This window comes from Somniosus microcephalus, chromosome 4 (genome assembly GCF_052327205.1).
Source record: "Somniosus microcephalus isolate GS21.2 chromosome 4, FLI_Smic_1.0, whole genome shotgun sequence".
NCBI lineage: Eukaryota > Metazoa > Chordata > Chondrichthyes > Squaliformes > Somniosidae > Somniosus > Somniosus microcephalus.
In genome coordinates this window covers 23,457,856-23,523,746 of record NC_140990.1, presented here as the reverse complement: position 1 = coordinate 23,523,746, position 65,891 = coordinate 23,457,856, and the positions used below count along the sequence as shown (strand labels likewise).

Genomic DNA, 65,891 nt, shown 5'->3' with positions numbered 1-65,891 from the left:
ACGGACACTACAGTGGCGATGAAGTGGAAATGGACTTACCTGCAATTCAGCAGCACCTCAAGGACATCGATTCCTCGGGCGTCCAGAAGACTCAAGAAAGTGAGAGAAGCTGTGGTTTCACCAGCTGGCCAAGCTGGTGGCAAGTACTGCGCTAATCCATCCTGGGCGTCAGGCTGGGGCTCCAGCGACTGGCTCTACAGCTGAGACAGGCAGCGAAATTGGAGGCAAGCAATAACGGACTGGGAGGGAGCACTCGGGAGACGGCCGGCACGGCAAGCAGGTCAGCGTTCAGACCTGGAGAGAAAGTCCGGCGGGAACGAGTTTCCAACTGTAAATAAATAAATAAAAAAAGAACGGAAACCGCGGGAAACAGCGTTGTCATCGGCAGCAGCGGCGGGAAAGCGCGGGAAGCGCCATATCTTTGCTGCAGAAAAGAAAGAAAAGCGCAGGAAGTGCCATATCTTTTCTGAAATGCCTAAGTCTGGCAATATTGATGCTTTTGATAGCGAAATAGAAGATTGGACCACATACGTGGAAAGAGTAGAGGTATATAGCACTGCAAATGGAATAGAAGATGAAAAAAAAGCTTCAGTACTGCTGAACCTAATGGGCGCAAAGGCATACGGGCTGTTACGAAATTTAATCATTCCAGCCAAACCAAAGGACAAGAATTTTAAAGAAATTGTTGATACCCTGCAGGAGCACTTAAACCCAACACCGCTGCTGATAGCGGAACGATTCAAATTCTTCAAGAGAAATCAACACAAGAACGAAAGTAACGCTGATTACCTAACCGAATTAAGAAAGCTATCAAAGTACTGCCAATTCGGGGCAGGACTATCAGATTATCTTCGAGACAAATTCGTTTGCGGTCTCTTAAGTGAAGGAACACAAAAAAGGCTGCTTTCTGAAAAAGATTTAACATTGGACAAAGCTTTCAGTATGGCTGTATCATACGAAGCAGCAGCAAGAGGAGCTGCAGAGATACAACAAAAGACACAGGACTTTGGCACCCATGAAATGACACAGGGTTTTGAAAGATGTTATCGCTGCAGCAGATCCACCCATAACCAGAGGGACTGCTGGTTCAAGGACAAAGCATGCAGGCAATGCAGAAAGATTGGACACATTGCACGGGTATGCCGATCTGGACAAAATAAATCCACAGACAGAAAAAAAAAAATCAATAAAGGAAAGTACAGGAAGGTACAAATGATGATGGACAGTAGCTCTGAAGACCAGAAGAGCGATAGCGACTCCGAAAATAAGAGACTAAGCTGTCTCAAATTACATAAAGTACTTGCCAAAGATGATTACCAAACCATTTGGGTTACCCTCACGATAGCAGGGTCCCCAGTTAAAATGGAGCTAGATACAGGATCAGCTCTAACCGTAATAAATCGACGGGATTACGAGAGGTTATTTTCGCATATACCTCTAAAAGACACATCCATTATCTTAAAAACATATACGGGGCAGAAAGTATACCCCAAAGGAAAAATAAGGGTGCCTGTTGTATACAACGGCAAAGAAATACAAAAGTTGTATTTATACGTTCTACAAGATGGTGGTCCACCGTTGTTGGGACGTGAATGGATCAGGAAGATACATTTAGACTGGCACTCCATTCAGGCACTGACGGTGACCAGTAAGAAAAAAAACAATGATGACATCATACCTGAACGATTAAACGACATCTTGGCCAACGCCAAAGAAGTGTTTCAAGAGAAACTAGGAGCCTTGAAAGGCATCACCGCCTCAATAAAAGTGGAAGATGCAGCAATTCCCAAATTTTTTAAGGCAAGACCGGTGCCATACGCAATTCGTCCAGCAGTCGAGGCAGAGCTGGAGAATTTGGAAAAGGCAGGCGTATTATCCAAAATAGATTGGAGTGAGTGGGCAACACCCATCGTTCCAGTCATGAAAAAAGCATTGAATAATGATAAATCTGAAGAACAGAGAAAAATTCGCATCTGTGGAGACTTCAAGGTGACTGTAAACCCGGTCCTTCACACAGTACAGTATCCTCTTCCGAGGATAGAAGATATTTTTGCCTCACTATCCGGAGGGAAACGTTTCACCAAAATTGACTTGGCACAGGCATATCTACAGATGGAGGTTGAGGAGGCCTCTTAAAAGTATCTCACAATAAACACACACAAAGGCCTGTACCAGTACAATCGACTGGTTTTCGGAGTAGCATCAGCTCCAGCTATCTGGCAAAGAGCTATGGAGCAAGTCCTGCAAGGGATTCCGGGGACTCAATGCTACCTAGACGACATCCTTATAACAGGAGAAAATGACAACGAGCACCTTGCCAATTTGGAGCAGGTGCTCACTAGGCTGAAAGAACGGGGCCTACAAAGCAAATCGCCCCAAGTGCGAATTTTTCCAAAATCAGATATCATATTGTGGCCACATAATTAATAATGAAGGGTTGCATAAATCACCTGAAAAAATTGAAGCGGTCATAAAAGCCCCAGCACCTGAAAATGTTTCACAATTAAGGTCGTTCCTGGGATTAATAAATTACTATCATAAATTTTTACCGAACTTATCAACTCTTCTACACCCTCTTAATGAACTTCTACAAACAGGAGTGATTTGGAAATGGAACGAAGACTGTAAACGTGCCTTCCATAAATGCAAAGACTTAATCACATCCGAAGAAGTTTTGGCTCATTACAACCCATCACTGCCAATCAGACTGGCGTGCGATGCATCCCCTTATGGCATAGGAGCAGTATTATCCCATAAATTCCCTGATGGCTCAGAACGGCCGATAGCTTTTGCGTCATGCTCATTAAACTCAGCTGAGTGTAACTATGCCCAAATCGACAGGGAAGCACTCAGCCTGGTATGGGGAGTGAAGAAATTCAACCATTACCTACATGCACAAAAATTTACCTTGTTGACTGACCATCAACCCCTCATCTCCATATTCAACCCTAAAAAGGGTGTTCCCATTATGACAGCGCAAAGGCTACAGAGGTGGTCCCTTTTTCTAGGGGCACACCAATACAACATAGAATACAAAGGATCAAAACAGCATGGGAATGCTGATGGTTTATCGCGCCTACCATTGCCAATGGTAGAAGAGGCACCTACAGTAGACCCAGTAGAGATGTTCCACTCTACCATAGTGGAATGTCTACCAGTAACAAATTCTGCCATTGAAAGGGAGACGAGAAATGACCCGACTCTCTCACGGGTTTACGATTTAACAGCGAAGGGATGGCCAGCACATGGCGAACCACTGTTGCCAGCATTCTCGCAAAGAAGAGAACAGCTGTCAGTGTGCCGAGGAACCTTGATGTGTGGATCCAGAGTGGTGATTCCACCCAAACTCCAGGATAAAGTGCTAAAGGAGCTTCATGAGGGGCATCTGGGTGGAGTGAAAATGAAGAACCTAGGTAGGGCGTTTGTATGGTGGCCAGGTATCGATGGAGACATCGAAGAAATGACCAAGAGCTGCCTAGGATGCCAGAAGGTCCAAAACGCTCCACCACAAGCCCCTCTACATCCATGGGAGTGGCCCTCATCTCCCTGGCAAAGGGTGCACATCAACTTTGCTGGTCCATTTATGGACTCAATGTTCTTAATCGCGGTTGATGCACACTCCAAGTGGCCGGAGGTAATAAAGATGTCCTCCACCACCACGGAAAAAACCATCACAGTCTTAAGGACCATATTTGCCAGGAATGGGCTGCCGGAACAGATATGTTCTGATAATGGACCGCAATTTGTGTCCGAAGAATTCAGAAAGTTCTTAAAAAACAATGGGGTTAAGCAATACACGTCCGCCCCATACCATCCCGCCACCAATGGATTGGCTGAAAGGTTTGTCCAGACCTTCAAGAAGGCCATAAAGGCCATGGGTAATGAAGACATAAAGCTTCAGCACAAGGTGGATAACTTCTTATTCGCATACAGGAATGCAACACATATGGTTACCAACCAAACTCCCGCCATGATGTTCTTCAATAGACACCTAAGATGCCGGCTGGATTTGGTCAAGCCCAACATCAGAAGGGACGTGGAGAACCGGCAGTTTCAAGGCATGAATGAAAGGCCAACTAGAACCTTCCAGATAGGTCAACAAGTTTTGGCCCGGGGCTACCATACCGAGAAATGGCAGCCTGGAACTATCTGCACATGACTAGGACCACTGATGTATACCGTGGACATCGGAGAAAGCATAATAAGGCGCCATGCTGACCAAACCATAAAGTCATCCGAAAAGGGACAACCTACACCACAACTCTATATGTCTAATGATGAAGTAGAGATACCCATATCTACCTCCGATCCGGTGATACTGGAACCCGATGAACCCGACACTGGCATTCAAGCCGAATCAGCCTTGCCAAAAGAACCTACACCACCAGAAACTACTACACCCCCGAGGCGTTATCCGGACCGAGTCAGGAAGCCTCCTGAGAAACTGACTTATAATTAATTAACTACAGCAATGTGTATATTATTTTTCTTATAACATGTAATTAATATTTACTTAAAATATGATGTACTGGTTAGGAGGATGAGCAACCTGGCCACAGCACCGTGGTACAGGGGGCCATTCAAGTGGATGGAGTAAAAAGAAATGTTGTAGGGGATAGTATCATTAGGGGGATAGATAGGGTTCTCTGCAGTCAAGAGCGGGAGTCCCGAAGGCTGTGTTGCCTGCCCGGTGCCAGGGTTAAGGACATCTCTAATGGGCTGGAAAGAAACTTGGAGTGGGAGGGGGAGGATCCAGTTGTCGTGGTCCATGTTGGTACAAACGACGTAGATAGGACAAGGAAGACGGTTCTGTTAAAGGAGTATGAGCAGCTAGGGGTCAAATTAAAAAACAGAACCTCAAGGGTAATAATCTCTGGGTTATTACCTGAGCCACGAGCGAATTTGGCTAGGATAAATAAAATTAAAGAGTTAAATGCGTGGCTCAAAGACTGGTGTGGGAGAAATGGGTTTTGCTTCTTGGGACACTGGCACCAGTACTGGGACAGGAGGGAGCTGTTCTGTTGGGACGGACTCCACTTGGCCAGTGCTGGGACTAGTGTCCTGGCGAATCATATAACTAGGGCTGTAGAGAGGGCTTTAAACTAATTAGTGGGGGGGAGGTTTCTAGAGAGCAAACAATAGAAATGACAACAGAGAAGGTCATAGACTTAGGTAGCAGTGGGGGAATTAAAAAACAGAACGTGTCAGGAAGGGACAGAAGGTATGGAGTAAAAAGTAAAGTACTAAAAAGGGAAAAAACAGGAACTAAGTGTTACAAAACATATTTGAAAGTTCTTTATCTGAATGCACGTAGCATTCGTAACAAAATGAATGAGTTAATGGCACAAATAACGACATATGGGTATGATCTTGTGGCCATTACAGAAACATGGCTGCAGGGTGACCATGACTGGGAATGAAACATACCAGGTTATTTAACAATCAGGAAGGACAGGCAGGAAGGGAGAGGAGGTGGGGTGGCTATGTTAATAAAGGAAGGAATCACTACAATACAGAGAAATGATATTGGGTCAAAGGAGCAGGATAGTGAAACAGTTTGGGTGGAGATAAGGAATAATAAGGGGGAAAAAACACTAGTGGGTGTAGTCTATAGGCCTCCGAACAGTTGCAACTCTGTTGGACGGAGTATTAATCAGGAAATAGTTGAGGCTTGTAATAAGGGAACAGCTATAATTATGGGGGACTTTAATTATCATATTAACTGGGCAAATCAAATTGGGCAGAGCTGCCTTGAGGATGAGTTCATTGAGTGTATTAGGGATGGGTTTCTTGAGCAGTATGTAACTGAACCGACCAGGGGGCAAGCAACCTTACATTTGGTCCTGTGTAACGAGACAGGATTAATTAAAAATGTCCTAGTAAAGGATCCCCTTGGAATGAGTGACCATAACATGGTTGAGTTCCATATTCAATTAGAGGGTGAGAAGGTTGGATCTCAAACAAGCGTGCTGAGCTTGAATAAAGGAGACTATGAAGGTATGAGAGCGGAATTGATTAGAGTGGACTGGGAAAATAGATTAAAGAGTAAGATGGTACATGATCAGTGGTGTACATTTAAGGAGTTATTTTACAACTTCCAAAAAATATATATTCCACTGAGGAAAAAAGGGTGTAAAAGAAAAGATAGCCATCCGTGGCTAAGTAAAGTAATTAAGGATAGTACCCGACTAAAAACAAGGGCATATAAGGTAGCCAAATCTAGTGGGAGGATGGAAGATTGGGAAGTCTTTAAAAGACAGCAAAGAATACCTAAAAGATTGATTAAGAAAGGGAAGATAGATTATGAAAATAAATTAGCAAAAAATATAAAAACAGACAGCAAAAGTTTCTATAGTTATTTAAAAAGAAAAAGGGTGGCTAAAGTAAATGTTGGTCCCTTAGAGGATGAGACCAGAAAATTAATGGTGGGAAACATGGAGATGGCAAAAACACTGAACAATTATTTTGTATCAGTCTTTACAGTAGAGGACACTAAGAATATCCCAACACTGGACAAACAGGGGGCTCTAGGGGGGGAGGAAATAAATACGATTAAAATCACTGAGGAAGTGGTACTTGGTAAAATAATGGGACTCAAGGCAGATAAATCCCCTGGCCTGATGGCTTGCATCCTAGGGTCTTGAGGGAAGTAGTGGTAGGGATTGTGGATGCATTGGTAATAATTTTCCAAAACTCACTGGACTCAGCAAAAGTCCCGGCAGATTGGAAAACTGCGAATGTAACACCCTTATTTAAAAAGGGTAGTAGGCAGAAGGCTGGAAACTATAGACCTGTTAGCCTAACATCTGTGGTTGGTAAAATGTTAGAGTCCATTATTAAGGAGACAGTAACGGGACATTTGGATAAACATAATTTAATAGGACAAACTCAGCATGGTTTCATGAAGGGGAAGTCATGTTTGACAAATTTGCTTGAGTTTTTTGAGGAAGTAACACACAGGGTGGATAAAGGGGAACCAGTGGACGTAGTGTATTTAGACTTCCAAAAGGCATTTGACAAGGTGCCACACAAAAGATTATTGCTCAAGATAAAAAATCATGGGATTGGGGGTAATATTCTGGCGTGGGTGGAGGATTGGCTCTCTAACAGAAAGCAGAGAGTTGGGATAAATGGTTCGTTCTCAGATTGGCAACCAGTAACTAGTGGTGTTCCGCAGGGGTCAGTGCTGGGTCCCCAACTCTTTACAATCTATATTAACGATTTGGAGGAGGGGACCGAGTGTAACATATCAAAGTTTGCAGATGATACAAAGATGGGACGGAAAGTAGTGAGTGAGGACATAAAAAACCTGCAAAGGGATATGGACAGGCTAAGTAAGTGGGCAGAGATTTGGCAAATGGAATACAATACTGGAAAGTGTGAGGTTATGCACTTTGGCAGGAAAAATCATAGAGCAAGTTATTATCTTAATGGCAAGAAACTGGAAAGTACTGTAGTACAAAGGGATCTGGGGGTCCTGGTGCACGAAACTCAAAAAGTTAGTATGCAGGTGCAGCAAGTGATCAAGAAGGCCGATGGAATGTTGGTTTTTATTGCTAGGGGGATGGAATATAAAAACAGGGAGGTATTGCTACAGTTGTACAAGGTATTGGTGAGACCGCACCTGGAATACTGCATACAGTTTTGGTGTCCATACTTAAGAAAAGACATACTTGCTCTCGAGTCAGTACAAAGAAGGTTCACTCGGTTAATCCCGGGGATGAGGGGGTGGTCATATGAGGAGAGGTTGAGTAGATTGGGACTCTACTCATTGGAGTTCAGAAGAATGAGAGGCGATCTTATTGAAACATGTAAGATTGTGAAGGGGCTTGATCGGGTGGATGCGGTGAGGATGTTCCCAATGATGGGTGAAACTAGAACTAGGGGGCATAATCATAAAATAAGGGGCTGCTCTTTCAAAACTGAGATGAGGAGAAACCTCTTCACTCAGAGGGTGGTAGTTTTGTGGAATTTGCTGCCCCAGAAAGCTGTGGAAGCTGCATCATTAAATAAATTTAAAACAGAAATAGATAGTTTCCTAGAAGTAAAGGGAATTAAGGGTTACGGGGAGCAGGCAGGAAATTGGACATGAGTCTAGGTTCGGAATGGTCATGGCCCTGTGGGTAGTGGAGTGGGCCCAGGGGCCGTGTAGCCTGGTTCTGCTCCTACTGTGTTCTAATTCTGTGTTAGATTTCAGGAGATGGTTTTATTCCTGTTCCTGGCTGGGGTGGAGATCGCCTTTACAGAAGGTAAGTACTGTAGAAAATATAGGGACAGAGTGATTTCCTGGAAGAATTTCGATCGCCTAGATGGGTCGGAGAGGAATTTCCCAGATTTTTTTCTCCCAAATTGGCCATTGGGTCTTTATCTGGTTTTTCGCCTCTCCCGGGAGATCACATGGGTTCGGGTGGATGCAGAGTGATAGAAGATTTGAGGTTAGGATCAGATCAGCCATGATCTTATTGAATGGTGGAGCAGGCTCGAGGGGCCGATTGGCCTACTCCTGCTCCTATTTCTTATGTTCTTATGTTATCCACGTTATACTGCATCTGTCATGTATTTGCCCACTCACTCAACTTGTCTAAATTGCCTTGAAGCCTCTTTGCATCCTCCTCACAACTCACAATCCCACCTAGTTTTGTGTCGTCAGCAAACTTGGAAATATTACATTTGGTTCCCTCATCCAAATCATTGATATATATTGTGAATAGCTGGGGCCCAAGCACTGATCCCTGCCGTACCCCGCTAGTCACCGCCTGCCACCCCGAAAAAGAACCATTTATTCCTACTCTCTGTTTCCTGTCTGTAAACCAATTTTCAATCCATGCCAGTATATTACCCCCAATCCCATGTGCTTTAATTTTGCACACTAACCTCTTATGTGGCACTTTATCAAAGGCCTTCTGAAAATCCAAATACACCACATCCACTGGTTCTCCCTTATCTATTCTACCAGTTGCATCCTCAAAAAACTCCAGTAGGTTTGTCAAACACGATTTCCCTTTCATAAATCCAGGTTGACTTTGTCTAATCCGTTGATATATTCTAAGTATCCTGTTATCACATCCTTCATAATAGACTCTAGCATTTTCCCTACTACTGATGTTAGGCTAACCGGTCTGTAGTTCCCTGTTTTCTCTCTCCCTCCTTTTTTAAATAGTGGGGTTACATTTGCCACCCTCCAATCTTTTTTTTTTTTATTCATTGATGGGATGTGGGCATCGCTGGCTAGCTTGGCCTGCATTTAGTGCCCATCCCTAATCTGCAGGAACTGTTGCATAATCTATAGAATTTTGGAAGATGACAACCAATGCATCCACTATTTCCATGGCTACCTCTTTTAGTACTCTGGGGTGCAGATGCAGATTATCAGGCCCTGAGGATTTATCGGCTTTCAGTCTCCTTAATTTCTCCAGCACTATTTTTTTACTAATACTAATTTCCTTTAATTTCTCCTTCTCACTAGACCCTTGGTTCCCTAACATTTCTGGGAAGTTATTTGTGTCCTCTTCTGTGAAGACAGAACCAAAGTATTTGTTTAATTGCTCTGCCATTTCCTTGTTCCCCATTATAAATTCTCCCGTTTCTGACTGTAAGGGACCTATATTTGTCTTCACTAATTTTTTTTTTTACATACTGGTAACATGGTTCAGTCCTGGATGTGATTAACAGCAGAATTCAACCGCTGCAGTCACATGTGAACTCGCTGGTGTTTCAGCAGGTTGGATGAACAATTAAATCCCTTCTCACACACGGAGCAGGTGAACGGCCTCTCCCCAGTGTGAATTCGCTGGTGTGTCAGCAGGGTCGATGATCGAGTGAATCCCTTCCCACATGCAGAGCAGATGAACGGCCTCTCCCCAGTGTGACTGCGCTGATGATTTTTCAGCTCAGAAGGGTAATTGAATCCCTTCCCACACTCAGAGCAGGTGAACGGTCTCTCCCCCGTGTGACTACGTCGATGAATTTCCAGCTTGGATGGGTAATTGAATCTCTTCCCACAGTCCCCACATTTCCATGGTTTCTCCATGGTGCGGGTGTCCTCGTGTCTGTCCAGGTTGGACGATCTGTTGAAGCCTTGTCCACACACAGAACACGTGTACGGTTTCTCCTCGCTGTGAATGGTGCGATGTTTTTTCAGGCTGTGTAACTGGTTAAAGCTCTTTCCACAGTCAGTGCACTGGAACACTCTCACTCGGGGGTGTGTGTCTTGGTGCTTTTCCAGTCACACTGATGTTTGAAATCTTTTCCCACAGACAGAACAAACATTTCTCCTTCCACATTCAAAGGCCGATGTTATTACCTATAAATGCAGTTTACAAAAGACATCACTGTAAATTCAGGATAAAAATGCAGTATAGATAATTCCAGTTTCTGTGGAACATTCTTTCCTCTCTTATTACGTAGAATTACATACAAACATAGAAGATAGGAGCAGGAGTAGGCCATTCGGCCCCTCGAACCTGCTCCGCCATTCAATGAGATCATGGCTGATCATCCAAATTCAGTACCCTGTCCCTGCCTTCTCCCCATACCCCTTGATCCATTTAGCCTTAAGAAATATATCTAACTCCTTCTTGAATATATTTACTGAATTGGCCTCAACTGCCTTCTGTGGTAGAGAATTCCACAGGTTCACCACTCTCTGGGTGAAGAAATTCCTCCTCATCTCTGTCCTAAATGGCTTACTCCTTATCCTTAGACTGTGACCCCTGGTTCTGGACTCCCCGACCATCGGGAACATCCTTCCTGCATTTAGTCTGTCTAGTCCTGTTAGAATTTTATAAATTTCAATGAGATCCCCTCTCATTCTTCTAAACTCCAGTGAGTATAAGCCCAATCGACCCAATCTCTCCTCATACGTCATTCCTGCCATCCCAGGTATGTCTGGTGAATCTTCGCTGCACTCCCTCCATGGCAAGAACATCCTTCCTCAGATAAGGCGACCAAAACTGCACACAATACCCAAGATGTGGTCTCACCAAGGCCCTGTACAACTGTAGCAAGACATCCTTGTTCCTGTACTCGAACCCTCTCGCTCCGAAGGCCAACATACCATTTGCCTTCTTAACCGCCTGCTGCACCTGCATGCTTACCTTCAGCAACTGGTGCACAAGGACACTCAGGTCTCGTTGCACTTCCCCTTCTCCCAATCTATTGCCGTTCAGATAATAATCTGCCTTCCTGTTTTTGCCACCAAAGTGGATAACCTTGCATTAATCCACATTATGCTGCATCTGCCATGCATCTGCCCAATCACCCAACCTGTCCAAATCATACAGGAGTTTCTCAGCATCCTCCTCACAGCACACATGCCCACCCAGCTTTGTGTCGTCTGCAAACTTGGAGATAGTCATAGAGTCATAGAGTTATACAGCACGGAAAGAGGCCCTTCGGCCCATCGCGTCCGCGCCGGCCATCAAGCCCTGTCTAATTAATCCCATTTTCCAGCATTTGGTCCGTAGCCTTGTATGCTATGGTGTTTCAAGTGCTCATCCAAATGCTTCTTGAATGTTGTGAGGGTTCCTGCCTCTACCACCCTTTCAGGCAGTGAGTTCCAGATTCCAACCACCCTCTGGGTGAAAAAGTTCTTCCTCAAATCCCCTCTAAACCTCCTGCCCCTTACCTTGAATCTATGCCCCCTTGTTATTGACCCCTCCAGTAAGGGAAAAAGTTCCTTTCTATCTACCCTATCTATGCCCCTCATAATTTTGTACACCTCAATCAGGTCCCCCCTCAGCCTTCTCTGCTCCAAGGAAAACAACCCCAGCCTGTCCAGTCTTTCTTCATAGCTGAAGCGCTCCAGCCCAGGTAACATCCTGGTGAATCTCCTCTGCACCCTCTCCAAAGCAATCACATCCTTCCTATAGTGTGGCGACCAGAACTGCACACAGTATTCCAGCTGTGGCCTAACCAGCGTTTTGTACAGCTCCATCATAACCTCCCTGCTCTTATATTCTATGCCTCGGCTAATGAAGGCAAGTATCCCATATGCCTTTTTAACCACCTTATCCGCCTGTTCTGCTGCCTTCAGGGATCTATGTACATGCACACCAAGGTCCCTCTGATCCTCTGTCTTACCTAGGGTCTTACCATTCATTGTGTATTCCCTTGCCTTGTTAGTCCATCCAAAATGCATCACCTCACACTTTTCAGGGTTAAATTCCATTTGCCACTGTTCCGCCCATCTGACCAATCCATCTATATCATCCTGCAGACTGAGGCTACCCTCCTTGCTATTTACCACCCCACCAATTTTCGTGTCATCTGCGAACTTACTGATCATACCTTTTACATTCACATCCAAATCATTAATGTAGAGCACAAACAGCAAGGGACCCAGCACCGATCCCTGCGGTACCCCACTGGACACAGGCTTCCAGTCACAAAAACAACCTTCCACCATCACCCTCTGCCTTCTGCCACTAAGCCAGTTTTGGATCCAATGTGCCAAGGCACCTTGGGCTCTTACTTCCTTGACCAGTCTCCTATGCGGGACTTTATCAAAAGCCTTACTGAAATCCATGTATACCACATCCACTGCACTACCCTCATCCACACACCTAGTCACCCCCTCGAAAAATTCAATCAAGTTAGTCAGACATGATCTTCCCTTGACAAAGCTATGCTGAATATCCCTGATTAATCCTTGCCTCTCCAAGTGGAGACTAATTCTGTCCCTCAGAATTTTTTCCAATAATTTCCCTACCACTGATGTTAGGCTCACTGGCCTGTAATTCCCTGGTTTATCCCTACTACCCATCTTGAATAATGGTACTACGTTAGCTGTTCTCCAGTCCTCTGGCACATCCCCTGTGGCCAGAGAGGTTTTGAAAATTTGTGTCAGAGCCCCTGCAATCTCCTCCTTTGCCTCACACAGCAGCCTGGGATACATCTCGTCCGGGCCTGGGGATTTATCCACTTTTAAGCCTGCTAAAACCGCTAGTACCTCCTCCCTCTCGATGCTAATATGTTCAAGTATATCACAGTCCCCCTGCCCGATTTCTATGTCTGCATTGTCCTTCTCCATAGTGAACACAGATGCAAAAAATTCATTTAAAACCCCACCTACATCTTCTGGCTCCACACACAGATTGCCACTTTGGTCCCTAATGGGCCCTACTCTTTCCCTAGTTATCCTCTTACCCTTAATATACTTGTAAAACACCTTAGGATTTTCCTTTATTTTGCTCGCCAGTGTTATTTCATGGCCCCTCCTCGCTCTCCTAATTTATTTTTTTAAGTATCCCCCTGCACTTTTTATACTCCTCTAGGGCTTCCTCTGTCTTTAGTCCTTTGTATCTGCCAAAAACCCTCCTTTTTTTCCTAATCCATTCTCGTATATCCCTTGACATCCAAGGTTCCCTGGGCTTGTTGGTCCCACCCTTGACCTTTACGGGAACATGTTGCCATTGTACTCTCTCAATTTCCCTTCTGAAAGACTCCCATTGTTCCGATGTGGATTTTCCTACAAGTAGCTGATCCCAGTCCACTTTGGCCAGATCCTGCCTTATCATATTAAAATCGGCCTTCCCCCAATTTAGAACTTTTATTTCCGGTCCATCTCTGTCCTTTTCCATGACTACCTTAAATCTCACCGAATTATGGTCACTGTCACCAAAGTGCTCACCTACTAACACTTGAGGAAATCTACATGATATAAGGGGTTAATTTCAAGTGCTTGCTGGGTAAAAGTTTTCAGACTTGACACTGGGCAAGTGTCGATGTGTAACTAGAGCTATTGTACGTACTCGGACTACAGCCAAGAACAGATGTCTACCCACCTAATGAGAATGTAGAAGTGGAATAATGAGTTTCTTTGATGTACCAATGACCTGATAACTTGTGACCGAAAGCAAAGCTTGCCTCCCTTATATATGATTAAAGAGGACCTCCGGTTACACGATTCATGCCCTGTTATAGATTAACGGTTGACTTATGTGTCCAGGATCCTTCTGTCAATATGTTATTTCTACCTGATGATTAATCTAAAATGTATCCTGATAGAGGAACAAAGGGATTTCAATCAAACTTGTTTGTTACACTGTATAAATATAGAACGTTTACACTGTATCATTGGAATAGTAGCCTCACCCCTTGAGTGGAGGTGCTGATTCCCCTTGCAAGAGAAGTAAAATAAAAGGCCTGTCCGTCTGACGAATCCAAGTGTGTATTGAGTCATTACCCAGAGCTAAGAAGTAAGGCACTTCTACAATTTGGAGGTTCCACCGAGATGGCTTGCTGTACCAATTGGTGAGTTAACAGACGCCGAGTACGTTGCTCGGTTGGGAAAATCCCATCGGCCGAAGGTGGTGTTTTGCCACATTTTTGGGACTTTCCCTGCCATAAGCATAGCTGCGCACAGTCTGTTTATTCCATTGGACAGCACTGCCATCGGGTAATTGACTCACAAGGTTCGGGGGTTAAACTGCCGTTGTGACTGCTTCCCTTCCAGAAACGGAACAGAGGACCAGCCATGAGGCGCTGACGCCCCGCGAACAGGATCGTGCAGAAAAGGACTGTAGGAAGCGCTGAAATAAAGGTACCAGAGAGAGAAGGTTAAGTCAGGAATTTGATTAACTAAGGAGCTAGCGATTTATTGGAAATTGAACTAGCAAGGTTCCAGCTTGCTGAGAGAGAAGGTTAAGTCAGGAATTTGATTAACTAAGGAGCTAGCGATTTACTGGAAATTGAACTAGCAAGGTTCCAGCTTGAAGTTAGCTGGGACAAATTGAAGGCCCTTTTTGCTAAAGATTTGGCTAAAGGGAGTAGGGTAGAAGGAGAGAAGAGCTTGAAGTTAGCTGGGACAAATTGAAGGCCCTTTTTGCTAAAGATTTGGCTAAAGGGAATAGGGTAAAAAAAAAAGAGAGAAGAGTGGGCGGATGTCTGAAACACAGTGTCAATGTTTAATGTTTATGAGAGTGAGTATTTAACTACTTGTTATTATCAATCAACTTTGCAGCTTTGTCCAGTAAGGCTGCATAGGTTGGGGATTTAGTAACACTTTGGTTGTTGTTTAACAAGTGTATTGTTTATTGTTTATTGTTATATGTATTAATGTTTAGTCATGTCTGATCTGTAGAGGCGTCCCACGCAGATCATAGAGTGTTACGGAATTGTTGTATGTTTTAACTAAAATATTTAAGCTGAAAAAAAAAACTGCAGAAGGGGTTGGAAAAGACCCAAGCCGGGGAAGTGAGTCCCGCGGCGGAATGTATGGTTGAGAAAATAGTGATGTCTTTTACATGATCCACTAAGCTATTGTGGATTCAGTATTTTCCCCAGTTAGAAATACCTTCCACGAGGGTTGAGAACCCTCGAGTTTTATACGTATGTATAGTTTATTAATCTGATCTGTAGGGGCGTACAACGCAGATCATGGATTGTCACGGGAGTTTAGATTGTTTTAAGTGAACCATTTAAGCTGCTAAAATGAGTGCTAGCGCCAGTAAGCCACCCGAGAAAGGCACGCCAGCAGCCTTTATGTTAAAGAACTGGTCAATCATCCATTGATCACCTACCAAATTGGTCCAAATGGACTGTAAATAAGACTAGACCCTTTCCCTCAGATAGTCATTTAACATAGAAAGAATTACTTGCCTCGAGAAATGTTTAACGGACGAGAGAGAAATAGAGAACAGCCAGATAAAAAGACTGCCTCTATGTTGGTTGAGTCAGAAAAAAAAAATTACCCCGAAGAAACACCTTTCTCCTCTATTATGGTAGGATAACAAGGTAACTATAGAAGGATGAATAGAGGGGAATATAGAGGAAGATGTGGTAGAATAAGAGGGTATGGACGATCTGGTAATTGTTACAATTGCGGACAACCCGGACATTGGGCAAACCAATGCCCTGCGAAAAATCGTCAGAATAAAACCTCCAATAATGGACCTCCGTTAGAGAATAAAGGTCCTAATTTCACTGTCCATAACCCTTTTTCGGACCAGTCAGGAGGTTACCCTACAAACGGACAGGGATTTAGGAGAAATAGAGATCAGAATTACTGACTGACACCAGCAGCCCCAGGCGCCACAGACCACCAAATGCCCGTTGTTTCTTTAAATTCACGCAGCGAACCTGAAATTAAAATGCAAATAGCTGGGAGACCTATGTCATTTTAGTAGATACAGGAGCAACCTTTTCAGTGTTAGGGAAAGGATATTCTGAAGGAATGCCTATTAATGGGAAAAAGACCCCGATAGCTGGATTGGCTGGAATACTACAACGCTTGAATCAATCGACTCCCCTCACAGTAAAAGTAGAAGAATTTGAGGAAGAACACTCCTTTCTGTTATCAGGAGATGTCTCTATGAATTTATGTGGAAGAGACTTGCTGTGCAAAATTAATGCTACAATTATTTGCTCCCCATCAGGAGTAACGGTAGAAATCCAAGTAGATAAGGCATATGCGTACCCAGTAACAGAAATAAAACACCCTGTTCTTTACACATGGGAAATTGCCGACCCAAGTTTGAGTCCCAAACTTGTCAGTCTGTTAGGAGCGTGGGGATTCGTTACAAGCTCCATTAAACAATACCAGGAATCCCTGAAACTAGGGAAATGGCATTCAAAATTGCACTGCACGGCCTGCTATGACAAAACAGGACAAGATTTAAAATACCTCCTAACTATTAGACTGCACAGCCCTATAAAGTTACAATTAATCCAGCTGCACCATTACCCAAAAGGTCACAGTATCCATTGTCAGAGAAAGCAGAAAAAGGAGTTGAGCCAGTGATGGAATCATTGTTAAAACAGGGAGTTAACGCCAGATAGAATAAAGGTTGTTTGCAACACATCGTTGCCAAAAACTAAAGGAGAAATGAAGCATTTTCTAGGAATGACTGGCTATTGTAGACAATGAATACATGAGCATGACAAATTTGGAAAATTTATGGTTACCTGACTTCCTCGGGAACCCAGATTAAAAATGCACAAGAAGTGAAAAATCTTTTACTAGCTATTCAGAGACGTAAACAGATTGCAATTATTAAGTGCCAAGCGCACACGGGGCATTTGGACAAGGTTGCGCTTGGAAACGCTGCTGCAGATAGCGCTGCTAAGTCAGTAGCTATATCAAGTACTGAACGACAAGTTTCAGCCTTCCCTGTTAGGGAAAAGCCAGAGATACCGCAGCCCCCGTCCTTAGATGATGTGCTGACCCATCAAAATAGGGCCAGTTCTGATGAAGTAAAGGAATGGGTTGTTAATCATTGTTTTAAAAACACTGACGGCTTATGGGTTCATCATGACGGCCGCATGGTGGCACCCAAATCATTACTATCACCAATTGCCCGATGTGTTCATAAATTCACCCATGCGGGCAAAGAGGGGATGGCGGACTGTATCCTCAAGACCTGGTATGCACCAGGAATCTCAAAATTGGCAAAACAAATTTGTGAAAATTGTATTATCTGCCAGACCATGAATGCAGGAAAAAAAATAAAGAAGGTACAGCCCGCATCCCATCCAAACCCCATGGGTCCTTTTGTACACTTGCAAATGGATTTTATTGAACTACCTGTGTGTATGAGCTTTAAATATGTATTAGTTATTGTTGATATGTTTTCAAGATGGATTGAAGCGTTTCCTTGTAGAAAGAGTGACGCCACTACTGTTGCTAAATGTTTATTGAAGGACATTGTACCTCGCTTTGGGATACCAGCAAAACTGTCAAGTGACAATGGGTCCCATTTTACGGGAACAGTGATTAAGGAACTATGCAAAGCTTTACAGATTAACCAGCACCTTCATTGTAGTTATCATCCACAGTCGGCTGGACTAGTGGAAAGATATAACGGGATGCTGAAAAACAAGCTTGCAAAACTGTGTAAAGAAACTGGACTTAAATGGGTTGATTTGTTACCCATAGCTTTAATGACAATGCGGTCTGCTACCAACAGAACTACAGGATTGTCGCCTCACGAGATCGTCATGGGAAGACCACAAAGATTGCCTTTTTCGGCACCTTTAACAGCTAAACAAATGGACATCCATAAAATGGAGGAAGATATGTTGAGTTATTGCATTGCACTAACCAAATGCATTTCTAGTTTCCATCAACAGGTGAAGGAAGCCCAGGTCGATCCCGCTGAAGGAAAGTGCCATACTTTCGAGCCAAGAGATAACGTCTACATAAAAATCTTCAAACGAAAGAATGGCCTTCAACCCAGATTTGAGGGACCCTTCCAAGTACTCCTGACCACAAACACCGCTGTAAAAGTAAAGGAGCGACCAACATGGATACACGTGTCCCATTGTAAGAAGGCATCAGTTGAAGACGATACACTGCCAAGATGAACTGGATTTGGACTCTAATAAGACTGTCCCCTTTGTTAACGATAATTGAAACTGCCATATTGATTTATCAGATCCCCTGAAAGGCAAACCATGTATAAAAGAATGTGTACTTTTAACCAAAAATCTCTTTTATGTTATATGTTATAATGAGACCATGAAAGTCCAGCTCCAGGACCATACTATGCAGGTACCCCCGTATCAACCCCTAAATCTTAGGGTAAGACAGGGTAAGATAGTAGAAGAAGATAGTGGACAAAGGCTTGATAAGCTATGGGTCACATGCCCTGATACTGTATTACCAAGTGACAAAACTGCGAACGGAGGGGTTATCTGCAGTGGTAATTCAAGAGGAGGACTGGCCCTGACAGCTAAGTCAATGTTTTGTGATAATCCTTTTACACAACCCCTCGTTTCAACATCAATTACTCAGAAAAGAAAAATTAGTAGGACCGCTAAGAAACAAGGAGGGAGAAGTAGAAGACTGTTAAATAAGCATAACTATCATCAAGTTAATGCCTTTGTATACATGAGCTATCTGTACGCTAAAAGACAGAACCTTGCCAAATGCTGGATATGCAGCCACATCCCTGTGCATGCAGAGGGTGGAATACCTCTAAGGCCCATTCCCTTCGAAATAGAAGAGATGGTAGGGTGGTTATTACAGTCTAATACCACCTGGAATAAGGAGGCAGCCAGTACATTTCAGACCCAAAATAGTTTAAACCCAGATCAGTTGGAAAATGAATGGAAAGATGCAGGATACAACCTTATAAAACTTGAAGGGTGGTTTCATCCCCAATATGATAGTCGAAGGAATCCAGAGAGTCTATTAGTGACGTCAATGGGAACCATAAATAAAACAAAAGGAGAAGTCTGTCTGGTAAACGACAATGGAGAAGGATTGATGGTTGGATGGAGTGAGTGCAAATGTAACTACACTTTAACTAAAACTACTACTAAACCACCGGGTGCAGTCGAATGGCCCTATTGGGGACGGTGGAATCTGTCCACAGTACAAAATTTGACTAGTAAAAAAATCTGGAAAGGAGAACACGGAATAGGAATGATGCACCAGATATGGAACAAATTTGAAGCCTATAATAACACCTATTTCATCTGTGGGCATAGAGCATACCCCTGGTTACCACAAAATTGGACTGGGTCATGTTATTTGGGATATGTAGTGCCTTATATACATCACATTTCATCTTTGGATAGCCACCCTGGGACACGAGCAAAACGAGCCATTACAGAAATTGAAAGGTTCTTTGCTATAGCATTTCCCTGGTATGGAACAGGGAAGTTAACAAGAGAATCTATAAACATGGCAGCAGTGTTGGAACAAATAGCCAATGATACTGCAGATGCTCTTAGTGATGTAAACGCAGAAATGGTGGCTTTGCGCACTGTTGCCTTACAAAACCGCATGGCTCTGGACTATTTGTTGGCAAAAGAAGGGGGCACATGTGCAATCATAAAAACCGAATGTTGCACCTATATCCCAGATAGCTCAGAAAATATCACCAATCTGGTAAACCACATAAAGAAGGCCGTAGAGAAACTACGTCAACCTGAACCATGGTCAATGTGGGATTGGATTTCAGGATGGGGAGGAGCATTGGGAAAGCAAATTTTGGAAGCTTTTATCGCAATTGTGATGATAATAATTTTAATTAGTTTATTGATTGGTTGTTTAAAATTATTGTGTACAAAAGTCCTTTCCTTATTAGCGTCAACTCCTCCAGTACCAATGATGTCTGAATATGAGGATATTAAGGGTGAGACCTTTGATGTAGAGTTTCTTAAACTTAGCGAGATAGATTGTCCTTAGAAAGGACAAAAGGGGGGAATGAGGAAATCTACATGATATAAGGGGTTAATTTCAAGTGCTTGCTGGGTAAAAGTTTTCAGACTTGACACTGGGCAAGTGTCGATGTGTAACTAGAGCTATTGTACGTACTCGGACTACAGCCAAGAACAGATGTCTACCCACCTAATGAGAATGTAGAAGTGGAATAATGAGTTTCTTTGATGTACCAATGACCTGATAACTTGTGACCGAAAGCAAAGCTTGCCTCCCTTATATATGATTAAAGAGGACCTCCGGTTACACGATTCATGCCCTGTTATAGATTAACGGTTGACTTATGTGTCCAGGATCCTTCTGTCAATATGTTATTTCTACCTGATGATTAATCTAAAATGTATCCTGATAGAGGAACAAAGGGATTTCAATCAAACTTGTTTGTTACACTGTATAAATATAGAACGTTTACACTGTATCATTGGAATAGTAGCCTCACCCCTTGAGTGGAGGTGCTGATTCCCCTTGCAAGAGAAGTAAAATAAAAGGCCTGTCCGTCTGACGAATCCAAGTGTGTATTGAGTCATTACCCAGAGCTAAGAAGTAAGGCACTTCTACACACTTCTACCACTTGCCCGGCCACATTCCCTAGAATTAGGTCCAGTACCGCCCCCTCTCTTGTAGGACTTTCTACATGCTGGCTCAAAAAGCTCTCCTGGATGCACTTTAAGAATTCTGCACCCTCTTAGCCTTTCACACTCTATCCCAGTTAATATTGGGGAAGTTGAAATCCCCCACTATTATTACCCTATTATTTGCACATTTCTCTGAGATTTGCCTACATATCTGTTCCTCTATCTCCCCCTGACTGTTTGGGGGCCTATAGTACACTCCCAGCAAAGTACTTACCCCCTTTTTGTTTTTAAGTTCTACCCATATGGCCTCATTAGAGGAACCTGCTAATATATCATCCCTCCTTATAGCAGTAATTGACTCCTTAATTAATATTGCGACACCCCCTCCTCTTTTACCGCCCCCTCTGTCTCTCCTGAATATATTGAGCTGCCAATCTTGCCCCTCCCTCAACCATGTCTCCGTGATAGCAACAATATCATACTCCCATGTGTTCATCAACACCTTCAGTTCATCCACCTTATTCGCAAGACTCCTTGTATTAAAATAAATGCCATCCAGCCTTGCCCTACTCCCTTGTGCCGTTACATATTTGCTCTGCCTTCCAAGCTGACTTGTTTTTTCCTCTATATTTGGCTGTACATCACCCCCTATTATAGCTCCACTCTGTATCCCATCCCCCTTCCAAATTAGTTTAACCCGCCCCCCAAGGATATGTGTCCCGTTCTGGTTCAGGTGCAACCCGTCCGACTTTACATCTAGTTCCCTCATACATAGATTGTACAGCACAGAAACAGACCATTCGGCCCAACTGGTCCATGCGGTGTTTATGCTCCCCACGAGCCTCCTCCCATCTCTCTTCATCTCACCCTATCAGCAGCTCCTTCTATTCCGTTCTCCCATGTGTTTATCCAGCTTCCCCTTAAATGCATCCCTGCTGTTCACCTCAATCACTCCCTGTGGCAGCAAGTTCCACATTCTCAGCACTCTCTGGGTGAAGGAGTTTAATCTAAATAGGACTTTCCTGGGCAGCCAATCAGCACTGCTGCCTCTTTTGTGCATTTCCTGGCGAGGCTAAACAGTTGATATTTTCTGATGAAAAAGAGCTGAGCTCGGCAGCATTAGTCCTGTTTTGCCTCCTTTGGAGACCAGGTGTACGAGCAGAGTGAGCGCAGCCTTCACAGCAACCGTAATAAAATTGTTACAGTTGTGAAGGAACTTTGTGTCAGTGCACTGGACCACAAACAAAGTATGCGTGTCGATTATTGTCTGACTGCGCTACTGTGACGTTTTAAAGGTGCTATATAAAGGTAAGTTGTTGTTGGTGTATAGAGTACTCTGTTGAAATTTAGTGAAATGATCGATAACCAAGGAAGATCATTTCTTTGTTTGGTTCTATTGGTTTTCATAGAATCATGGAAGCGTACAGCACGAAGGAGGCCATTTGGCCCATCGTGCCTGTGCTGGCTCTTAGAATGAGCACTCGTGCTTAGTCCCACATCCCTGCTTGTTGTCCGTAACCCTGTAAGATCCTCATCCTCAAGTACCCGCCCAACTCCCTTTTAAAATCATTGATGGAATCAGCTCATGACCTTTTCAGGAAGAGCGTTCCCGATCCCGACAACTCTCTCAGTTTTATTCAATTGTTACCACAGTTGCCTTCTGTGAAGGTTTAATAATAAATGCATTTTGCTGTGAAAGCAATTAAAATATTCCTAGTATATAAATAGATACATCAAAATATTAAAATTGTGGGATGGAGGGCAGTGCTCGCCAGGGCCCAATAAACAATGGAATTCTTGTTTCCCAACCCAATGCTCAGAAGATGAAGTCCCAGAGCTGCCTCTGGCTCGGTTCCACCTGCCCTATTCTGACAAGCTAAGCTGTTGGTCAGTGCACTGTGATTGTCCAGTGGGCAGAAAATGGCAAATCTAGAAATATGACCAAAATAACACATTTTAACCCCAAAGCTGTAAATCCCCATCCCACACACTCTCCCTCCTCCCTGTGCTGAAATCCAAACCCATCGCACCATCTCCAATATTTCTTTCCTCCACTCCCAGTTTTCTCCCTCCCTCTACTCAGGTTGGGTTCAGTTCTCCACCCGCTGTGTGCAGAGTGAGAATAAAATCAATGAGTCAATGATTGTCTCTCCTGGTCACTGGGACCCTGAAGCCCCGCCTACTCTCTGTTCCTGCACCAAGATGGCCGCACATGCGCGTATAGGGACGATAGCAGTGTGGTAATATCACTGGACCAGTAATCCAGAGGCCTGGACTAATGATCCAGAGACGCGAGTTCAAATCCCACCACAGCAGCTGGGGAATTTAAGTTCAGTTAATTTAATAAATCTCGAACAAAAAGCTAGTATCAGTAATGGTGACCATGAAACTATCGGGTTGTCGTAAAAGCCCATTTGGTTCACTAATGTCCTTTTGGGAAAGAAATCTGCCGTCCTTACCCGGTCTGGCCTATTGGTGACTCCAGACCCACAGCAATGTGGTTGACTCTTAACCGTCCTCTGAAATGGCCCAGCGAATCACTGAATTGTAACAAACCACGATGACCTTCACCACATGGACTGCAGCGGTTCAAGAAGGCGGCTCACCACCACCTTCTCAAGGGCAACTCGGGATGGGCAATAAATGCCGGTCTTGCCAGCGACACCACATCCCAGAAACAAATAAAATAAATCCTGCCCTGCCCAAGATGGCGGCCCGTAACCCCGCCCTGCCCAAGATGGCGGCCAATGACCCCGCTGACCCGGGCCTGTCACCGCGGGGTAAAGCCGGGGCCTGTGGGCTCTAATTCGGGGCCTGAGGCCGACACCGGGTGTTTGTGAAGCTTCCCAGCCCACCCGCGGGTCCAATTCCTCCTCCAGTCCCCGGAAGAAAGCCTCACAGCCGCCCCAGAGCTGAATGAACCCCGGCCCGGGGGCTGTTATTCGGCTCGAAGGCCGCAGCCCCTTTATTATAAAGCCGGCCTTGTGGTTTATTCTCCCACCTCACCCGCCCTCCCTCTCCTACCGCGTCCGTTCTGTCCCGACCGCCATCTTCCTTCAGGCGGCCCAAGAACCCGGCTCTACTGGGCCCCTGTCACTCAGATAGGGCGTATTCCCAACCGCGCGGCATTCTGGGTACCCACGGCCGCCATTGAGGATGTGAAGAAATTCCTGGTAATTGATTTTTTTTTACGCGTATCAGCGGCCTGTCCTCTAAATAATACAATGGGTCTTGGGTGAATGGAGCAGTTGAGGAACAGAAGAGGCGCATTTGGGCCAGGAAAACATTTTTTTTACTTCTTTCATGGGATGTGGGCGTCGCTGGCAAGGCCAACTTTTATTGGCCATCCCTAATTGCCCTTGAGAAGGTGGTGAGCCGTCTTCTTGAACCGCTGCAGTCGCTGTGGTGAAGGTGCTCTCACAGTGCTGTTAGGGAGGGAGTTCCAGGATTTTGACCCAGCGACGATGAAAGAACAGCAATATACTTCCAAGTCAGGATGCTGTTCCCATGCACCTGCTGCCTTGTCCTTCGAGGTGGAAGAGGTCGCGGGTTTTCACAGAATCACAGAATCTACAGTGCAGATAGAGGCCATTTCGGCCCATCGAGCCTGCACCGACACATATCCCACCCTATCCCCATAACCCCATGTATTTAATCCCGTAACACTAAGGGTCAATTTATCATAGCCAAATCAACCTAACCTGCACATCTTTGGACTGTGGGAGGAAACCGGAGCACCCGGAGAAAACCCACGCAGACACAGGGAGAATGTGCAAACTCCACACAGACAGTCACCCAAGGCCAGATTTGAACCCGGGTCCCTGGCGCTGTGAGGCAACAGTGCTAACCACTATGCCACCGCGCCGTATTAAAAAATAACATGGCCGTTGACCCCCGTTGGCATCACAATCACTATTGAGACTGGGCACTTTAGGGATCAGTGATAGAAGTGAGGACTGTGGTTAGGGTGATACAGTCAGGGGTTGGGGTTAGGGATTACGTTAATGATTCGGGTTAGGATCTTACACTTAGGCTACCAAGGCTAGGAGAGGCTCTCTGGAAGATATGGGGAGTATGATTGTCCATGAGGGTAACCAAATTTATGAGAACTTAAAAATTCTAGAGTAAGACAGGAGGAAAGGCTCGAAAATGGAACAATCGGTAGCAGGAAATCCATTTGTCTCCTCTTATCGTGGAAAAACCAAGGAATTGACACACTGTTTAAAACAAAGCTGATTTATTTGGCATATATCCAGAATCAACATCACTAAAACAGATTATCTGGTCATTATCACATTGCTGTTTGTGGGAGCTTGCTGTGCCCAAATTGGCTGTCACATTTCCTACATTACAACAGTAACTACACTTTAAAAAAAAAGTATTTCACTGGCTGTAAAGAGCTTTGGGACATCCGGTGGTCGTGAAAGGTGCTATATAAACGTAAGTCTTTCTTTTCTTTTAATATTAAATTCCACCCCAGTTAGAAGGGTTATTAACACCAGCACCGTGAACATGGTTCAGTCCTGGATGTGATTAACAGCAGCAAAAACAGCAGAATCCAACACCTGCAGTCACTTGTGAACTCGCTGGTGTGCCAGCAGGTTGGATGACTGAGTGAATTCCTTCGCACACACGGAGTAGATGAATGGCCTCCCCCTCATGTGAACTCGCTGGTGAGCCATAAGGCTGGATGAGCGCCTGAACCTCTTCCTGCAGTGAGAGCATTAAAATGGTCTCTCATCAGTGTGAACTCTCTGATGTTTAATCAGACTCAGAGCATTTAAAGCTTTTCCCACAGTCCAAGCATTTCAAAGGTCTCTCCCCAGAGTGAACTCGCTGGTGTCTCACCAGCTCTGCTGAGCATTTAAAGCTGTTCCCACAGTCAGAGCATTGAAACGGTCTCTCATCAGTATGAATGAGCTGGTGTTTAATCACTCCCTCTGAACTTTTAAATCTGTTCCTACAGGCACAGCATTTAAAAAGTCTCTCATCAGTGTGAATACGCTGGTGTTTAATCAGCTCTGCAGCGCTTTTAAAGCGATTCCCACAGTCAGAGCATTGAAAAGGTCTCTCGTCAGTGTGAACTCGCTGGTGTTTAATCAGTCCCTGAGAGCGTTTAAATCTGCTCCCGCAGTCCAAGCATTTAAATGGTCTCTCATCAGTGTGAACTCGCTGGTGTTTAATCAGATCTGCATCACGTTTAAAGCTGTTTCCACAGTCAGTGCACTTAAAAGGTCTCTCGTTGGTGTGAACTCGCTGGTGTTTGCTCAGCTCACCAGCGCTTTTAAAGCTGTTCTCACAGACAGAACATTGAAAAGGCCTCTCCCCAGTGTGAACACGCTGGTGTTCAGTGAGACTGGATGAGTGCATGAATCTCTTTTTGCAGTGAGAGCAACTGAATAGTCTCACTTCAGTGTGAACTCGCTGGTGTCTAATCAGTCCCTCAGAGCTTTTAAAGTTGTTCTCACAGACAGAGTGATGCGCTATCAATTACTCATAAAAGACTGAGTGTTAAGAGAGTAACTAAAGGCTTTTATTAACAAAAGAATGAAGGTCTGCCTCGAGTGGTCGACCGGTCCAGAATACAAAGGGGCTGGGGAGCAGTCACCTTTATACTAGGACTTGTGGGAGGAGTCAGCCGAGGCATGTCCAGGCATGTACACAGTGGAATACAAACAGTGGTTTACCACATTCACCCCTTGTTTAAAATTGAGTCCGGCGGGGTGAAGTGTATTAAAAGTTAGTGTATTGGAGTCTCTCCGGAGGTCTTGTCTGCCGCTGTGATCGGCGTGGTGACGGCAGGGGTAGTGGAGCTTCCGGCGTCGAGTCCCGCGTAGGCTGTGGCACAGGCGTGTCGTCCTCGTAGATGTCGAGCGGGTCGCTGGGCCCAGGCCTGCCGTCTGCTGGGGCTGGATATCGGATCGTGGTGGGGGGGTGGTAGTGAGTAGTGGGTTACTGCGGCCCCCGAGGGTGCAAGGTCTCTTATGGAGACTGTGTCCTCCCGCCCGTCCGGGTATGCAATGTAAGCATACTGGGGGTTGGCGTGGAGGAGGTCCAAAATGGCTGCTGTACCGGTGGTTCGCACATGGCCGGGGAGGCCCAAGATGGCGGCCCGCATGGCCCACACGCGGTGCTGCTGGGGTTCGGGGTGGCTTTGGCCCTGCAGATGTTAGCGTAGTGTCCCTTCTTCCCGCAGCCCAAGCAGATCGCGTTTTTCGCCGGGCAGCGCGCTCTGGGGTGTTTTGCCTGGCCACAGAAGTAGCATTTCTGGCCTTGGGGCACTGCTGTCTGGCCTTGGGACACTGCTGCGGTAGTTGGGCCGTTGCTGGGGTGTGGCTGGGGTGGCACGGCGCTATGAGGCGGTCCTACCGTGTCCCAGGCTGTCATTCCCCGCGGTGTCCACGGTGCAGAGGAGTAGGCATCCATGCCCCGGTAGGCTGCATCCAATGATAGTGCGAGTTCAGAGGCCTTGTTGAGGTCGAGGTCACTCTGCTCCAACAGTCGCTGTCGGGTGTAATTGGATCTGTGGCCCGCTACAAAAGCGTCCCGGATAAGTTCCTCTGTGTACACGGCGGCCTTTACAGCCTTACAACCACAGGCCCGGCCAAGCACAGACAGTGCCTGAAGGTATTCCACGGTCGATTCCCCAGGTTGTTGTTTACGACTCCCCAGAAGGTGCCTGGCGTACACTTCGTTCACTGGGCGCGTGTACTGGTCCTTGAGGAGCTTGATAGCATTCGCGTACGAGGTCGCATCTTGGATGATCGAGTACACTTGGTGGTTCACTTTGGAGGTCAGGACATCCAGTTTGTCCTCGTCCGATTTGATTGCTGCAGAGGCGGTCAGGAATTTTTCGAAACACTTAAGCCAGTGAGTAAACTTGGTGGATGAGTCCGCCTCCCGATGATCTAAGTCCAGGCATGCTGGTGTGAGGATCTTCTCCATTATAAAAATGTTGTTAATAAAATTGATGCGCTATCAATTACTCATAAAAGACTGAGAGTTAAGAGAGTAACAAAAGGCTTTTATTAACAAAAGAATGAAGGTCTGCCTCGAGTGGTCGACCGGTCCAGAATACAAAGGGGCTGGGGAGCAGTCACCTTTATACTAGGACTTGTGGGAGGAGTCAGCCGAGGCATGTACACAGTGGAATACAAACAGTGGTTTACCACACAGAGCATTTACAAGGTTTCTCATCAGTGTGACCTCTCTGGTGTCTTATCAGGTGACATGGCCAAGTGAATCCCTTCCCACACACGGAGCAGGTGAACGGCCTCTCTCCAGTGTGACTGCATTGATGAGCTTTCAGCTGGGACGGGGAACTGAATCCCTTCCCACAGGCCCCACATTCCCACGGTTTCTCTGTGGTGCGGGTGTCCTTGTGTCTCTCCATGTTGGACGATCAGTTGAAGCCTCGTCCACACACAGAACATGTGTATGGTTTCTCCTCGCTGTGAACGGTGCAATGTTTTTTCAGGCTGTGTAACTGGTTAAAGCTCTTTCCACAGTCAGTGCACTGGAACACTCTCACTCGGGTGTGTGTGTCTCGGTGCTTTTCCAGTCACACTGATGTTTGACATCTTTTCCCACAGACAGAACAGACAAACATTTCTCCTTCCACATTCAAAGGCCAATGATATTCGGATCCTGATGAATCGAGTGACTGTCAGATCTTGTTGTGATGTTTGGCTTGAGTTTCCTGACTGCAATTTCAGCCTTCAAATACCTGTAAAAGGAGTTTACAAAAGTCATCACTCTAAGTACAGGCTAGAAATTCAGAACGGATGGAACATTTTTTCCTCTCTTGTTCCCCCGTCCCACACACTCTCCCTCCTCCCTGTGCTGAAATCCAAATCCATCGCACCATCTCCAACATTTCTTTCCTCCACTCCCAGTTTTCTCCCTCCCTCTGTTCTGGTTGGGTTCAGTTCTCCACCCGCTGTGGGGACTTGACATCAGCTGCTGAAACCCTGGTCTGTGCCTTTGACACCTCCAGACTTCATTACACCAATGCTCTCCCAGCTGGCCTCCTCCTTCCACCCTCTGTAAAACCGCCTGTCTCTGCCCCTGTCTCAGCCCATCAGCTGCTGAAACCCCGGTCCGTGCCTGTGTCACCTCCAGACTTCACTACACCAATGCTCTCCCAGCTGGCCTCCTCCTTCACCCTTTGTTTGTCTGTTCTGTCTGTGGGAAAAGATGTCAAACATCAGTGTGACTGGAAAAGCACCGAGACACACACACCCGAGTGAGAGTGTTCCAGTGCACTGACTGTGGAAAGAGCTTTAACCAGTTACACAGCCTGAAAAAACATTGCACCGTTCACAGCGAGGAGAAGCCGTACACATGTTGTACTGGATTATTGTCTCTGCCCCTGTCTCAGCCCATCAGCTGCTGAAACCCTAGTCCATGCCTGTGTCACCTCCAGACTTTACTACACCAATGCTCTCCCAGCTGGCCTCCTCCTTCACCCTCTGTAAAACCGATTGTCTCTGCCCCTGTTTCCGCCCATCAGCTGCTGAAACCCTGGTCCGTGCCTGTGTCACCTCCAGACTTCACTACACCAAGGCTCTCCCAGCTGGCCTCCTCCTTCACCCTCTGTAAAACCGCCTGTCTCTGCCCCTGTCTCCGCCCATCAGTTGCTGAAACCCCAGTCCGTGCCTTTGTCACCTCCAGACTTCACTACAACAAGGCTCTCCCAGCTGGCCGCCTCCTTCACCCTCTGTAAAACCGCCTGTCTCTGCCCCTGTCTCCGCCCATCAGCTGCTGAAACCCTGGTCCGTGCCTATGTCACCTCCAGACTTCACTACACCAAGGCTCTCCCAGCTGGCCTCCTCCTTCACTCTCTGTAAACTTGAGCTCATCCAAACCTCTTCTGCCGTATTTTAACTCGCACCAAGTCCTGTTCAACTCGCACCCCTGCGCTCACCGACCTACACTGGCTCCTGGTCCAGCAATGCCTCAAGTTTAACATTGTCATCCTTGTTTCCCAGTAATACACAAAATCAACTGCACTACCCTCATTAACCCTCTGTTACTTCATCAAAGAACTCAATCAAGTTAGTCAAACAAAATTTACTTTAACAAATCCGTGCTGAGTTTCATTTATAACCCCATATTTTTCAAATGCCAATCAATTTTGTCCCGGATTATTGTCTCTAATACTTTCCCTTACTGATGTTAAACTGACTGGCCTGTAGTTGCACAGTTTATCCATCTCTCGCTTTTTAAACAGGTGTGTAATATTTGCAGTCCTCCAGTCCTCTGGCACCACCTCCATATCGAACGAGGATTGGAAGATTGTGGCCAGAGCCTCCTTAATTTCAACCCTTACTGCCCTCAGTAACCTAGAATGCATTCCATCCATCTGGGTGCCTTTTCTACTTTGAGGCCAGCCAACCTGTTAAGTGCCTCCTCTTTATCTATTTCTATACTATGCAAAATCGCTACTACCTCCTCGTTTACTGCTACATTGGCAGCATCCTCTTCTTTAGTAAAGACAGATGCAACGTACTCATTTAGAACCTCAATCATGCCCTCTGCCTCCACAAGAATATCTCCTATTTGGTCCTTAACCACCCCCACCCTTCCTTTGACAACCGTTTTCCTATTTCAGGAATTTCTCCCCCTCAGTGACCTTTACAGTGTTACTATCACAGTCTATATTCGGATAATTGAAACCCCCCATTATCACTAGACTGTAGTTCCTGCATCTTTCTGTAATTTGCCTGCAAATTTGCTTCTCTATCTCCTTCCCACTATATGATAGCCTATAGTATACACCCAGTAGCATAATAGTCTTCTATTGTTCCTTAAATCTAAACAAATAGCTTCTGTTTTGGACCTCTCACATACATCATCCTCTCCAGTGGTATAATACTTTATTTGATCAATACTGCCACCCCATTTTCCTTCCCTGAATATCTGGTAGCTAGGAATATTGAGTTCCCAATCCTCCCCTTGTTTGAGCCAGGTCTCTGTCCTTGCCACTTTATCAGAGTCCCATGTGGCTGCTTGTGCCTGCAGTTCACCAATGTTATTTACCACATCCCGTGCATTTACGCACATGCACTCCAAAGCCATCTTAGACTGCCTCGCATTTGGCCCCTGTCTGATTCTTCCTATTTCTGAATGATTCTTTACTCTACTGATATTTCTCTCTCCCAATTCTCTGTGCACTTTGTTTCACCTCTCTAATGTTCCATCGTGGTGCCCAACCCCTAATGATGGTCAACAACAGTGTTCCTAGCAAGGATCCCTGCAGGACACCACTTCTCACTTTCTGCCACTCCGAGAAACTTCCCAGAACTTCTACCCACCGATTTATTTTTTTGTAGCGGAATTTGCATCCATTCTGCTCACCGGCCCTTGAATCCAAACAGCCTGATCTTAGCCAACTTGTGGATTGTCCATACTGCAGGTCCGGACACTGATTTTTGAAAATTATTTATTCATTAATTTTGATTATTGCCCCCTCCGGCCCAAACTTCGATGTGAGAAAAACATCTGTTCCCCAATTGGGGCTTTCAATGGCGGTGGATTAACCCAGAATCCCCCGGGCGAGGGAACGTGCCCTATCAATGACGACAGGCGCCCAGTGCGGCGGCGCAGTAACTGTGTGTGCTCTGAGCATACGCAGTGCGAATGGTGGCGCTGGCTTGAGCGGAACAGACGAGTCAGCGGCCGGGAGGCGGAAGGAGATTGTGGACGCAGGGGACGGATTGGACCCGCGGGTGGGTTTAAAAGCTTTATAAACACCCGGTGTAGGCCTGAGGCTGCGAATAAGAGCCCACAGGCCCGGTCAGTAACCGCCCGAGTGATCCGGGTCACTGGCAGCCATCTTGGACAGGGCGGGTCTCACGGCGCATGCGCGGTACTTTGGGCAGGAACAAAGAGTGGGCGGGGCTTCAGGGTCTCTGTCAGTTTGATTGGTCCACATGTTTCTCCCATATTAATGGCCCCTGAAAGGGAGCCTTTGTTGGGCTGATTCTTGTTTGGTGACCCTGGGGCAACCCAGTCTCACCCTATTGGTCCATCCAAAAAGGCCCAGTGACCAGCAGAGAAAATCAGCAGCTCATTGATTTTATTCTCACTCTGCACACAGCGGGTGGAGAACTGAACCCAACCAGAGTAGAGGGAGGGGGAAAACTGGGAGTGGAGGAAAGAAATGTTGGAGATGGTGCGATGGGTTTGGATTTCAGCACAGGGAGGAGGGAGAGTGTGTGGGACGGGGATTTACAGCTTTGGGGGAACAAGCGAGGAAAGAATGTTCCATAGAAACTAGAATTGTCTGTTCTGAATTTCTATCCTGCACTTACAGTGATAACTTGTGTTTTTACAGGGTATTAGAAGGGGAGGATTTACAGACAGGAAACTGAAACCAAACATCATGTCAAGATCTGACAGAGTCACTCGATTCATCAGGACCTGAATATCATCAGCCTTTGAATGTGGAAGGAGAAATGTTTGTCTGTTCTGTCTGTGGGAAAAAGTTTCAAACACAGTGTGTGACTGGAAAAGCACCGGGACACACACACCCGAGTGTCCCGTTCTGGTTCAATGCCGCATCCCAGCTAGAAACTCATATACGCAATCACACTGGGGAAGAGACCGTTCATCTGCTCCGTGTGTGGGAAGGGATTCGCTCAGTCATCCAACCTGCTGAGACACCAGCGAGTTCACACTGATAAGAAACCTTTTAAATGCTCTGACTGTGAGAAGTGTTTTAAAAGCACAAGGGATCGGCAGACACACCAAGGCACTCACACTGGGGAGAGACCGTTCACCTGCTCCATGTGCGAAGGGATTTATTCGGCCATTCCACCTGCTGAGACACCAGCGAGTTGATACGTGACTACAGGTGTTGGATTCTGCTGTTAATTGCATCCAGGACTGAACCATGTTTCTGACAGTTGGGGTTTGTTTCTGCTGATTTTAATAACCCCTATAACTGGGCTGTAGATTAATATTCTGGATAGATGTCAAATAAATCAGCTTTGTTTTAAACACATTGTTGTAGATTTTTGTCTTTTCCACCTGAGTGTTCAGCATCACCTGGCTGGAGCTCAAAGGACAATCTGGGGGGAGGATCGTACGGCGGGAACAGAACTTCAGCCTGGACACAGTCCTTTAGGGCCACACTGAGAGGGGCAAACGGCACTTTGATCTTTCTCGTCTCTCTTCACTGACAGCAAAGTCGCCGTGCGGGTTAATCCTGAGGTGTGTAAAAAAATGTGTCCCAGCCGCTCTCTTCCGTGGTTCAGAGCTCCTAGGCACGGAACAGAAGGCGCCATTACAACTGTGTTTAGAGTCGGGAAGAACAACGGTGAATGCTGGAAACATGCTGTCAAATCAGAGATTGGTGTCAAACTGCGATTGGTTCCTGACAAAGTGAAACAGGTTTAAGTTTCTAGTCTAAAAATGATTGTGGTAATTATTCTATGTAGATTTAACGTGTTTGTGTGACAGTCCTGAGTCTATCATTTTAAGGCAGGCATTTACTCATTTAACATAAACCCATTTAAAATAAATAGTTTAAAGTCTGCATTAAAATAGCAGAGGGAGGAGTTCACAGGAGCCTGTTAACTGCGGGTACAATTATACAACAGACATTTGATCTCCAGATAAAGAAGGATCTGCAGTGTTTACAGGAATTCCCTGTTATATTGAAGTGCGAGTGTTAGACACCAGGATAAGTAAAAATACACAACCCGGAATATCCACGGGGGTGCGATCCCGACAGTTACTCTGGGATCACTCCTGCTGTGGAACTCCACCGCTGACCCTGCTGAAGGTTGTAGGCTCAGGGAGTGGGGCCTCCAGGAGTGGACGGTAAGAAGATCAGATTTAATATGAAATAGTAATCATAAAAGTAAAGTCTTGCTTTGTTTTGTTTACATGTATGTTTAATATTGTGGACTTTGTATTAAAATCCGTTTCTAGTGAACTATTGGCTTGTAATCACCTCAGACAGAACAGGCTCTAATTATCTCTTTTAAGATGAAATAAACCGCCTGCTATTTAATTATAATTTGGAGTTGATTGTTTGTGCCCCTTTTAAAAAGGGGGCTCTCTGGGTAATGTGACATCGATTGATGACAATGTCATTCTAATTGGGATTTTAAAAGAGTTTTACATCCTCTCGTGCCTCCCAGGCTTGGCAATTATCAAAGGCTGAGTTCATGGATACAGCTTGTTAGATTATGAGTCTTGCTATAAAACTATAACTATATCAACTATTCCTTTGTAGAATCTCCCATGTGAATCTTTTGCACTCATTTATTATATGAGTTGTATTTTTGCAGAATCGACATCTTAAAAATAAAGCCTGTGCTCAGGGGGATTAAGGTGTGTGGGGTGTTTCATTGGAGATCTCGAACTCAACTAGGAATAGCATAAAAGCTCATGAGGATTGTAAGCAACTTCAGTCTGACATACACTGGAGATTGGTGTCAGTGACTGTGGGGCTGGTTTATATCAGACAGGAGGAGATTGGTGTCAGTGACTGTGGGGCTGGTTTATATCAGACAGGAGGAGATTGGTGTCAGTGACTGTGGGGCTGGTTTATATCAGACAGGAGGAGATTGGTGTCAGTGACTGTGGGGTTGGTTTATATCAGATAGGAGGAGATTGGTGTCATTGACTGTGGGGCTGGTTTATATCAGACAGGAGGAGATTGGTGTCAGTGACTGTGGGGCTGGTTTATATCAGACAGGAGGAGATTGGTGTCAGTGACTGTGGGGTTGGTTTATATCAGACAGGAGGAGATTGGTGTCAGTGACTGTGGGGCTGGTTTATATCAGACAGGAGGAGATTGGTGTCAGTGACTGTGGGGTTGGTTTATATCAGACAGGAGGAGATTGGTTTATATCAGACATTGATTTATATATTGCTAGTTGAGTTCGAGATCGCCGATGAAACACTCCAAATACTTTAATCCCCGAGCACAGGCTTTATTTTTAACATGTAGGTTCCACAATAATACAACTCCTAAAACAAATAAGTGCAAAATATTCATATGGGAGTTTCTACAAAGGAATACTTATTATATAGCAAGACTCATAATCTAACAAGCTGTATCCATGAACTCAGACTTTGATAAGAGCCAAGCCTGGGAGGCACGAAAGGATGTTTGGCTCTTTTAAAATCCCAATTAGAATGACATTGTCATCAATCGATGTCACATTGGGCTTATATTCGCTAGAGTTTAGAAGAATGAGAGGGGATTTTATTGAAACTTATAAAATTCTAACAAGCCTAGACAGACTAGATGCAGGAAGGATGTTCCCGATGGTCGGGGAGTCCAGAACCAGGGGTCACAGTCTAAGGATAAGGGGTAAGCCATTTAGGACAGAGATGAGGAGGAATTTCTTCACCCAGAGAGTGGTGAACCTGTGGAATTCTCTACCACAGAAGGCAGTAGAGGCCAATTCATTAAATATATTCAAGAAGGAGTTAGAGATATTAAGGCTAAAGGGATCAAGGGATATGGAGAGAAGGCAGGGACAGGGTACTGAATTTGGATGATCAGCCATGATCTCATTGAATGGCGGAGCAGGCTCGAGGGGCCGAATGGCCTACTCCTGCTCCTATCTTTTATGTATCTATGTATGAAAATGAGATTGGCAGAGAGAATATGAGAGTAGAATGGCGGTTAACATTAAAGGGAACCCAAAAATGTTCTACCAGCATGTAAACAGTAAGCGGGTAGTAAGAGGCTGGGTGGGGCCTATTAGAGACAAAGAAGGTGATATATGCTTAGATGCGGGGCAAGGCTAGAATATTCAATGAGTACTTTGTATCGGTGTTTACTGAGGAGGTGGATGCTGAAAAATATCAGTAGAAGTGGAAAAGGTAGAAGGAATGGAAGGGGTGAAAATTGATAGACAGGATGTACTAGAAAGGCTGGGTATGCTTAGAGTGGACAAGTCACCTGGTCCAGATGGCTTGCATCCCAGGTTGCTAAGGGAATTGGGGGAGGAGATAGCGGAAGGGCTTGCCATAATTTTCCAATCTTCCCTAGATCCGGGGGAGGTGCCTGGGGATTGGAAAGTGGCAAATGTGACACCATTGTTCAAGAAAGGGTGTGAGGACAATCCTAGTGACTATAGGCCGGTCAGTTTAACAGCAGTGGTGGGTAAAGTTTTAGAAACAATAATCAAGGAAAAAATTAATGGGCACTTGGAGAGGTTTAAGCTAATTAAGGAGAGCCAACACAGATTTGTAAAAGGCAGATCGTGTTTGACTAATCTAATTGAATTTTTTGATGAAGTAACAGACAGGATTGATGAAGGGAATGCAATGGATGTTGTCTACATGGATTTTCGGAAGGCGTTTGACAAAGTACCACATAGAAGGCTGGTTAAAAAAATTGAGGCTCATGGAATAGGTGGGTCAGTGGCAGCTTGGATAAGGAATTGGCTTAAGGACATAAAACAGCAAGTTGTGGTAAATGGCTGTTTTTCAGACTGGAGGATGGTAGACAGTGGTGTTCCCCAAGAGTCAGTGCTGGGGCCACTGCTTTTTTTGATATATATAAATGACCTGGATATTGGAATACAGAGTAGAATTTCTAAATTTACCGATAAAGCAAAGTTGGGTATATGGCAAACAGTGATGATGATACCAATCGACTGCAACAGGACATAGGAAGGCTAGTAGAATGGGCAGACAAGTGGCAGATGGAATTTAATACAGAGCAGTGTGAGGTGATGCATTTTGGCAGAAGGAACAGGGAGAGGCAATATACACTTAATGGCACAGTTTTAAAGTGTGTGCAGGGACAGAGGGACCTGGGAGTTAATGTGCATAGGTCCCTGAAGGTGGCGGGACCTATTGAGAGAGTGGTTAATAAAGCATATGGGATCTTGGGCTTCATAAATAGAGGTATTGAGTACAAAAGTAGAGAAGTTATGCTGAACCTTTATAAAGCGCTGGTTAGGCCACAACTGGAGTTTTGCGTCCAGTTCTGGTCACCACACTTTAGGAAGGATGTGAAGGCCCTTGAGAGGGTGCAGAGGAGATTTACCAGAATGGTTCTGGGGATGGGGGATCTTAGCTACAAGGATAGGTTGGAGAAGCTGGATTTGTTTTCATTAGAGCAAAGGAGGTTGAGGGGTGATTTGATAGAGGTGTACAAGATTATGACGGGTTTGGATAGGCTAGACGGGGAAAGGCTGTTCCCACCAGTTGATGGTACAAGGACCAGGGAACACAGATTTAAGGTTTTGGGCAAGAGATACAGGTGGGATGTGAGGGAAAACTTTTTTACGCAGCGAGTGGTGATGACCTGGAACTCGCTGCCGACGGAAGTGGTGGAAGCAGAGACACTCAGTGTTTTCAAGGGGAGACTGGATAGGCACTTGAGGGAAATAAACTTGCAGGGCTACGGGGATAGAGCGGGGGAATGGGATTGACTGGATTGCTCTACAGAGAGCCGGCACAGACTCGATGGGTCAAATGGCCTCCTTCTGTGCCGTTATGACTATGACAGAAATCCAGAATATTAATAACTCCAATAACTCGGCTGGAGTTTAAGATCAGCAGAAACAAACCCCAACTGTCAGAATGAACATGGTTCAGCCCTGGATGTGATAACAGCAGCAATAACAGCAGAATCCAACCGCTGCAGTCACCTGTGAACTCGCTGGTGTATCAGCAGGTGGGATGAATTAGTGAATCCCCTCCCACACACAGAGCAGGTGGTGAACAGCCTCTCCCCAGTGTGAGTGCGTTGGTGTTGCATCAGATGCTTTCTGCTTTTAAAGCTCTTCTCACAGTCAGAACATTTATATGGTCTCTTATTAGAGTGAAGATGTTGGTGTGCAGCGAGACTGGATGACTGAGTGAATCCCTTCCCACACAGGGAGCAGGTGAACGGTCTCTCCCCAGTGTGACTGCGTCGATGAGTTTCCAGTTGGGAAGGGTAATTGAATCTCTTCCCACAGTCTGCACATTTCCATGGTGCGGGTGTCCTTGTGTCTCTCCAGGTTGGACGATCGGTTGAAGCCTCGTCCACACACAGAACACGTGTACGGTTTCTCCCCGCTGGGAATAGTGTGATGTTTTTTCAGGCTGTGTAACTGGTTAAAGCTCTTTCCACAGTCAGTGCACTGGAACACTCTCACTCGGGTGTGTGTGTCTCGGTGCTTTTCCAGTCACACTGATGTTTGAAATATTTTCCCACAGACAGAACAGACAAACATTTCTCCTTCCACACTCAAAGGCTGATGATATTCAGGTCCTGATGAATCGAGTGACTGTCAGATCTTGACGTGATGTTTGGTTTGAGTTTCCTGTCTGCAAATCCTCCCCTTCTAATACACTGTAAAAGGAGTTTACAAAATCATCACTAAGTACAGGATTGAAATTCAGAACAGACAACTCTAGTTTCAATGGAACATTCTTTCCTCTCTTGTTTCCCCCAAAGCAGTAAATCCCCATCCCACACACTCTCCCTCCTCCCTGTGCTGATATCCAAACCCATCACACCATCTCCAACATTTTTTCCTCTGCTCCCAGTTATCCTCCTCCCCTGAAGGTGCTGACTCTGGCTGGGTTCAGTTCTACACTCACTGGTTCCCCTCTCCTCTCCTGAAGGTGCTGACTCTGGCTGGGTTCAGTTCTACACTCACTGGTTCCCCTCCCTCTCCTCCCCTGAAGGTGCTGACTCTGGCTGGGTTCAGCTCTACACTCACTGGTTCCCCTCCCTCTCCTCCCCTGAAGATGCTGACTGGCTGGGTTCAGTTCTACACTCACTGGTCCCCCTCCCTCTCCTCCCCTGAAGATGCTGACTGGCTGGGTTCAGTTCTACACTCACTGGTTCCCCCTCCCTCTCCTCCCCTGAAGATGCTGACTCCCCTGATTGAGTGACATTCCCCAATCAAAGAGTTGACGGTGGATAGGCAATGGCAAACATTCAAAGACCGAATGGATGAGCTACAGAATTTGTTCATCCCAGTTTGGCATAAAAATAAAACAAAAAAGGTGACTCAACCGTGGCTAACAAGGGAAATTAGGAATAGCATAAGATCCAAGGAGACGACATATAAATTGGCCAGAAAAAGCAATAATCCTGAGGATTGGGAGCAGTTTAGGATTCAACAAAGGAGGACAAAGGGATTAATTAAGAAAGGGAAAATAGAATATGAGAGTAAGCTGGCAGGGAACATAAAAACTGACTGTAAAAGCTTTTATAGATATGTGAAGAGAAAAAGATTGGTGAAGTCAAGCGTAGGTCCCTTGCAGTCAGAATCAGGGGAATTTATAATGGGAAACAAAGAAATGGCAGAGCAACTAAATTCATACTTTGGTTCTGTCTTCACAAAGGAGGACACAAATAACCTCCCAGAGATGCCGGGGAACATAGGGCCTGATGAAAGGGTGGAACTGAAAGAAATCAGTATTTGTAGGGAAATGGTGTTAGGAAAATTGATGGGACTAAAGGCCGATAAATCCCCAGGGCCTGATAATCTACATCCCAGGGTACTTAAGGAAGTGGCCCTAGAAACAGTAGATGCATTGCTGGTCATCTTCCAGAACTCAATAGACTCTGGAACAGTACCCATGGATTGGAGGGTAGCTAATGTTACCCCACCATTCAAAAAAGGTGGTCGAGAAAAAGCGGGGAATAATAGACCAGTAAGCCTGACATCGGTAGTGGGGAAAATGCTAGAGTCCATTATAAAAGATGTAATAGCAGAGCACTTAGTAAGCAGTGACAGGATCGGACAAAGTCAACATGGATTTACAAAAGGTAAATCATGCTTGACTAATCTACTGGAATTTTTTGAGGATGTAACTGGTAAAATAGATAAGGGAGAACCAGTGGATGTGGTGTATTTGGACTTTCAGAAGGCTTTCGATAAGGTCCCACATAAGAGATTAGCGTGCAAAATTAAGGCACATGGGATTGGGGGCAAGGTATTGACTTGGATAGAGAACTGGTTGGCGGACAGAAAGCAAAGAGTTGGAATAAACGAGTCGTTTTCTGAGTGGCAGGCAGTGACTAGTGGGGTACCGCAGTGATCGGTCCTAGGACCCCAGCTGTTCACAATAGATATTAATGATCTGGACGAGGGAATTGGATGTACTATCTCCAAATTTGCAGATGACACAAAGCTGGGTGGGAGGGTAAGCTGTGAGGAGGATGTCGTGAAACTCCAGTACGATTTGGACAGATTGGGTGATTGGGCAGAAACATGGCAAATGCACTATAATGTGGATAAATGTGAGGTTATCAACTTTGGTGGCAAAAACAGGAAGGCAGATTATTATTTGAATGGCAATAGACTGGGAGAAGGGGAAGTGCAAAGAGACCTGGGTGTTCTTGTGCACCAGTCGCTGAAGGTAAGCATGCAGGTGCAGCAGGCGGTTAAGAAGGCAAATGGTATGTTGGCCTTCGTAGCAAGAGGGTTCGAGTACAGGAACAAGGATGTCTTGCTACAGTTGTACAGGGCCTTGGTGAGACCACACCTTGAGTATTGTGAGCAGTTTTGGTCACCTTACCTGAGGAAGGACGTTCTTGCCATGGAAGGAGTGCAGCAAAGATTCACCAGGCTGATATCTGGGATGGCAGGAATGACGTATGAGGAGAGATTGTGTCGATTGGGCTTATACTCACTGGAGTTTAGAAGATTTAGAGGGGATCTCACCGAAACCTATAAAACTCTGTCAGGCCTGTACAGACTAGATGCAGGAAGGATGTTTATGATGGCCGGGGAGTCCAGAACCAGGGGTCATAGTGTAAGGATAAGGGGTAAGCCATTTAGGACTGAAATGAGGAGGAATTTCTTCACCCAGAGAGTGGTGAACCTGTGGAATTCTCTGCCACAGAGGGCGGTGGGGGCCAGTTCATTAAATATATTCAAAAAAGAGTTAGATATATTTCTTAAGACTAAAGGGATCAAGGGATAGGGGGAGAAGGCAGGGACAGGGTACTGAATTTGGATGATCAGCCATGATCTCATTGAATGGCGGAGCAGGCTCGAAGGGCTGAATGGCCTACTCCTGCTCCTATCTTCTATGTTTCTGGCTGGGTTCAGTTCCACACTCACTGGTTCCCCTCCCTCTCCTCCCCTGAAGGTACTGACTCTGGCTGGGTTCAGTTCTACACTCACTGGTTCCCCTCTCTCCTCTCCTGAAGGTGCTGACTCTGGCTGGGTTCAGTTCTACACTCAGTGGGTCCCCTCCCTCTCCTCCCTGAAGGTACTGACTCTGGCTGGGTTCAGTTCTACGTTCACTGGTTCCCCTCCCTCTCCTCCCCTGAAGGTGCTGACTCTGGCTGGGTTCAGTTCTACATTCACTGGTTCCCCTCCCACTCCTCCCCTGAAGGTGCTGACTCTGGCTGGGTTCAGTTCCACACTCACTGGTTCCCCTCTCTCTCCTCCCCTGAAGGTGCTGACTCTGGCTGGGTTCAGTTCCACACTCACTGGTTCCCCTCTCTCTCCTCCCCTGAAGGTGCTGACTCTGGCTGGGTTCAGTTCTACACTCACTGGTTCCCCTCTCTCTCCTCCCCTGAAGGTGCTGACTCTGGCTGGGTTCAGTTCCACACTCACTGGTTCCCCTCCCACTCTGGCTGGGTTCAGTTCTACGTTCACTGGTTCCCCTCTCTCCTCTCCTGAAGGTGCTGACTCTGGCTGGGTTCAGTTCTACACTCACTGGTTCCCCTCTCTCCTCTCCTGAAGGTGCTGACTCTGGCTGGGTTCAGTTCTACACTCAGTGGGTCCCCTCCCTCTCCTCCCTGAAGGTACTGACTCTGGCTGGGTTCAGTTCTACGTTCACTGGTTCCCCTCCCTCTCCTCCCCTGAAGGTGCTGACTCTGGCTGGGTTCAGTTCTACACTCACTGGTTCCCCACCCTCTCCTCCCCTGAAGGTGCTGACTCTGGCTGGGTTCAGTTCTACACTCACTGGTTCCCCTCCCACTCCTCCCCTGAAGGTGCTGACTCTGGCTGGGTTCAGTTCCACACTCACTGGTTCCCCTCCCCTGAAGGTGCTGACTCTGGCTGGGTTCAGTTCTACACTCATACAAAAGTAAAATACTGCAGCTGCTGGAAACTTGAAATAAAACAGAAAATGCTGGAAATACTCAGGCAACATCCACGGAGAGAGAAACAGTTAACATTTCAGTTCAATGACGTTTCATCAGAACTGGGAACATTTAGAGATGTAACAGGTTTTAAGCAAGTGCAGAGGAAAGTGGGGAGGGGAGGAAAGAACAAAGGGGAAGGCCTGTGATGGGATGGATGGCAGGAGTGATGCTGCAAGGCAAAAGGAGATGGTAATGGGGCAATTAAAGAAACAAAAGCTTGGTCTAAAGGAGGTGGAAATGGGAATAGCAGAATCACCAACAGCTGCCATACTAAACAACGGGAGCAGTGGTTATGATCTGAAATTGTTGAACTTAATTATGAGTCCGGAAGGGTGTAAAGTGCCTCATCGAGTGATGAGGTGCTGTTCCTCAAGCTTCCATTGAGCTTCATCAGAACAGTGGAGGAGGCCGAGGTCAGAGAGGGAGTGGTCCGGAGAATTAAAATGACGAGAGACTGGAAACTCAGGGTCACGCTTGCGACTGAAAGGAGGTGTTCCGCAAAGCGATCACCCAATCTGCGTTTGGTCTCGTCAATGTAGAGGAGACCACATCATGAGCAACGAATACAGTATACTAAATTCAAAGGAGTACAAGTAAATCACTGTTACACCTGGAAGGAGTGTTTGGGGCCCTGGACGGTGGGAAGGGAGAAGGTGAAAGGGCAGGTGTTGCATCTCCTATTGTAATGTGGGAAATGCGGCAGCCAATTTGCGCACAGCAAGTTCCCACAAACAACAATGTGATAATGACCAGATAATCTGTTTTAGTGATGTTGATTGAAGAACATAAATTGGCCCCTGCTCTTCTTGAAAATAGTGCCATAGGATCTTTTACATCCACCTGAGAGGGCAGACGGGGTCTCGGTTTAACATCTCATCCGAAAGACGGCACCTCCGACAGTGCAGCACTCCCTAAGCACTGCACTGGAGTGTCAGCCTGGATTTTTGTGCTCAAGTCTCTGGAGTGGGACTTGAACAGTTCTGAGTACATGGGGCCTAAATCTGGGGCCCTTCCGTTACAATTCTGTGGGATGTAAACCGTAACCACGGGACTTACAAGCGCCTTCAGGGGAGACAGTGAGGAAACCCGCTGTGTGCAGAGTGAGAATAAAATTTAAAAAATGCTTGTCTCTCCTGGTCGCTGAGATCCTGAAGCCCCGCCCACTCTGTTCCTTTGCTAAGATGGCCACGCATGCGCGGCGTTACTTGCTGACTCGTTATGGCGGCCTCAAACCCTCCCGCTTTCCCTTACAAAGATGGCGGCCGTTAACCTGGGCCTGTTCTCAGGAAAAAGCCCGGTAGCTCCAAACGCGGGAGCTGTAGGTTATTATTCGGGGTTTGCGGCCTACCCTAGGTGTTAATGAAGCCTTTCCCCTCCACCCGTCAGCTCCATTAGTGCCTCGCGCCTCATCGCTTCGTACCCGCTGCAAAATCGCGCTCCCGACATCAGCCCGCCTGCAGCCTCTGCCCGTACACTGCACTATGTATACTCCAAACACAGCCAGGTACCGCGCCTGCGCACTGGGCTCCCATAGACTGGGTGCGGCACATTCCCCACCGCGGGGTATAGTGGGTAAAAGACCAGATTAATGAATAGAATGTTGAGATACCGCGGCAAACGTGGGAGTCGAGACCAGAGCTATTGAAAACACAACTGCTTTATTCTAACCACATGGCAAACAGGAACTAGAAAAGCCCGCGCATCCACTTAAATACTTCCCAGACAGGAAGTGCTCCCGGCAGCCTGTCCCTGCGGGAAACAAGTTGCTGGAGGAAAGGGCCCCCAGCTGGGGGCTTCTGCTTAGACTGTCCGTGCCGCCGTGAGCGGATTATGTCCAGTGGTGGCGTGTCGCCACAGAGCTCCCCCCAGAATCCGCTTAGGAGGAGTGGACGAGTCGTGACGGTGGTCTAATGGTTCTGCCGCAGTGGCTCTGAGTGGTCGCCGGTCGAGTTGGTTGGGTCGGGCGGTTCGCCGCCGGCTGTGCTGGCTTGCCGGGGGGATGGCCTCTAGTTGGAGGCTGGGCCACGGGGACCTGTTCCCCTGGTTCTGTGTGTGCTGGTTTCAGCCGGTCGATGGAGACTGTGTCGACCCTGTCGCCGAGTCGCAGCTTGAAGACCTTGTCCCCGGTTTGTAGTACCTCGTACGGTCCGTCGTACGGGGGTCGCAGGGGCCCGCGGTGCGCGTCGTGTCGCACGAAGACGAAGCGCGCCTGCTGTAAATTTGGCGGGACGTGAGGTGCGAGTTCGCCGTGTCGGTTGACCGGAAGTGGGGCGAACTGCTGAGCGGAAGAGAAAGAGTTGAGCCGCTGCTGTTCGGCCGACCAAGGCTTGGTAGGCTCCAGGAGGAATTCGCCTGGGACGCGCAGCGGTTGTCCGTAGGCTAACTCCGCTGCCGAGGACTGGAGGTCTTCCTTGACCGCGGTGCGTAGGCCGAGTAGCACCCACGGTAGGCGGTCAGTCCAGGTACTGTCCTGCAGGCCGGCGCGGAGTGAGGCCTTGAGTGACCTGTGGAAGCGTTCACAAAGCCCGTTGGCCTGCGGGTGGTACGCCGTGGTGCGGTGGAGCGTCACCCCGAGGTTGCGTGCTGTGGCCGTCCAGAGTTCGGAGGTGAACTGGGCGCCTCTGTCGGAGGTTATGTCGGCCGGTACGCCGAACCTCGCAACCCAGGTGTTAACGAACGCCCTGGCGATGTCGGCTGTGGTGGTGGAGGTCAGCGGCACTGCCTCAGGCCAGCGTGTGTAGCGGTCGACCATCGTGAGGAGATAAGTTTGGCCTTGCGATGGCAGCAGGGGACCGACGATGTCGACGTGTACGTGGTCGAAGCGGCGGCTGGGTACCTCGAAGTCTCCCAGGGGTGCTTTGGTGTGCAGCTGTACCTTAGCCCGTTGGCAGGCGAGGCAGGAGGTGGCCCAAGTCCGAACATCTCTGCTGAGGCCGCGCCAGACGAAGCGCTTGGAGAGGAGTTTGACGGATGCGCGGGAACCCGGGTGAGAGAGCCCGTGGAGCGCATCGAAAACGCGGCGGCGCCAGGTCTCAGGGACGACCGGCCTGGGTTGGCCGAGTGAGACGTCGCAAGTGACTGCCGTGGCTTCGGGCCCGTGCGCGACCTTGGCTAGGCGTAGCCCTGGCAGGCTGGTAGCCGCCGAGAGGAGGTCTGGGTCTGTGAGCTGGGCCGCTGCTAGTTGTGCGTAGTCGACCGCGAGGTGATTCGCACAGACGGCGGGACGGGAAAGGCAGTCGGCGACCACGTTGTCTCTACCGGAGACGTGCTGGATGTCCGTAGTAAACTCGGAGACGGCCGCGAGCTGGCGTTGCTGCCTAGTGGACCAGGGTTCGGTGTGCTTGGCCATCGCGTACGTGAGTGGCTTGTGGTCCACATACGCGGTGAAGTGGCGGCCTTCCAGGAGGAACCTGAAATGGCGGACCGACAGGTGGAGCGCGAGAAGCTCGCGGTCGAAAGTGGAGTATTTGACCTCCGGGGGGCGCAGTTGGCGGCTGTAGAAGGCAAGTGGCTGCCACACGCCATTGACCCACTGCTCGAACACGGCCCCGACCGCGTGGTCGGAGGCGTCGGTGGTGAGTGCGACCCGGGCATCGGCCTTCGGGTGCGCGAGCAGAGTGGCGTCGGCGAGCGCGTTTTTGGTGGCGTCGAAGGCGGCTGCCGTGTCAGTGGTCCAGGCTACGTCCATCTTGCCGGATTTTCCTCGGAGGGAGTCGTATAGGGGCTTCATGAGGGCTGCAGCTCTGGGAATGAACCTGTTGTAGAAGTTCACCATCCCGAGGAACTCTTGGAGGCCCTTGATGGTTGTGGGGCGGGGAAATTGCTGGACGGTCTGCACCTTGTTGGGCAGGGGGACGGCCCCAGCAGGGGTGATGTGGTGACCGAGAAAATCGATCTCGGTGAGGCCGAATTGGCACTTCGCCGGGCTGAGGATGAGCCCGTGTTGGGCTAGACGCCCGAACAGGATGCGAAGGTGTTCGAGGTGTTCCTGTTTGGAGGAGCTGGCCACGAGAATGTCGTCTAGATAGACGAATAGGAAGTTCAGGTCCCGGAGGACTGAGTCCATAAGGCGCTGGAAAGCCTGTGCTGCATTTTTGAGGCCGAAGGGCATCCTCAGGAACTCGAACAGGCCGAATGGGGTGATGACGGCCGTTTTGGGGATGTCCGCGGGGTGTACGGGGACTTGGTGGTAACCGCGCACCAGGTCGACTTTGGAAAAGACGGTTCATCCGGCCAGTCGGGCCGAGAAGTCCTGGATGTGTGGCACCGGGTATCGATCGGGGGTGGTGGCGTCGTTGAGGTGGCGGTAGTCCCCGCAAGGGCGCCAGCCTCCGCCGGGCTTGGGGGTGATGTGGAGGGGCGAGGCCCAAGGGCTGCTGGAGCGGCGGATGATGCCAAGTTGTTCCATGGTGGCGAACTCGGCCCGCGCGATTTCCAGCTTGGCCGGGTTGAGTCTGCGGGCGTGGGCAGAAACTGGGGGGCCGGTGGTGGGGATATAGTGTTCCACACCGTGCTTTGCGGCTTTGGCCGAAAAGGTCGGGTTAGTGAGGGCGGGAAACTCAGCTAGGAGTGCCGAGTAGTCGTCCGTGGCGTTGGCGAGGCAGTAGGTCGTCAGGCCGGCCGAACGGGCCGGGGTAAAGGCGCCGGGGATGGGGGCCATAGTGTTGATGTCGACGAGGCGGTGCCTCGGAATGTCGACGAGGAGGCCGTGGGCGCGTAGGAAGTCGGCGCCGATGAGTGGGCAGAGGACCTTGGCTGTGAGGAACTCCCAGCGGTAGCGGCGGCCCGCGAGGTCGAGCGTGACCATGCGGGTGCCATATGTGCGGATGGCAGAGCCATTGGCTGCAGCCAGTGTGATACCCCGTGTGCCGCGTTGGATCTCGAGGGCGGAGGCGGGGGTGATGCTGTGCTGGGCCCCTGTGTCGCACAGGAATCGGCGGTTGGTTCTGTCGTCAGTGATGTACAGTAGGGGCTCCTTCTGCCCCGCGGCCATCGCGGGGGCCGGTGCGGGGGGGGTTTTGAAGGTACACGGCGGCGTGCAGCGTTGAGCCCCAGCGCCAAAACGGGTGTGGTAGTAGCAGTGACCCGGAGTGGTAGGGCGGTCGGGCCTAACGGGCCGGGAAGACCGCGGGGTCGTTGCCGTGTGGTCGGGCGCGACGTCGCGAGCGGCCTGTGCAGAGAGCAGCCGGTCGGCCTTTTCGGCTATATCATTCAGGTCCGTGGAGCCAGACTCCACAATGAGCGGGCGGATGCTGGCGGGGAGCTGCCGAATGAAAAGCGTGCGAAAAAGGGCGCCGGGATTTTTGTCGTCTGAGAGGGACAGCATGTGGGAGAGCAGGTCTGATGGTGAAGCGTCACCAAGGCCGGGGAGGTCCAGGAGTTGGCAGTGGCGCTGGTAAGAGGACGTTTGAAATTTTTTAAGTAGCGCAGCCTTCAGATGTTCGTACTTGCCATCCGTTGGTGGATCCTGCAGCGCTGCCCAAACCTTGGGGACTGTAGCGTAGGTGAGCGAGGCGACGAGGTAGTCGTACTTCGTGGCGTCGACTGTAATGCCTTTCAGCCGGAATCTGGACTCAGCTTGAACGAACCAGGCTTCGGCGAGGTTCTCCCAAAAGTCTGGTAATTTAACCGTGACTGCGTTTGTATCCGCCATGCTAGCTTAGGATTCGTCCTGAGCGTCGGGGTCACCAGTGTTGAGATACCGCGGCAAACGTGGGAGTCGAGACCAGAGCTATTGAAAACACAACTGCTTTATTCTAACCACATGGCAAACAGGAACTAGAAAAGCCCGCGCATCCACTTAAATACTTCCCAGACAGGAAGTGCTCCCGGCAGCCTGTCCCTGCGGGAAACAAGTTGCTGGAGGAAAGGGCCCCCGGCTGGGGGCTTCTGCTTAGACTGTCCGTGCCGCCGTGAGCGGATTATGTCCAGTGGTGGCGTGTCGCCACAAGAACATGATTTACTGTGATTGATTGTATTGAGGACTGAACCACGTTTATTCCAGCAGTTATGGTTCGTTTCTGATGATCTTAGCAACCCCTATAATTGGCTGGAGATTAATATTTTTTATAAATATTTAAAAGAAATATTTGTTTCAAACGCAGTGTGTCGAATATTTGATTTTTCCACGATAAGATGAGACTAATTGATGTTCCGTTATCGACTTTTCCATTTTTCGGCTTTTTCTTACTCTAGATTATTTCAGTTCTCATCTCGTTCGCTTTCTACCGCATCAAACCCCATGCTTGCTCCATTTGTGTACATGGCTTGTGGGTGTCATAGACTGAACTGTAATGTCTCACTGTACACTCATTTGAAGTTCCTTTGAACAACCCCTTTATGGAACTCTATCATTTATCACTTTTTTGGAACCGATTTAGCAAAAATCCTGCACACATACTGCCTATGACAGGCTTTGAATTGTTCTGATCTTTGTCATTGTCATTGCTGATTTTGATGGTCTCGTTGATTTTATCGCTTATTACTAACAGAACCTTGCACTATTTATTTAATCGAGATAATTGTTTCAAATACTTCCTTTATCATATCTTTAGCTCCTCCATTGATCTCTGTCAATAATCCTTGGTTAGGGGCTGGGGTAAGGGTGGTTGGGGCTAGTGATTATTGGATAGGATTGGGGTAAATGGTTGGGGCTAAGGGTGGGGTCCATTAGAGACAAACATAGAAGAAACATAGAAGATAGGAGCAGGAGGAGGCCATTCGGCCCCTCGAGCCTGCTCTGCCATTCAATGAGATCATGGCTGATCATCCAAATTCAGTACCCTGTCCCTGCCTTCTCTCCATATCCCTTGATCCCTTTAGCCTTAAGAATATCTCTAACTCCTTCTTGATTTTATTTAATGAATTGGCCTCTACTGCCTTCTGTGGTAGAGAATTCCACAGGTTCACCACTCTCTGGGTGAAGAAATTCCTCCTCATCTCTGTCCTAAATGGCTTACCCCTTATCCTTAGACTGTGACCCCTGGTTCTGGACTCCCTGGCCATCGGGAATATCCTTCCTGCATCTAGTCTGTCTAGTCCTGTTAGAATTTTATAAGTTTCAATGAGATCCCCTCTCATTCTTCTAAACTCCAGCGAGTATAAGCCCAATCGACCCAATCTCTCCTCATACATCATTCCTGCCATCCCAGGTATCAATCTGGTGAACCTTTGCTGCACTCCCTCCATGGCAAGAACATCCTTCCTCAGATAAGGTGACCAAAACTGCACACAATACTCAAGATGTGGTCTCACCAAGGCCCTGTACAACTGCAGCAAGACATCCTTGCTCCTGTACTCGAACCCTCTCGCTACGAAGGCCAACATACCATTTGCCTTCTTAACTGCCTGCTGCACCTGCATGCTTACCTTCAGCGACTGGTGCACAAGGACACCCAGGTCTCGTTGCACTTCCCCTTCTCCCAATCTATTGCCATTCAGATAATAATCTGCCTTCCTGTTTTTGACACCAAAGTGGATAACCTCGCATTTATCCACGTTATATTGCATCTGCCATGCTTCTGCCCAATCACCCAACCTGTCCAAATCATACTGGAGTTTCTCGGCATGCTCCTCACAGCACACACGCCCACCCAGGTTTGTGTCATTTGCAAACTTAGAGATGTTACATCTAGTTATCTCATCTAGATCATTAATATATATTGTGAATCGCTGGGGTCCTAGGACTGATCCCTATGGTACCCCACGAGTCACTGCCTGCCACTCAGAAAAAGACCCGTTTATAACAACTCTTTGCTTTCTGTCTGCCAACCAGTTCTCTATCCAAGTCAATACCTTGCCCCCAATCCCATGTGCCTTAACTTTACATGCTAATCTCTTATGCGGGACCTTATCGAAAGCCTTGCGAAAGTCCAAATACACCACATCCACTGGTTCTTCCTTATCTATTTTACCAGTTACATCCTCAAAAAATTCCACTAGATTAGTCAAGCACGATTTACCTTTTGTAAATCCATGTTGACTTTGTTCGATCCTGTCACTGTTTTCCAAGTGCTCTGCTATTACATCTTTTATAATGGACTCTAGCATTTTCCCCACTACCGATAATTTCCCGTTTTCTCTCTACCACCTTTTTTGATTAGTGGGGTAACATTAGCTACCCTCCAAGCCATGGGAACTGTTCCAGAGTGTATCAAATTTTGGAAGATGACCAGCAATGCATCTAGTATTTCTAGGGCCACTTCCTTAAGTACCCTAGGATGTAGATTATTAGGCCCTGGGGATTTATCGGCCTTCAATCCCGTCAATTTCCCCAACACCATTTCCCTACAAATACTGATTTTTTTCAGTTCCTCCCTGTCATTAGACCCTATGTTCCCTGACATCTCTCGGAGGTTATTTGTGTCCTCCTTTGTGCAGACAGAACCAAAGTATGTATTTAATTGGTCTGCCATTTCTTTGTTCCCCATTATAAATTGCCCTGATTCTGACTGCAAGGGACCTACGCTTGACTTCACCAATCCTTTTCTCTTCACATATCTATAAAAGCTTTTACAGTCAGTTTTTATGTTTCCTTCAAGCTTACTCTCATATTCTATTTGCCCCTTCTTAATTAATCCCTTTGTCCTCCTTTGATGAATCCTAAACTGCTCCCAATCCTCAGGTTTACTGCTTTTTCTGTTCAATTTATATGTCCTCTCCTTGGATCTTATGCTATTCCTAACTTCCCTTGTTAGCCACGGTTGAGTCAACTTTTTTGTTTTATTTTTATGCCAAACTGGAATGAACAAATTCTGTAGTTCAACCATGCGATCTTTGAATGTTTGCCATTGCCTATCCACCGTCAACCCTTTGAGTGACATTCCCCAATCAATCCTACCCAACTCGCGCCTCAGACCATCGTAGTTTCTTTTATTTAAATTCAGGACACTAGTCTCTGAGTCAACTACTTCACTCTCCATCTTAATGAAGAATTCTATCATATTATGATCGCTCCGACCCAAGGGGCCTCGCACAACAAGATTGCTAATTAATCCTTTCTCATTACATTATACCCAGTCTAAGATGGCCTGATCCTAGTTGGTTCCTCGACATACTGGTCCAGGAAACCATCCCGTATGCACTCCAGGAATTCCTCCTCCACAGTATTGTTACTAATTTGTTTAGCCCAATCTATATGTAGATTAAAGTCACCCATGATAACTACAGTGCCCTTATTGCACGCTTCTCTAATTTCCCTTTTAATGCAATCCCCAACCTCCGCATTACTGTTTGGAGGTCTATATACCACTCCCACTAACGTTTTCTGCCCCTTGGTATTTCTCAGTTCTACCCATACAGATTCCACATCATCAGAGCTAATATCCTTCCTTACAATTGTGTTAATCTCCTCTTTAACCAGCAATGCTACCCCACCACCTTTTCCTTTTTGCCTATCTTTCCTGAATATTGAATACCCCTGGATGTTGAGTTCCCAGCCTTGGCCACCCTGGAGCCATGTTTCCGTAATCCCAATCATATCATATTCATTTTACCTCTATTTCCGCAGCTAATTCATCCACCTTATTACGACTGCTCCTTGCATTAAGACACAAAGCCTTCAGGCTTTTTTTAACGCTCTTAGACCTTTTAGAATTATTATTTACTGTGGCCAAGAAGGTGATATATGCTTAATAACGCAGGGCAATGCAAGAATACTCAATGAGCACTTTGTATCGGTGTTTATTATGGAGGTGGATGCTGACAAAATATCAGTCGAAGTGGAAAAGGTAGAAGCGGAAAAGGTAGAAGCAATGGAAGGGGTGAAATTGAGAGACAGAATGTACTAGAAAAGCTGGGTATGCTTAGAGTGGATAAGTTGCCTGGTCCAGATGGCTTGCATCCCAGGTTGCTAAGGGAATTGGGGGCAGAGATAGCGGAAGTGCTTGCCTTAATTTTCCAATCTTCCCTAGATGTGGGGGAGGTGCCTGAGGATTGGAAAGTGGCAAATGTGACACCATTGTTCAAGAAAGGTTGTAAGGACAATCCTAGTAACTACAGGTCGGTCAGTTTAACATCAGTGGTGGGTAAAGTTTTAGAAACAATAATCAAGGAAAAAATTAATGGACACTTGGAGATGTTTAAGCTAATTAAGGAAAGCCAACGCGGATTTGTAAAAGGCAGATCGTGTTTGACTAATCTAATTGAATTTTTTGATGAGGTAACAGGGAGGATTGATGAAGGGAATGCAATGTATGTTGTCTACATGGATTTTAGGAAGGCGTTTAACAAAGTACCACATAGAAGGCTGGTTTGTGGTAAATGGCTGTTTTTCAGACTGGAGGATGGTAGACAGTGGTGTTCCCCAAGGGTCAGTGCTGGGGCCACTGCTTTTTTTGATATATATAAATGACATGCATATTGGAATACAGAGTAGAATTTCTAAATTAGCCGATGACACCAAACTTGGGGGTGTGGCAAACAGTGAGGATGATACCAATCGGCTGCAACAGGACATAGAAAGACGAGCAGGGCTGAGTGCTCAATCCAAACCCCCTCACCCCAACTCCTCTTTCACCCATACTCTCCAACCCACCTCACCCCAACTCCTCTTTCACCCCTACTCTCCAACCCAATCACCCAACTCCTCTTTCACCCCTACTCTCCAACCCCCCTCACCCCAACTCCTCTTTCACCCCTACTCACCAACCCACCTCACCCCAACTCCTCTTTCACCCCTCACCCCAACTCCTCTTTCACCCCTACTCTCCAACCCACCTCACCCCAACTCCTCTTTCACCCCTACTCTCCAACCCCCCTCACCCCAACTCCTCTTTCACCCCTACTCTCCAACCCCCTCACCCCAACTCCTCCTTCACCCCCACTCTGCAACCCCCCTCACCCCAACTCCTCTTTCACCCCTACTCTCCAACCCCCCTCACCCCAACTCCTCTTTCACCCCTACTCTCCAACCCCCCCTCACCCCAACTCCTCAATCACCCCTACTCTCCAACCCCCCTCACCCCAACTCCTCTTTCACCCCTACTCTCCAACCACCTCACCCCAACTCCTCTTTCACCCCTACGCTCCAACCCCCCTCACCCCAACTCCTCTTTCACCTCTACTCTCCAACCCCCCTCACCCCAACTCCTCTTTCACCCCTACTCTCCAACCCCCTCACCCCAACTCCTCTTTCACCCCTACTCTCCAACCCCCCTCACCCCAACTCCTCTTTCACCTCTACTCTCCAACCCCCTCACCCCAACTCCTCTTTCACCCCTACTCTCCAACCCCCCTCACCCCAACTCCTCTTTCACCTCTATTCTCCAACGCCACTCACCCCAACTCCGCTTTCACCCTACTCTTCAAACCCCCCTCATCCCAACTCCTTTCACCCCTACTCTCCAACACCCCTCACCCCAACTTCTCTTTCACCCCTACTCTCCAACACCCCTCACACCAACTCCTCTTTCACCCCTAATCTCCAACCCCTCACCCCAACTCCGCTTTCACACCTACTCTCCAACCCCCCTCACCCCAACTCCTCTTTCACCCCTACTCTCCAACCCCCTCACCCCAACTCCTCTTTCACCCCCTACTCTCCAACCCCTCACCCCAACACCTCTTTCACCCCTACTCTCCCACCCCCTCACCCCAACTCCTCTTTCACCCCTACTCTCCAACTCCCCCTCACCCCAACTCCTCTTTCACCCCTACTCTCCAACCCCCCCTCACCCCAACTCCTCTTTCACCCCTACTCTCCAACCCCCCTCACCCCAACTCCTCTTTCACTCCTACTCTCCAACCCCCCTCACCCCAACTCCTCTTTCACCCCTACTCTCCAACCCCCCTCACCCCAACTCCTCTTCCACCCCTACTCTCCAACCCCCCTCACCCCAACTCCTTTTTCACCCCTACTCTCCAACCCCCTCACTCCAACTCCTCTTTCACCCCTACTCTCCAACCCCCCTCACCCCAACTCGTCTTTCACCCCTTCTCTCCAACCCCCCTCACCCCAACTCCTCTTTCACCCCTACTCTCCAAATCCCCTCACCACAACTCCTCTTTCACCCCTACTCTCCAACCTCTCACCCCAACTCCTCTTGCACCCCTACTCTCCAACCCCCTCACCGCAACTCCTCTTTCACCCCTACTCTCCAAACCCCCTCACCCCAACTCCTCTTTCACCCCAGCTCTCCAAACGCCCTCACCCCAACTCCTCTTTCACCCCTACCCTCGAACCCCCCTCACCCCAACTCCTCTTTCACCCCTACTCTCCAACCCCCCTCACCCCAACTCCTCTTTCAACCCTACTCTCCAACCCCCTCACCCCAACTCCTCTTTCACCCCAACTCTCCAACCCCCTCAACCCAACTCCTCTTTCACCCCTACTCTCCAACCCCCCTCACCCCAACTCCACTTTCACCCCTAATCTCCAAACCCCTCACCCCAACTCCTCTTTCACCCCTCCTCTCCAACCCCCGTCACCCCAACTCCTCTTTCACCCCTACTCTCCAACCCCCTCACCCCAACTCCTCTTTCATCCCTACTCTCCAACCACCCTCACCCCAACTCCTCTTTCACCCCTACTCTCCAAGCCCCTGCACCCCAACTCCTCTTTCACCCCTACTCTCCCACCCCTCACACCAACTCCTCTTTCACCCCTACTCTCCAACCCCCTCACCCCAACTCCTCTTTCACCCCTGCTCTCCAACCCCCCTCACCCCAACTCCTCTTTCACCCCTACTCTCCAAACCTCCTCACCCCAACTCCTCTTTCACCCCTAATCTCCAACCCCCCTCACCCCAACTCCTCTTTCACACCTACTCTCCAACCCCCCTCACCCCAACTCCTCTTTCACCCCTACTCTCCAACCCCCTCACCCCAACTCCTCTTTCACCCCTACTCTCCAACCCCTCACCCCAACACCTCTTTCACCCCTACTCTCCCACCCCCCTCACCCCAACTCCTCTTTCACCCCTACTCTCCAACTCCCCCTCACCCCAACTCCTCTTTCACCCCTACTCTCCAACCCCCCCTCACCCCAACTCCTCTTTCACCCCGACTCTCCAACCCCCCTCACCCCAACTCCTCTTTCACTCCTACTCTCCAACCCCCCTCACCCCAACTCCTCTTTCACCCCTACTCTCCAACCCCCCTCACCCCAACTCCTCTTCCACCCCTACTCTCCAACCCCCCTCACCCCAACTCCTTTTTCACCCCTACTCTCCAACCCCCTCACTCCAACTCCTCTTTCACCCCTACTCTCCAACCCCCCTCACCCCAACTCGTCTTTCACCCCTTCTCTCCAACCCCCCTCACCCCAACTCCTCTTTCACCCCTACTCTCCAAATCCCCTCACCACAACTCCTCTTTCACCCCTACTCTCCAACCTCTCACCCCAACTCCTCTTGCACCCCTACTCTCCAACCCCCTCACCGCAACTCCTCTTTCACCCCTACTCTCCAAACCCCCTCACCCCAACTCCTCTTTCACCCCAGCTCTCCAAACGCCCTCACCCCAACTCCTCTTTCACCCCTACCCTCGAACCCCCCTCACCCCAACTCCTCTTTCACCCCTACTCTCCAACCCCCCTCACCCCAACTCCTCTTTCAACCCTACTCTCCAACCCCCTCACCCCAACTCCTCTTTCACCCCAACTCTCCAACCCCCTCAACCCAACTCCTCTTTCACCCCTACTCTCCAACCCCCCTCACCCCAACTCCACTTTCACCCCTAATCTCCAAACCCCTCACCCCAACTCCTCTTTCACCCCTCCTCTCCAACCCCCGTCACCCCAACTCCTCTTTCACCCCTACTCTCCAACCCCCTCACCCCAACTCCTCTTTCATCCCTACTCTCCAACCACCCTCACCCCAACTCCTCTTTCACCCCTACTCTCCAAGCCCCTGCACCCCAACTCCTCTTTCACCCCTACTCTCCCACCCCCCTCACACCAACTCCTCTTTCACCCCTACTCTCCAACCCCCTCACCCCAACTCCTCTTTCACCCCTGCTCTCCAACCCCCCTCACCCCAACTCCTCTTTCACCCCTACTCTCCAAACCTCCTCACCCCAACTCCTCTTTCACCCCTAATCTCCAACCCCCCTCACCCCAACTCCTCTTTCACCCCTACTCTCCAGCCCCCTCACCCCAACTCCTCTTTCACCCCTACTCTCCAACCCCCCTCACCTCAACTCCTCTTTCACCCCTACTCTCCAACCCCCCTCACCCCAAGTCCTCTTTCACCACTACTCTCCAAAACCCCTCACCCCAACTCCCCTTTCATCCCTACTCTCCAACCCCCTCTCCCCAACTCCTCTTTCACCCCTACTCTCCAACCCCCCTCACCCCAAGTCCTCTTTCACCCCTACTCTCCAACCCCCTCACCCCAACTCCTCTTTCACCCCTACTCTCCAACCCCCCTCACCTCAACTCCTCTTTCACCCCTACTCTCCAACCCCCCTCACCTCAACTCCTCTTTCACCCCTACTCTCCAACCCCCCTCACCCCAAGTCCTCTTTCACCACTACTCTCCAAACCCCCTCACCCCAACTCCCCTTTCATCCCTACTCTCCAACCCCCCTCACCCCAAGTCCTCTTTCACCCCTACTCTCCAACCCCCTCACCCCAACTCCTCTTTCACCCCTACTCTCCAACCCCCCTCGCCTCAACTCCTCTTTCACCCCTACTCTCCAACCCCCCTCACCCCAAGTCCTCTTTCACCCCTACTCTCCAAACCCCCTCAGCCCAACTCCCCTTTCTCCCCTACTCTCCAACCACTTCACCCCAACTCCTCTTTCACCCCTACTCTCCAACCCCCCTCACCCCAACTCCTCTTTCACCCCTACTCTCCAACCCCCTCACCCCAACTCCTCTTTCACCCCTACTCTCCAACCCCCCTCACCCCAACTCCTCTTTCACCCCTACTCTCCAACCCCCTCACCGCAACTCCTCTTTCACCCCAACTCTCCAAACCCCCTCACCTCAACTCCTCTTTAACCCCTACCCTCCAACCCCCCTCACCCCAACTCCTCTTTCACACCAACTCTCCAACCCCCCTCACCCCAACTCCTCTTTCACCCCTACCCTCCAACCCCCCCTCACCCCAACTCCTCTTTCACCCCTACTCTCCATCCCCCCTCACCACAACTCCTCTTTCACCACAACTCTCCAACCCCCCTCACCCCAACTCCTCTTTCACCCCTACTCTCCAACCCCCTCACCGCAACTCCTCTTTCACCCCACTCTCCAACGCCCCTCACCCCAACTCCTCTTTCACCCCAACTCTCCAAACCCCCTCACCTCAACTCCTCTTTCACCCCTACCCTCCAACCCCCCTCACCCCAACTCCTCTTTCACACCAACTCTCCAACCCCCCTCACCCCAACTCCTCTTTCACCCCTACTCTCCAACCCCCCTCACCCCAACTCCTCTTTCATCCCTACTCTCCAACCACCCTCACCCCAACTCCTCTTTCACCCCTACTCTCCAAGCCCCTGCACCCCAACTCCTCTTTCACCCCTACTCTCCCACCCCCCTCACACCAACTCCTCTTTCACCCCTACTCTCCAACCCCCTCACCCCAACTCCTCTTTCACCCCTGCTCTCCAACCCCCCTCACCCCAACTCCTCTTTCACCCCTACTCTCCAAACCTCCTCACCCCAACTCCTCTTTCACCCCTAATCTCCAACCCCCCTCACCCCAACTCCTCTTTCACCCCTACTCTCCAGCCCCCTCACCCCAACTCCTCTTTCACCCCTACTCTCCAACCCCCCTCACCTCAACTCCTCTTTCACCCCTACTCTCCAACCCCCCTCACCCCAAGTCCTCTTTCACCACTACTCTCCAAAACCCCTCACCCCAACTCCCCTTTCATCCCTACTCTCCAACCCCCTCACCCCAACTCCTCTTTCACCCCTACTCTCCAACCCCCCTCACCCCAAGTCCTCTTTCACCCCTACTCTCCAACCCCCTCACCCCAACTCCTCTTTCACCCCTACTCTCCAACCCCCCTCACCTCAACTCCTCTTTCACCCCTACTCTCCAACCCCCCTCACCTCAACTCCTCTTTCACCCCTACTCTCCAACCCCCCTCACCCCAAGTCCTCTTTCACCACTACTCTCCAAACCCCCTCACCCCAACTCCCCTTTCATCCCTACTCTCCAACCCCCCTCACCCCAAGTCCTCTTTCACCCCTACTCTCCAACCCCCTCACCCCAACTCCTCTTTCACCCCTACTCTCCAACCCCCCTCGCCTCAACTCCTCTTTCACCCCTACTCTCCAACCCCCCTCACCCCAAGTCCTCTTTCACCCCTACTCTCCAAACCCCCTCAGCCCAACTCCCCTTTCTCCCCTACTCTCCAACCACTTCACCCCAACTCCTCTTTCACCCCTACTCTCCAACCCCCCTCACCCCAACTCCTCTTTCACCCCTACTCTCCAACCCCCTCACCCCAACTCCTCTTTCACCCCTACTCTCCAACCCCCCTCACCCCAACTCCTCTTTCACCCCTACTCTCCAACCCCCTCACCGCAACTCCTCTTTCACCCCAACTCTCCAAACCCCCTCACCTCAACTCCTCTTTAACCCCTACCCTCCAACCCCCCTCACCCCAACTCCTCTTTCACACCAACTCTCCAACCCCCCTCACCCCAACTCCTCTTTCACCCCTATCCTCCAACCCCCCCTCACCCCAACTCCTCTTTCACCCCTACTCTCCATCCCCCCTCACCACAACTCCTCTTTCACCACAACTCTCCAACCCCCCTCACCCCAACTCCTCTTTCACCCCTACTCTCCAACCCCCTCACCGCAACTCCTCTTTCACCCCACTCTCCAACGCCCCTCACCCCAACTCCTCTTTCACCCCAACTCTCCAAACCCCCTCACCTCAACTCCTCTTTCACCCCTACCCTCCAACCCCCCTCACCCCAACTCCTCTTTCACACCAACTCTCCAACCCCCCTCACCCCAACTCCTCTTTCACCCCTACTCTCCAACCCCCCTCACCCCAACTCCTCTTTCACCCCTACTCTCCAACCCCCCCTCACCCCAACTCCTCTTTCACCCCTACTCTCCAACCCCCCTCACTCCAACTCCTCTTTCACCCCTACTCTCCAACCCCCTCACCCCAACTCCTCTTTCACCCCTACTCTCCAACCCCCTCACCCCAACTCCTCTTTCACCCCTACTCTCCAACCCCCCTTACCCCAACTCCTCTTTCACCCCTACTCTCCAACCACCCTCACCCCAACTCCTCTTTCACCCCTACTCTCCAACCCCCCTCACCCCAACTCCTCTTTCACCCCAACTCTCCAACCCCCTCACCCCAACTCCTCTTTCACCCCTACTCTCCAACCCCCCTCACCTCAACTCCTCTTTCACGCCTACTCTCCAACCCCCCTCACCCCAAGTCCTCTTTCACCCCTACTCTCCAAACCCCCTCACCCCAACTCCTCTTTCACCCCAACTCTCCAACCCCCTCGCCCCAACTCCTCTTTCACCCCTGTTAAGTCTGTGGGTTGTATTATAAATAATCACAGACTCCACTGTTAACAAAATAAAACACGTCTTTACTATTCAGAGGCTCGGGCGATTCTGCCCTAGTTAACGTATCACAACCCTTATATACTGGTGTGGTCACTATCGGTATTACAGTATACATGAGCCAATAGATAGTGCCACCCTAAAGTAGTGCTCTTAAAGGCGAACGGTTACATTCTGTAGTTCCCTTAAATGTAAATGGTTACATACACAACACTCCTCCCTTCCTAGCTTATTACTTACAGAATCCCGTTAAACATACAATCTTCAACTTTATATAAACAGTTTGCAGATATACTCTCGATGGAGTCAACGTCATATAACAATTTACAGATATACTCTCAATGGAGTCAACGTCATATAACAGTTTACAAACATACTCTCAGTGGAATCAGTTTACAGGTTCAGTCTCTGTGGGAACAGTTCATAAATTCAGTCTCTGGTATTAATTCGTTCCAGACAGCATCCTCCATAGCCCTTTTTTTTTTAACAGCTTGTACTTTCGTCCTGTTGAACCAGCAGTGCGGACTTATACAACCCACTGGCTGTCTTGATAATGTCCCTGGATTTTTTTTACAAATTTAGCACCTTTCGTAATGTTCGGACTGAGGTAGTAGAAGTAATAATATTTTAAACAGTTATTATTTTCTGCTTCTTCTTTTTCTTTTCTGCCTTTTTGAAACTCTCCGAGCTCTTTTCCCGGCTGCCATCTGTAGCGCCACCAACTCTCTATGTTCCTTAGACCTTAAGTGCTTCCTCAGGATTTCAGCACTTTGGGAGTTCCCATCACAATTTGGGCAGACCACATCCTCATAACATTCGGTGTCACTCAACAGGTCAAAACCCTTCTTCAAGCAATCATATTCATCCTGCTATTCCTCGGATGTCTGCCCTTCCTTCCCTCCTGGCCTCATTTGTGCGTTCAATCCTTTCCCTTCCTTCAGGAATTTCGTTATCAGGCTATTTAATCCTTCTACTGAAGTAGCTGTTTCCCCATTCTCCTGTTCCCCTGGACGTAATTCAGCGTACTCCTCCATTTCATCCATCATTTTCTCCAATGCTTTCATCTTCTCTTCCTCTTGTACTTTGGCTTCCAGTGCTTGGAGAAGTTGCGCCTCGATGCTCTCTAGCTCATGTTCAGGGCCCATTCCCAGTTGAAACTGTTCTTCAAGTCGGTCAACCTCGGTAATTGCCGCCTCATATTTGTCTTGGGCTTCCTTCCATATTTTTATGAGTTCTGCCATGTCTTTCACCTCTACATCCTCATCTATGTATGGAACTTCTACCGATGAGTCTGTCTTGGCCCTGAGCTCCTCAAGAATTTCCTGCAGCCTTTGGACTTCTTGCTCATGTTCAACCTTTAGTTGCTCATATACTTCCAACGAAACTAGCTTTTCGGAGGTTGCTGAGTTAACCCCCTCCAGAATTGTAGTCTGGGCCTGTTCATACTGTTTTTTCAACTTCTCGCACTCTGCTTGTAAGGAGTTGTAGAGAAGAACTGGAATAAAATCCTGGCTTCCTGAAGATTCCTCTTCATTTGTTTCTTTCGCAATTTCCTGTTGGAGTTCAGCCAAGGCTGCTATGCTATCTGCCTCTCGAAGTCTCACTGCCATCAACTCTTCTTTATTCTTGCAGTCCATCTCAGCCATTTCCCGTTTACTTTCATTTAACTGAGTGAGTAGTCCCTTATTTTGGGCTGAGAGATATTGCACCTTCTCATGTAGACCCTTGCACTCCTTCTCTGCTTGACATAGCTGATTACCGCTGATTTGGTTCTGCGTTTCAAGTTCCAACATCCTTTGCTTAGCTTCTTTCAGTTTCGCCCCTATAAGCTCCTCTTGCAACATGGCCACATTATTCTCATCAGGTAAAGAAGCGTTTCTCTTTTCCATGTCCAAGATTTGTTTCTGCATCTCCTTAAGAGCACCCTGTGATTCAACTTCTCTTAACTTTGCCTGCACTAGCTCCGTCTCTAATTGCAGAACAAAATCCTCAGTGCAGCGTGATTTGCCCTTCTGCTGTATCTCTAGATCATGCAAATATTCTAACCCCTGAACATCATCAGGGAGATGTGATCGGTAATTGGTCACGATGGCTCTATGGTCGCTCTCTGCTTGAGCCAGTAGGTTCTGTTGTCTTTCCAGACTCTCCCATTCGGTGTCATAGAACTTTTTCATTGTTTTCATCTCTTGTACGAGGCGGTAACTTAATTGTTCTAATTGTTGTTGTACTTTGAAATAGCGTTGAGTTCGAGCCCGGTGTTCCTCCGTAATGCATATGTCTGTAGCTTGAACAGACTCAGAATTCTCTGTCTTTATGCACGCCATCGATTTTCCAACCTTAGTCCGTGAGTTAATGTTAACCTTGTTTTTCATACATAAGCTGGACTTATCGTCTTCCGGCTCAGAGTCTGAGCTGCTTGTCTGCACCGAGTCCTCACTCGTCATTGCTTGTCGGTAGTGCCATTCCATGTCTATTTTCTTGATCCACTCCCGTCCTAGAAGTGGTGGTCCTCCCTCAGGTAGTACGTACAAATTCATTCTTGGGTGTACTTTACCCCTATCTCTCACCTTGACTCTTATTTTCCCCATGGGGTATACGCGATGCCCCGTGTATGTCTGTAATACGAACTTGGTATTTCTTAAGGGTATGTGAGAGAATAGTCGGTGGTAGTCCTTTTGGTTGATGACTGATACAGCTGATCCCGTGTCCAGCTCCATTCGTACTTGGACTCCAGCTATTTTTAGTGTGACCCAGATCGTCTGTAGATCAGTTACTTTACCCACATTGTGGATTCTCAGACTATCCAACTCCTGGCTGTTTGGGTCTGAGTCTGAATTTTGTTCGTCTGAACTCTTTTCAGCCACCTGATGCACCTTGTTGTACTTTTCTTGTGGTGGTGGCTTCCTTTGTTTGTTGGTCTTCTTTCTGGACCTACATACCTTCGCGATGTGACCCAGTTTGCCACATTTCCTGCACTCTTGATTCTTAAACCAGCACTGATTCTGGTCGTGCGTTGTCTTTCCACAACGGTAGCATTTGGAAATGCTTGCAGTCATTTGGTCCACCCCGAGTGCCGCCGCCTTTAGCTGCATTTCCGCCGTTCCTTTCACTGCGGCTTCGTGCGATGAAGCTATGAGGACAGCCCTGTCCAGTGTGAGGTCGTTTTCCTCCAGGAGTCGCTTCTGCGTTCCTTCTTTGGCCAAGCCGCATACGAACTTGTCCCGCAGCGCCTCTGTCAAATTCCCTCCAAGCTGGCAGTATTTCGCTAGCTTACGCAGTTCGACTAAATATTCCGCATTGCTTTCATCTTGCCTCTGGGTTCTGGCGTAAAATTTAAATCGTTCAGCCAGTATCAACGGTGTGGGGTTCAAGTGATCCTTCAGCACTGCTACGATCTCTTCGAAGGTCTGGTCCACTGGTTTAACTGGTGCTATTAGATGTTTCAAAAGCCCGTATGTTTTTGCTCCCATCGAATTTAACAAAGTTATTGCCTTGTCGTCATCCTCAATGTCGTTGGCTACGCAATATATTTCTATGCGTTCCACATACGTGGCCCAGTCTTCTATTTCAGCATTAAAGTCATTAATATTTCCTCGCTTAGGCATCTTCTCTTTTCGAGTACAGGACAAGTATTACTTTACTTATTATTAATTTTCTTCTCTCTTCTTGAGAACACCACAAGTATTGCTGTACTTATACTTATTTTCCCTCTCTTCTTGAGAACACACCAGCCTTTCTGAAAAATCTTATTACTTTCCTGAAATTCTTAATAATTTCCAAGATGGCGGTTTCCCGCTTCTTCCTTCTTCTTCAGCGGTTTCCCCGCGAAAAATGGCGGCTTTCCCGCGCTTCTCGCTCTCCCCGCCCACTTCGATGGCGGTTTTCCCGCGCTTCTCGGCGCTCTCCGCCCACTTCAATGGCGGTTATCACCCGTTCCCCGACGCTGACTTTCAGCCCGAGTGCGGCTCTTATCAGCGGATGCGATCGATGGCCCGGCTGCGCCTCGCACTTGAAAGCGGCCCCCGGCCTCTGGCTCACCCGCTCGCGCGGCTCTTGCTCGCTCCCTCCCGGGCTCTGGCTTACCCGCTCGCGCGTTTCACCGCGGCTCTTATCAGGGATTGCGATCGCCCTGTCTTTGCAGCCAACGCTGCGGCTTACCCACGAGGTTATGGAGGCTTCAGGGTCCTAATGCCTGTCGCTTCCAGCCTGTCGGTTCCAGACTGGTGAGGATTGAAACCTCTCTTCAACGTCCTGTCTTCGGACGAAGCCGCCGTGGAACAACTGCCGCAGGGTTCGAATCCTGACTCGTCGCCAATGTTAAGTCTGTGGGTTGTATTATAAATAATCACAGACTCCACTGTTAACAAAATAAAACACGTCTTTACTATTCAGAGGCTCGGGCGATTCTGCCCTAGTTAACGTATCACAACCCTTATATACTGGTGTGGTCACTATCGGTATTACAGTATACATGAGCCAATAGATAGTTCCACCCTAAAGTAGTGCTCTTAAAGGCGAACGGTTACATTCTATAGTTCCCTTAAAGGTAAACGGTTACATACACAACAACCCCGACTCTCCAACCCCCCTCAACCCAACTCCTCTTTCACCCCGACTCTCCAACCCCCCTCACCCGAACTCCTCTTTCACCTCAACTCTCCAAGCCCCCCTCAACTCAACTCCTCTTTCACCCCTGCTCTCCAACCCCCCTCACCCCAAGTCCTCTTTCACCCCTACTCTCCAACCCCCCTCACCCCAACTCCTCTTTCACCCCTACTCTCCAACCCCCTCACCCCAACTCCTCTTTCACCCCTACTCTCCAACCCACCTCACCCCAACTCCTCTTTCACCCCTACTCTCCAAACCCCTCACCCCAACTCCTCTTTCACCCCTACTCTCCAAACCCCTCACCCCAACTCCTCTTTCACCCCTACTCTCCAACCACCCTCACCCCAACTCCTCTTTCACCCCTACTCTACAACACCCCTCACCCCAACTCCTCTTTCAACCCTGCTGTCCAACCCCCTCACTCCAACTCCTCTTTCACCCCTACTCTCCAACCCCCTCACCCCAACTCCTCTTTCACCCCTACTCTCCAACCCCCCTCACCCCAACTCCTCTATCACCCCTACTCTCCAACCCACCTCACCCCAACTCCTCTTTCACCCCTGCTCTCCAACCCCCTCACTCCAACTCCTCTTTCACCCCAACTCTCCAACCCCCTCACCCCAACTCCTCTTTCACCCCTACTCTCCAACCCCCTCACTCCAACTCCTCTTTCACCCCTACTCTCCAACCACCTCACCCCAACTCCTCTTTCACACCCACTCTCCAACCCCCCTCACCCCAACTCCTCTTTCACCCCTACTCTCCAACCCCCTCACCCCAACTCCTCTTTCACCCCTACTCTCCAACCCCCCTCACCCCAACTCCTCTTTCACCCCTACTCTCCAACCCCCTCACCCAAACTCCTCTTTCACCCCTACTCTCCAACCCCCCTCACCCCAACTCCTCTTTCACCCCCTCTCTCCAACCCCCTTCACCCCAACTCCTCTTTCACCCCTACTCTCCAACTCCCCCTCACCCCAATTTCTCTTTCACCCCTACTCTGCAACCCCCCTCACCCCAACTCCTCTTTCACCCCTACTCTCCAACCCCTTACCCCAACTCCTCTTTCACCCCTACGCTCCAACCCCCCTCACCCCAACTCCTCTTTCACCCCTACTCTCCAACCCCCCTCACCCCAACTCCACTTTCACCCCTACCCTCCAACCGCCCTCACTCCAACTCCTCTTTCACCCCTACTCTCCAACCCCCCTCACCCCAACTCCTCTTTCACCCAGACTCTCCAACCCCCTAACCCCAACTCCTCCTTCACCCCTACTCTCCAACCCCCCTCACCCCAACTCCTCTTTCACCCCGACTCTCCAACCCCCTCACCCGAACTCCTCTTTCACCCCAACCCACCAACCCCCCCTCACCCCAACTCCTCAATCACCCCTACTCTCCAACCCCCCTCACCCCAACTCCTCTTTCACCCCTAATCTCCAACCACCTCACCCCAACTCCTCTTTCACCCCTACGCTCCAACCCCCCTCACCCCAACTCCTCTTTCACCCCTACTCTCCAACCCCACTCACCCCAACTCCTCTTTCACCCCTTCTCTCCAACCCCCTCACCCCAACTCCTCTTTCACCCCTACTCTCCAACCCCACTCACCCCAACTCCTCTTTCACCCCTACTCTCCAACCCCCTCACCCCAACTCCTCTTTCACCCCTACTCTCCAACCCCCCTCACCCCAACTCCGCTTTCACCCTACTCTTCAAACCCCCCTCACCCCAACTCCTCTTTCACCCCTACTGTCCAACCCCCTCACCCCAACTCCTCTTTCACCCCTACTCTCCAACCCCCCTCATCTCAACTCTTCTTTCAACCCTACTCTCCAAACCCTCTCACCCCAACTCCTCTTTCACCCCACTCTCCAACCCCCTCACCCCAACTCCTCTTTCACCCCTACTCTCCAACCCCCTCACCCCAACTCCTCTTTCACCCCTACTCTCCAACCCCCCTC

At 48.4% G+C, this 65,891-nt stretch overlaps 1 long non-coding RNA gene and 1 pseudogene across 1 annotated transcript; one reads left to right on the top strand and one right to left on the bottom strand.

Moving 5' to 3' along the window:
• Positions 1-5,175: 5,175 nt before the first annotated feature.
• LOC147118423 (uncharacterized) lies at positions 5,176-26,043 on the bottom strand (annotated as a pseudogene).
• A 5,313-nt stretch (positions 26,044-31,356) lies between these two features.
• LOC147118422 (uncharacterized) lies at positions 31,357-33,685 on the top strand. The gene is made up of 2 exons (XR_015077907.1): positions 31,357-31,472; positions 32,081-33,685. It is a non-coding gene; the product is annotated as an uncharacterized LOC147118422 (long non-coding RNA).
• Positions 33,686-65,891: the final 32,206 nt, after the last annotated feature.